A 72,089-nucleotide genomic window follows, 5' to 3' on the forward strand; every position below is an offset into this window, starting at 1 on the left:
GTGCAACCTTTAAGTGTGGGGAGGTCGATACCGATCTCCATGGGTTAGTACTTTCCTGTCTCAAACACCAATATTTTATTTTCTTTATTAATTGTTGCATTTGCATATTTAATTTTATGTTTATTTGATTTTTGCATTTAGTTACTACTTGGTTAAAATAATAAGTTTCTTCTTAAGATCCTATTTTTTGAAAATTTTCACTAATTTAAAACCAAAATTTTTGTGTTAAACTTGTTTGAAGTTGTATTTGGAACATGGTTTTTGAGCCAAAGAACACACAACCTGTGAGACTTTGAGCTTATTTATATGGTTACATTATTTAACCATAAATATTTTATTCCTGTGTGTTTCCTTCTCTATGATTGTAATCTGTATTTTGTTCCAGTCTATATGTCCTTTGTTTAGTATATTTACATGCTTGCGTATGATTGAGGCCATATTTGATTATCAACTCACTTACCCCAAATAAGCCTACCTTTTACATCACCTTTGTTAGCCCCTTGAGCTTTTAATCCCCTTCTGTTCTATAACCACATCACTAGCCTTAAGCGGAAAACAAATTAATTATCCCAATTGAATCTTTGGTTAGCTTAAGATAGAGATTGTGTAGCAAATAAGTGTGGGGAAATTGTGGGAACATGGGTTGATAAGGGAATGTAACATGTTTTTAATTTATTTGAATATTAGGAATTTGGGAACCTATTCATGAAAAACCAAAATAGAAAAATAATAGAAAATCCATGTGCATTGATAAGTTATGTTTATTTCTCTACAAAAAAAAAAGGGAAAAAGAAAATATATATATATATATATATATATATATATATATATATATATATATATAATATAATATAAATAAATAAATAAGGGGACAAAATTACCCCAATGTTAAGTTAATAAAAGATCAATGCACATGTGATAACAAAAATTAAAGAAAATTTGGTACATGAGTATGAGAATTATACAAAAGTGGGAATTATGGGTAGCTAGGCATGAATTTAAAAGTATATAGAGTATATGTATATTAGGTGAGAGCTTAGGTTAATTGAAGATTCATATTATAGCTCACTTGGCCATACATATATCCTTACCTTTACCTCAGCCCCATTACAACCTTGAAAAGACCTCATGATGTTTGCATTAGTATGCTAAATATTTGTTGATTGGTTAGATGAAGAACAAGGTTTAGAAAGCATGATTAGAGAAGAATAGAGTGATTAACCCTAGACACTTGAGAGATTAGAGTGATATACACTACCAGTAAGGGTTCAATGCTTGATTCAATGTTCCCTGCTTTTATGAGCTATCTTCTTACAAGTTTACTTATCTTTTATTGTGTAATTTGAATTAGTGGAATTTGATTCATATTTGTCTTGGAGGACTTATTTATTTTTAACCAAGTAGGTAGAAACATTCTGCATTTAGTTGCATTCATATAGATAGGTTACATTTCATACATCCTACCATCCCTCTTCATCTTTATAGTTTCTCTTGAGCTTAGCATGAGGACATGCTAGTGTTTAAGTGTGGGGAGGTTGATAAACCACTATTTTATGGTTTATCTTGTACTCAATTGAGTGGATTTCATCAACTCTTTACCCACTTATTCATATTATTTGCATGGTTTTACATTTGCCTTCCTAATTATGTGCTTTGATTGAAAACATGCTTCTTTGATCTTATATTTGCTTATTATTAATCCTCTCTTATTACCATTAGATGCCTTGATATATGTGTTAAGTGTTTTCAGATATTATAAGGCAAGGATGGCTTGGAGGATGGGAAAAAAGCATGCAAAAGTAGAAGGAATGCAAGAAGTTGGAGAAATTGCTAAGCTGTCCAGCCTGACCTCTCTGCACTCAAACGACTATAACTTTAGCTACAGAGGTCCAAACGACGCGGTTCTAGTTGCGTTGGAAAGCTAACTTCTGGGGTTTCGATTTGATATATAATATGCTATAGTTCCCCTGACGCTAGGCGACGCGACCGCATGATCCATGCGGCTGCGTCGCAGTGACGGAAATCCAGCATGGCAAAATTCGAATCTAGCGAATTCTGGACTGTTTTTGACCCAGTTTGCGGCCCAGAAAACACAGATTAGAGGCTATAAAGTGGGGGAATACATCCATTCATGAGGAAGACTCTCACAATTCACAATTTTAGGAGTAGATGTAGTTTTTAGAGAGAGAGGTTCTCTCCTCTCTCTTAGGATTAGGATTTAGGATTTCTCTTAGTTTTAGGAGTGCCTCTAAATCCCAGGTTCAATGTTCTTCAGTTATTATTTCTCTTCTACTTTTAGATACTCTAATACTTTTATTTGTTAATTACTTATGTTGCCCATTTGATTCATAAATCTTTCATGTTAGATTGGATTGCTTTTATTAATATAATTTGAGGAATTTTCAGATTTAATTTTGCTTTGCTTTATTTATATTGATGCTATTTAATTTAGATATTTTCTTCCTTTTGGCTTTGATTAAGTAATTGGTAACGCTTGAGCTGTCAAATAAAGGAGTGGTTGAAATTGGGAGTTGCTCCAATAACTCTAGTCTTTCCATCGGAATTGACTAGGACCTGAGGATTAAGCTAATTAATCCACTTGATCTACCTTCATAGTTAGAGGTTAACAAAGTGAGATTAAAATCCAATTTTCATCACAATTGATAAGGATAGAACCTCCAGTTCTTATACCTTGCCAAGAGATTTTATTATTATTATTTTATTTTATTTGTCATATAACATATTCCCACCTTACTTCCTAAACCCCAATTTACAAACTCATAACCAATAATAAGAACATACTTCCCTGTAATTCCTTGAGAAGACGACCCGAGGTTTAAATACCCGGTTATCAATTTTAAAGGGGTTTGTTACTTGTGACAACCAAAACGTTTGTACGAAGGGATTTTTGTCGGTTTAGAGACTATATCTACAACGCGACTGTTTTTATGACATTCTTTACTGGCAAAAATCTTAATGTCAGTGCTCTTTCTGTTGCCATCAAGAAGTCATCGTTGCCATTGCCAGGAAGCCACTGGAACCTCGTCGTCGTTGTCGTCTCCGCCGCCTGGGGTACCTACTGAAGCTGCCGCTGCACGTCGTTGTCGATTCTGCTACTGTATCTGTGACGTGGTTTCCGTTCACGTCGCCGTCACTGTCGTCGCTGTCACCACCACGTTAAAGAGACCCTGTAGCCACTATCATCGAATTTATTGTTGGTATGGTTATTTCATATGGTTATTTCATTTTTACATATTAATTTGTGACTTTATTATTTTATTAAGGTTTAGTTTAAATCAGTGGTCAAATTTGTTTAATAAAGTATGTGATTAGAGTTTGTTCTGTTAATTTAATGGATGTAAAAATCAAATAATGTTAGAGTAGATTAAGTAAGGTGAGATTAAGAGTGCTTGAGTTGTTGCAAGATTTTAGTAGAGTTTAGTGAATGAGTTTTCTTTCAATTGTATTAAACTTATGTTGCTTATTTTTGACATGTCTCTTGTTAGTTGGGTGAAATTAGAATTATGTTATAATTAATTGGACTAAAGAATTTTATTTATTCTTTTAAATTAGTTTCTGAATTTAGTTTCAACTTGTGAATTTAATACGTTGTCCTTTTGATCAGGATGGTGCTATTCTCTTTGAGATCAGTTGGAATTTGTCTTTTTTGTTGTTTCAGCAATAATATTCTAGGTTGGTTTTCTATCTATGAATATAATAAATTGTTTAAATCTTAAGTCGGACTTACTTTTTCTAGGATAGAGTTTTAGGACGTAAGTGGGAGAAGGTCATGTAGTGGCGCTTTCTCGAAACCCATGTTTGCTGGAAAATTATGGAGTTATAAGGAGTTGCGCACTAGAACGATTAGAATTTGATGTTTTGTTAAATGCGTATAAGTTATAATTTATGCCTACAACTATTTTCTATGTGAAAAATGTTATATTTATTTCATGGATGTCTCTGAATCAAGTAGAAGTTCTGCCAAATTACTGTTTAAATTATTTAAAACATGTTTGGTTTGTCAAAAAATGATAATTATATTCGGCGGGAGAGTCTAATTACAGGGTACACTATAACACCCCGATTCTCCACAGAGTTATTCTAAAAAATTCTATGATGAGAACTCTGATAAATATCTGAGAATCACCTCATCATAAAATAATAAGGCGGACTTAGACTTGATAAGTAAAAAATATAGATATATCATTAGGTTTAGTTAACCGTGAACCAACATATATTAATCCACTTTCTTTTCTTCGGTTCAACCGAACTAGGATCAAAAACCATTCACATCATCAGGAACCTTTGTAACCATGATTAAAGCCCTAATTCTTTTTCTTCTTCCTCTGATAAACCAACCAGAGAAAAACTCATAACCAAGGTCACACCTCTTGGTCACCGCTTGGAATGATTGGCTTCTGATCAGGTGTCCTCTGAAGAAGAAACCACGCCACTCTCTTCACCACCTCATCCCACTTCTTTCTCTCCTATTTATATGTCCACCGCTTCTTCTGGGTCTTCTTTTTCTAACGCAAAAAAAATGGAATTGGGAATGAGAGACCAGGAGAGCGACAGATGGAGTAGGAGTGACGCCAAAAGAAGGTTAAGAAGTAGTCTTTCCAATTCTTCTTGTTCTCCATCAATCAGAGCAGCAAGAGGAGCAGAGTGATGGTGTGAGATGGGGATGACCGAAGCTGAAGGGGCAGACCAAAGTTCAAAGTAAAGCTGACCGAGGGAGGAAGAGAAAGCTAGGATCGATTTTGTGAGAAAGAGTGAATTCTATCGAGGTAAGGGTTAGGCTAGCTTAATTGTATGTTTGTGTTTGTGTGAATGGTGAAGTGTGATAATGAAATGTGTGATTGCCTGATGATTATATTGCTGAATTAAGCATACTAATGGTGATGATAATGGTAATGCTACTATGCAGAATTTGATGAACATATATGTACTTGTGTAAGTATGCGCACTTATAAAAAATGTGAATTGATGATTCTGAGGTCTAGGGGCTACGGTAACCACTCTAGCAACTTAGCAGTTAAAAGAAAGGTAGAATTATGGTTTTAGAAGAATTATAGGCTTAGATATAAAATTTGGTAGGTGAGGTTGTTAAATTACTTGATGCAGAATTTCTTCATATTTGACAGTGATTTAAAATAAATTCTGGGAGTAGTCCGGACCACCATTTTGGATGCAATTATTTTTCTGTGAAACGTCGGTGTGTCTTAAATGTTCCATAAAATTTCAAGGAATTTGGCCTAGTGGTTTAAAATATATGAATTTTTTAAAACAGTAGCAGCTGTAGATTTTTTCTGGTTTTCTGGTTCTGCAGTGTCAATTTCAAACCACTGGAACTTTTGTTTTACTTGACATTTTAAGTTGCTACCAATAGAGTTTTAAAGATCTGTAAGTCTACTTTCATTGAGTACAAATTTCATGTTCATATGTACTTTGTAGACTTAATTAAGTTACTTGAAAGCTGGGTTGCTTGCTGGAAATTTTGAACTAATTTATGAAAATAAGGCATCACTTCCAATTGAGAATTAATTAATCAAATAAAGTGATATGAACCTAAAGCTTGTTTGTTCTGAAACTTAGGGATGTTAAATGTATCTTTACCAAAATCTAGAAGCAACGGATTAGAATTTAATTTACTATGGATTTTACAAAAACAGAGCTGGCTGCTGTTTTCTTGAATTTTGCAGCAGCGGATTTTCAAAGTTTGTTATCAAATTCAATTCTAATCCAAATGCAGTAAAAACTAATTCAAATTATAGATTAGGATATCTAAAATGACTTTACTAAGAGAGATAGTCCGTGCATAATCTTTCGCAACATCAAAACCACATTACAAGATAGTAAGGTGCTGTTCCAAGAATCTAGAACAACAGTCTCGGTTTTTCTTCAATATCTAGTGTCAAACTGCCGATAAAAATATGATTCTTAGTTCATTAGAAACTTGAGTTCAATACAAACGCGTGGACATAAAGTTTGCACGAATCTGAGTTCTTTTGTTATATTAATTATTAAATAGAAGACTGGTCACACAAGAAGGTAAAAGGCTAGACAAGTCAAGAAAATAAATAAGAATGTAAGTTGTCCCTAGAAAGGTTTAAAGTTAAAAGGTGATGTAGAGTTATGCTTAGTAACATGGTGATGCGGAGGTAGGTATGTTTTGTTATATGGTGATGTGGAGGTATGCGTATTTATAAGGTGATGTGGAGGCATGATGAAAAGAAAGAAAATGAGAAACCATGAATGGATAATGATTTATGAGAACTATTTGTTCGAATGGGCCTTTGTGCCAAAGTGCTAATGCGGAAGTGCCCGCTTGACTGATAACTTAAGAATGCTTATGCGGGAATGTCCGTCTAACTAATAGCATAATGTATGTTGAATGGGCCTTGTGCCAAATTGCTAATGCAAAAGTGCCTGCCTGACTGATAGCCTAAGATTGCTAATGCGAGAATGTTCGCCTAACTGATAGCACTGTTTCTTACCGTGATGCCCAGGTCGTCGAAGTATACAGGTGGGTTGGAGACTTTAATAAAGACGAAGAACAGACTGGTAGGTTTCTTGTAATTGTTTAATATTTTAGTAGTTACTTGAATTAGTTGTTTAATTTGTTCATTTATTTATTGGTTGATATATTAATTTGTAGTCTAAGTTGTTGGACCATGAGGCGACACTGGCGAAAACCTTCAAGTATACCCATACTTTGAAGGTCAACAAGGAGAGATTTGCTGACGAGCAGTCAGCACTGATTATGTGAATTTAAATTAAGGGTTATGCTACGTGTACACCAAAATCAGCTACTAAAGTCAACCACCGGTATAAAATACATGTTGGAATACAAATACACATTGAAAATGAATTAAACTACACATGTATTTATACACAAATATATTAGTAGCTGATTTTGGTATACAAATAGCATTTCTCTTAAATTAATCTGATGTTTTAAAATTATTTGGTTTTAAGTCATTTATTTAATTAATTGTTATCCTAAGCATGATGTGTGTGACACAGGAGGAGTACACGCAGAGCTTGGAGGCCACGACCCAGCAATCTCAGCCACCAACTGGGGATGATGAAGCCAGCTCTGAGACCTTAGTGGTAGATCTTGATAGGGCTTGGCGCGAGACCGCTTCTGAACCCCACAAGAATCGCCACTTTGGGTTGGAGTCGTGACGATTAGAATTTTGACGGTTTAGAATTTCACAAATAAATTCTCGTTGAAAGTATAGTTTCTAAACCAATAGAGAGTCCTTTCGTATAAAAGTTTTGGTTGTCACTAAAGCAAATCCAATAAAATTTATAACCGAAGTATTTAAACCTCGGGTCGTCTCTTAAGGAATTGCAGGAAAGTATGATTTATTATTGGTTATGGAAAAGTATCTTTTTGGGTTTTTGAAATAAGGAACAAGAAAACAAATTGTCAAGAAAGTAAATTAATAATCATGAAAACCATTGTAAGGTATAAGAACTGGAAATTCCATCCTAGTTATCCTTATCAATTATGATGAGAATTGTTTATTGCTCCCACTTAGTTAACCCTTACTAAATAAAGGAAGGTCAAGTGGACCAATTAATGGGATTCCTCAAGTCCTAGTCAACTCCTGAGGAAAGACTAGCTTTAGTGGGATCCAAATCAACCAGCAAATTCCAATTATCAACCAACAATGGAGTTTGATAACTCAAGTGTCACCAATTACTCAACCAAAGCAAAAAGGAGAGAAATATAAATTAAATTAAAAGCATCAATAACATAAATCGAAGAAAGCAATCATAATTTTGAAATACCTCAAATTGTATTAAATAGAAAATCAAATTAAACATGAGAATTCATAAACCAATTTGGCAACATAAGTAATTAATAAGAGAAATAGATAAACCAAAGTACTAGAATAAATAAAAGTAGAAGAGAAACTAAATTAAAGGAACATTGAACCTGAAATTGAGAAGGAATGAACCATAAACTAAGAGAAATCCCAAATCCTAAAACCTAGAGAGAAGAGAGAGCCTCTCTCTCTAAAAACTACATCCAAAACCTTAAATTGTCAATAATGAATGAATGAATGATGAATCCTTTGATTTTTCCATTCTCCAGCCTCTATTCTGTATTCTCGAGCTTAGATTTAGGCCGAAAAGGAGCCCAGAAATCACTGGGGGTGAATTCTGCAACTTTTTGCACGTGGCATCTGTCACGCGTACATGTAGGTCATGCGTGCGCGTCATTTGGAAGTTTTCCTTATCACGCGTACGCGTCAGTCACGCGTACGCGTCAGTCACGCGTACGCGTCGCTTGTGCTCAGCGCTAGGCACGCGTCCGCGTCATCCATGCGCGCGCATCGCTGCCATTTTCTTCAAAACTTCATTTTGTGCGTTCCTTCCACTTTTCCATGTTTTCTTTTTGTCCTCTAAGCCATTCCTGCCCCCATAAAGCCTGAAAATACTCAACACACATATCACGACATCGAATGGTAATAAAGGGTCATTAAAATTAACATTTTTAAGACCTAGAAAACATGTTTTCACATATATCACAGAATAAGGAAGGAATTGTAAAACCATGCAATTTATATGAATAAGTGAGCAAAGACTTGAAAAAAAATCACTCAAATTAGCACAAGATAAATAATAAAATAGTGGTTTATCAACCTCCCCACACTTAAACATTAGCATGTCCTCATGCTAAATTCAAGAGAAACTGAAAAATAGTGAAGGTAGAATGGTGGAATCTATGCAATGTAATCTATCTAAATGCAAGCTACCTAAATGAATCATGCAATTCTACTTACTATCCACCTAGATATATAAAGCTTACATGTGGTTAAATTGAGTCAAATTTTTCAAGGAATCACATATGCATAGCCAAGGCTAAATCATATCAAAACACATTCACAATTGAGTTGAGTCAATCAAAAGAGTTCACAAACTTGCAAGACAAGCAATGATTAAACATGGATATATGGAAATGAGCTATTGAACCCTCACTGGATTTGTATATGCACTCTAATCACTCAGTGTTTGGGGTTAATCACTCTACTCTTCTCTAGTCATGTTTTCTAAAACTTTATTCTTCATCTAACCAATCAAAAAATATTTAATGTACACATGCAATCATCATGAGGTCTTTTCAAGGTTGTAATGGGGTTAAGGCAAAGGTGAGGATATATGTATGGCTAAGTGAGCTATAAATTGAATCCTTGATTAGTCTAAGATCTCACCTAACATACACATATTCTATATAACTCTAAAATTATGCCTAGCTATCCAAATTTTCCACTTTTGTATCACATACTCATGCACCAAATTATTTTTAATTTTATCATATGTGCATTGATTTTTACCATACTTAATACTGGGGTAATTTTGTCCCCTTATTTGCTTACTTAATTATAGGAAAATATTTTTTTTTGAAAATAAACATAACATATCAATGCACATAGTATTTTAATTATTTTGGTCTCACATGAGCATGCACCCAAATTCTAAGTATTTTCTCAATTTAATCCTTTTCCTATCAACCCATGTTCCCACAGTTTTTCCACACTTAGTTGATACACAATCTCTATCTTAAGCTAACCAAAGATTCAATTTGGGGTAATTAATTTATTTTTCTGCTTAAGGCTAGTGATGTGGTAAAATATAGAACAAATAAGGATTAAAAGGCTCAAGGTGGCTAACAAGGGTGACTTAAAAGGGTAGGCTGTTTGGGATAAGTGAGCAAAAACAAGTAATGGCCTCAATCATATGCAAGCATATAAATACACTAAATAGTGGACATATAGAGTGAAACAAAGTAAAGTCTGCAATCATACTGAAGAAACACACAAGAATAAAATATTATGGCTAAATAATGTAACCATGCAATTAAGCCAAAAAACTCACGGGTTGTGTGTTCTTTGGCTCAAAAACCATATATCAGTCATGTATATCATGCAAGTAAGGGTAAAGAGTTTCAACTCAATTCAATGTGAATCTTTGAATGGCTTTTGTAAAAATAAATATATTCATTGAAAATGTCATCAATTTGCCAACATTTATTATATATATATATATATACACTAAGTGGATTGTTGTGATTATGAAAAACGTAAAAATCTCTAATTTACTCTCTATTTTCAATTAAACCAAATTCTCATATGCTAAAAAGGGTAAACTAAACTTAATAATCCATATTTTTCTATATCACAACTAATAAACTAAGAGTGCAAATCAAGCTAAATATCTAAGATATATACAGTCCAAAGTGCAAAATGTAATAAAGTAGAAATAAACAAAAGTACAGTAAAATAAAATGTGCAAATACTGGAAGGAAAACAAGATAAAATAAAATAAAATAAAAATACAGAAAATAGAATAAAATAGGATGATAAAGGTCTAAAGTAGTTCACCAAAATAAGATCCGCCAGAGATGGCGACTTCCCCACACTTATATAAAAGCATCGTCCTCGATGCTCAGTCAGGCTGGGTGTGAAGGGTCGTCACCTCCGGAAGGGTGTGCTGATGCTGTCTCCATGGGCTCTGGCAGTGTAGGAGCCTGTAGCTCTGCCTATATAGGGGCCTGTGGATCTGCCGGTTGTGTCTGCTGAGGCTCCTCGTGCTGGGGCTCTGCCTGCTGGGGCTCTGCCTGCTCATCCTCTGCCCGTGCATCGTCTTCCTGCTCATCCACCTCCTCCTCAGATGGCTCCGATGGTGTGTCAGGCTCGAAGGGGATGTCAGTGTGTCCTGACCTGATCATCAGCTTCAGATGCTCGTAGCGTCGCTTACTGTGACGCTCAGACCGCTCATATCGCCACTGGTTGTGGTGCTCCATCTGATCCAGGTGCTCAAAGAGTCGGTGCACTAGGTGGTAGATGGGCTGGGAAGCTGGTGAGAGTGCTGTGGGTGTAGGTGGTGCAGCAGGTGCTGAAGGGGCAGCAGAGGATGCGGCTGCATCAGCGGAGGCAGTAAGAGAGGACGGTCTGTGGCCCAGAGCCTCGAATCTCCTGCCGTGTAGGATAATCTTCTTGCAGTCGACAGCTGGTGGCTTCTCATCCTCAGGCTCCCAGGGTACGTCAGCTCGGCGGCCCAACTGGGTAATCAGATAAGGGAAGGTGGTATGCGAAATTGTTACTTTGAGGTTGTAAAATTTGTTGTTCGTTCTCTCCCTGGTAATGGCGCCAATAACTGGTGCACAATACCATGGTCCAAACATAACTTCACAACTTCGCACAACTAACCAGCAAGTGCACTGGGTCGTCCAAGTAATAAAACCTTACGTGAGTAAGGGTCGATCCCACGGAGATTGTTGGTATGAAGCAAGCTATGGTCACCTTGTAAATCTCAGTCAGACGGATATCAAATGGTTATAGAGTTTTCGAATAATAATAATAAATAATTAGAAAATAAAGATAGAAATACTTATGTAAATCATTGGTGAGAATTTCATATAAGCGTATAGAGATGCTTTCGTTCCTCTGAATCTCTGCTTTCCTGCTGTCTTCATCCAATCAGTCTTACTCCTTTCCATGGCAAGCTTTCTGTAAGGGCATCACCGTTGTCAATGGCTACATCCCATCCTCTCTGTGAAAATAGTCCAAATGCTCTGTCACGGCATGGCTAATCATCTGGAGGTTCTCGATCATACTAGAATAGGATTTACTATCCTTTTGCGTCTGTCACTACGCCCAGCACTCGCGAGTTTGAAGTTCGTCATAGCCATCCCTTCCCAGATCCTGCTCGGAATACCACAGACAAGGTTTAGACTTTCCGGATCTCAAGAATGGCCATCCATGAGTTCTAACTTATACCACGAAGATACTAATAACTCGGACTCGGTCCCCTGTATTAGATATCTAAGAGATATTCATTCTAGCTTGTTTGCATGTAGAACGGAAGTGTTTGTCAGGCACGCGTTCATAAGTGAGAATGATGATGAGCGTCACATAATCATCACATTCATCATGTTCTTGGGAACGAATGGATATCTTAGAAGCGGAATAAGTTGAATTGAATAGAAAAACAGTAGTACTTTACATTAAATCATGAGGAATAGCAGAGCTCCACACCTTAATCTATGGAGTGTAGAAACTCTACCGTTGAAAATACATAAGTGAAAGGTTCAGGCATGGCCGAATGACCAGCCCCCAAACGTGATCAATAGATCAAAATATGGTTCAAAAGATCATAAGATGTCTAATACAATAGTGAAAAGTCCTATTTATACTAAACTAGCTACTAGGGTTTACAGAAGTAAGTAATTGATGCATAAATCTACTTCCGGGGCCCACTTGGTGTGTGCTTGGGCTGAGCTTGAAGTTTACACGTGCAGAGGCTTCTTTTGGAGTTGAACGCCAAGTTGTAACGTGTTTTTGGCGTTCAACTCTGGTTCGTGACGTGTTTCTGGCGTTTAACTCCAGACTACAGCGTAGAACTGGCGTTCAACGCCCTTTTGCGTTATCTAAATTCGGCCAAAGTATGGACTATTATATATTGCTGGAAAGCCCTGGATGTCTACTTTCCAACGCAATTGAAAGCATGCCATTTTGAGTTCTGTAGCTCCAGAAAATCTACTTTGAGTGCAGGGAGGTCAGAATCCAACAGCATCAGCTGTTCTTCTTCTACCTCTGAATCTGATTTTTGCTCAAGTCCCTCAATTTCAGCCAAAAAATACCTGAAATCACAAAAAAATACACAAACTCATAGTAAAGTCCAGAAATGTGAATTTAACATAAAAACTAATAAAAACATCCCTAAAAGTACTAGATCCTACTAAAAACATACTAAAAACAATGCCAAAAAGCGTATAAATTATCCGCTCATCAGAAGGGCAGAGTGCCTCGAACATGAACCTTGGCCATGTACTGCCGGATAAATCGGGGAAGGTACAGGTCCTTGCCCTCCATAATGCACCAGATAAGAGTAATCATGGCAGCTGGCACCTCGTCTCGTGAGTTCTCGGCATTACATAGTTGCTCAGAATTTGTTGCCATAGCCGAGCCTCATCATTAAGATAAATGATCTTGATGCCCTTTGGATTTACTGTTGGCTTACCCATAACCCATGGAACAGCAGGATCAATGGCTATGGTGCGCTTTACTGCCTCCCAATCAAAACTCATAAATCTCATGGCTTCCTCAGCCTGCTGATAACCATCTGGCTCAGCTGATTTAGGCTAGAAATGGAGGATATCTTCAATGGCCTCCTCAGTAACTAAAATCTGTTTCCCTTTGAGCTGTACTGCATCCAAGGTCGTCTTGTAATAGTTGTAGTAGAATTCCCGGACCCAGGATGCATTAACCTCAGTCAAGTTCCTCTCCAGAAAGAACCAGCCTCTCTGTTTGATCTGCTCATTGGTGTACTGTTGTAATTCAGCTGGAATTCTGAGGGTCTTTTCCAGATATAGGTGCCTTTTAGTCGCAAAGACCTCATATTTCAGCTCACAATAGCGATTTACGAACTTGACTAGATCAGTTGCAGGCACTAGTTGATATGTTTTTTCCTGCAGAGTGAAGTTCTTCTCACGCCAGGAATCATCATGCAGAATATCTTTCAGAGCGACAGATGATTCTCCTCTTTTTCTTTTACCCGTGCCTGCTTTAGCTTTTCCCTTTCCTTTTGGATCAGACATCCTGAAAAATAGAAATTTCAGGATATAGATTAATAAGTAAAATAGAGGAAAGAAAAGCAGGCAGAAAGCAAACAGATAGGAAGCCAGAAACAAAAGAAGATTGAAACACACTGGTGAGTGCACTCATAGAAATGATCTCTTGGAAAATAAGAAAATATTATGCAAACAGCATGCAAAACTACAACCAAGAATTCCTGCCATAACAGTGAGAAGCTTGTTTGTTAAGCAACAACAATTATCATGCCTTAGAAGGGTTAAAAGAGTTAGTGTAAACTTAAAAGGAAAGTTAGAAAGTCAATTAGGTTAATAGTCAGAAAAGGGAAGGGAGTTAGTGGCATGGAAATGTTGTTCTTAATAAAAAGACGTTCAAAAGATTGTAGCACAAGCAAGCTCACAGACAAATGTATAATGCAAGTTATTGAAGATGAAAAAGAGAAAAGCATGAAAAAGGATAAAAAATCATCAATAATGCATTTTAAGTTGGAAGGGAACCAAAAAGGATAGGGAATGCTAGCCCAGTATGTCATGAGTTGTCTTTGGGTTTAAACCAAATAAAGCACAATGTAAAAGTACCAAAGGCGAGGCATGAATAGCAGTTAAGTAAAACCAGTTTTTAGAAAAATTAGGCAACATTCCGGCTGTAAAAGGAACGCTCCCAGAAAATCAAACAGCAGAATAATGCAAGCAGTAGCACTTTCAAATAGGATTAGCAGGTAATATGAATCCGAGAACAAGTAATACCAAACTAGAAAGTATATGCAATAAGCAATTTAGCCAATCCAAAACAGCAATAAGCAGGTATATGCAATCAGCCTGGCCTCAGCAAATTCAGAAAGCATGCAATAATTTAAGATATGGATGCAATGTATTGAGCTTACTGAATCAACAAGAAAAAAGCAAATTGCAGCAATCAGTTAAGATCCGATGAAGCAAAATAGTATCGAACAACAATGAAATAGTAGTGAATAGCAACATCAATAGCCAAGCAATAGATAATTCAAACGGCAGGAACGGAGCACTTATCAGACCTAAATCCTCTAACCACAACCTAGCTACCTAACCACCTAGAATTTACTACGAAACATGCATATCTAACTAACCTAAATTGAACAGAATTGAAATATGCAACTGCCTAACTTGAACAGAAAAGGAATTGGAGTGCAGCAAAACCTGGGGGAGCAGTGATAGAAATGGAAACAAAGAGAAATGGGGGTGTACGGAGGCACTGGTGTGGCAGCACGGTGGCGCTGTGGTGGTGACGGTGCGTGGTGAGGCACGGGGCTGTCGGAGTTGAGAAGGGGAAGAAGGGGGAGAGGAGAAGAGGAAAGGAAGGAGGGGGAGAGACGAACCGCGACGCTGTGGCGACACGGCGGTGATGGCCGCGGTGGTGGCTGTGGTTCGGCGCGGTGGTGGTAGTGGGAAGGAGAGGGGGCGTTGGAGAGGAAGAGAGGAAGGGTGAGGGGGGAAACGGTGGTGGCAGGGGTATGGGGTTGCCGGCAGCTGCTCCGGTGAGAGGTTGATGGTGGGCTGCAGTGGCTATGGAGGTTTGGAGGGAGAGAGAGTGGAAGACTGTGAGGGAGGGGGAAAAGTGATACGAGGGAGGGCTAGGATTTCCGCGTCATGGTGTTAGTGAATTTAAATCCACGCGTACGCGTGGATCACGCGTGCGCGTGGATGAGGTAAACTTTGCAACGGTGCGTAAGCGTCATTGACGCGAACGCGTGAAGAGAGATGGGTGGAGATGACGCGTACGCATGAAGCACGCGTATATGTTGACCAGAATTGTGCTAAACGCACGAATCCAACGTCGTTTTGGCACAACTCTCTGTTTCATTTGAGGGGGCAAAAATTTGCATGCGACGCGTGCGCGTCGCACACGCCCACGCGTGGTGTGCTAAGACGAAAGTGATGCGTGCGCGTCATGAATGTGCACGCGTGGGCCAATTTATGCCTATCGCACACCAGCCGCACGATTTCAGCCCAACTTTCTGGTCGTTGGATGGAGACACCGATTTGAAATCGACGCCCACGTGTGGCCTATGCGCACGCATGGTGTGAGTTTTTTTTTTAGAGAATGCAGAATGCAAAATGCAGATGCTGATGCTATGTATGAATACTAAGAAAAATAAAAATAAGAATAAAGCAAAACGAAATTGAACAAAGACTGCAAAAGAACGACCATACCATGGTGGGTTGTCTCCCACCTAGCACTTTTAGTTAAAGTCCTTAAGTTGGATATTTGGTGAGCTCCTTGTCATGGTGGCTTATGCTTGAATTCATCCAGAAATCTCCACCAATGTTTGCAATTCCAATAGCCTCTGGGGTCCCAAACTAGGCACGTAAAGCCTTCGAGCAAGTTAAAGCAGGTGATCAGGCTCCAGGAGTGTTGATTATCAGAATGAATTCCAGGATCTCAAACCTTACTTTTGTACCCGTTTTCGCTTTTATCTACATTGTTCTAGCCGTGCGGTACGCAATCTAAATTTCCACTGAGATACCCAAACTTCTTCTAAAATCCATTCAATCGAGTTCTATACCAATCCTTGCACTTCCATTTGGAGCGCAGAACCGTATTGAACCTTGCATGTCAACTCCTATTACTAACCATCTCCCTCTCACTCTTAAAGCCACAAAGAGCTCTAAGCTGACCATCGGTTTCAAGCAAACCATATTCAAGTGGGAAGGTAAAGATAAAGGCTAAAGATTGTACCCACTTGAAGTTTGTATTGGGTGGTAATGGCCTTGGGAGAGGTGTTTCCAGTGGTCTTTCAAGCTCTACTCCCTTGTACTCTTCTGTGAATTCTTTCACCTCCCTACAAACCTCTTCAACTGCAACCGCGTCTTGATCAAAGTTTTCTACTTCTTCCCCATCACTCAAGTCATAAGTTGGAGGTTGAGAAAAGTCTACCTCCACATCATCTTCATATTCACTTGGGGAAGATTCTTCAATCTCAAAGAATTCAATTGCGGATGCAAGCTCATCATTAGGAGAGCTTGATTCATGATCATCATTACCAAGGAAACTTGCTTCTTGATCTGTTCCGTCCAGTTCTTCATAAGGTACATGCCTTGGGGTTGTGCACTATCCTTCTTAGCATCAATTGCAAATTTATTGGCAGAATTATCTATAACTCTTGATTCCCATGGAGGTTCAGCATCTCCTAAGTCTTCAACCAATTCTTCTTCTTCGATAATTCCGGCTTCCTCCACTTGTTCCAGTACAAAGTCATGTTCCTTACTGTCCATCGGAGCTTCTACTGTCTCCTTCATACTACGTTATTTATTAGATTTTCCACATAAAGCCATGGGGGTTCCTTGAGTGTCCGAACGTCGGGAAGCTAAATGATTTATTGCTTGCTCCAGTTGATGAAGGGTTGCATGAAATTTATCCACTGTTTTCTTGAGATGATCCTGTGATTCTTGGTTTGCTCGGATTGCATGATTAGGATCATATGGCTCATAGGGCGGTTGATTGGGTGGGTAAGGGTTAGGATTATGTGAGGGTGTTTGGTAGTAGAGGGCTTGTGAGTATGGTGGTTCAGAGCTATGTTGAGGAGGGGGTTCATAAGCATAGGGTGGGGCTTGTTGGTAACTACAAGGGGGTCCACCATATCTATCATCTTGGTACGCACCTCGGAATGGCTCTTGACCATAGTAATTTGGTGGAGGTTGGTTGTCACAAAAAGGTCCACCATAACTATTGTCTTGGTATGCATCATAGAATGGTTGTTGGTTATAGCGCATTGGAGGGGGTTATTGCCAAGAGGGTTGATCAAATCCTTGTGGCTCCTCCCTTCTTTGATTCTTCCAACTTGATGCATGTTCTTATTATAGCGCCCATTCCTTACAGCAACATTGGAACCAAACTCAAAGCGACATGGGTGAGAATTCATAGTAGCTAATAAAAATTAAAAACAAAAACAAAAACAAAAACAAAAACAAATAAACAAGCAAAAGAAAATATTTACAATAACCAATAATAAGGCACACAATTGCAACTCCCCGGCAGCAGCGCCATTTTGACGATTAGACTTTTGACGGTTTAGAATTTCACAAATAAATTCTCGTTGAAAGTATAGTTTCTAAACCAATAGAGAGTCCTTTCGTACAAAAGTTTTGGTTGTCACTAAAGCAAATCCAATAAAATTTATAACCGAAGTATTTAAACATCGGGTCGTCTCTCAAGGAATTGTAGGGAAGTATGATTTATTATTGGTTATGGAAAAGTATCTTTTTGGGTTTTTGAAATAAGGAACAAGAAAACAAATTGGCAAGAAAGTAAATTAATAATCATGAAAACCATTGTAAGGTATAAGAACTGGAAATCCTATCCTAGTTATCCTTATCAATTGTGATGAGAATTTTTTATTGCTCCCACTTAGTTAACCCTTACTAAATAAAGGAAGGTCAAGTGGACCAATTAATGGGATTCCTCAAGTCCTAGTCAACTCCTGAGGAAAGACTAGCTTTAGAGGGATCCAAATCAACCAGCAAATTCCAATTATCAACCAACAATGGAGTTTGATAACTCAAGTGTCACCAATTACTCAACCAAAACAAAAAGGAGAGAAATCTAAATTAAATTAAAAGCATCAATAACATAAATCGAAGAAAGCAATCATAATTCTGAAATACCTCAAATTATATTAAATAGAAAATCAAATTAAACATGAGAATTCATAAACCAATTTGGCAACATAAGTAATTAACAAGAGAAATAGATAAACCAAAGTACTAGAATAAATAAAAGTAGAAGAGAAACTAAATTAAAGGAACATTGAACCTGGAATTGAGAATGAATGAACCATAAACTAAGAGAAATCCTAAGTCCTAAAACCTAGAGAGAGGAGAGAGCCTCTCTCTCTAAAAACTACATCCAAAACCTTAAATTGTCAATAATGAATGAATGAATGATGAATCCTTTGATTCCTCCATTCTTCAGCCTCTATTCTGTGTTCTTGGGCTTGGATTTGGGCCGAAAAGGAGCCCAGAAATCGCTGGAGGCGAATTCTGCAACTTTCTGCACGTGGCGTTTGTCACGCGTGCGTGTCATTTGGAAGTTTTTCTTATCACGCGTACGCGTCGTTTGTGCTCGGCGCTAGGCACGCGTCCGCGTCATCCATGCTCGCGCGTCACTGCCATTTTCTTCAAAACTTTATTTTGCGCATTCCTTCCACTTTTGCATGTTTTCTTTCTGTCCTCTAAGCCATTCCTGCCGCCCATAAAGCCTGAAAATACTTAACACACAGATCACGGCATCAAATGGTAATAAAGGGTAATTAAAATTAACATTTTTAAGGCCTAGGAAACATGTTTTCACATATATCACAGAATAAGGAAGGAATTGTAAAACCATGCAATTTATATGAATAAGTGAGCAAAGACTTGAAAAAAAACCACTTAAATTAGCGCAAGATAAATCATAAAATATTGGTTTATCAAGTCGTTCTCGCCAATGGACTCCACTCCTCTGCGTTGGCGGCTTTCTCTACCTCTGCCTCTACCATCAGCCTTGCTGATCCCCAAGAAGTTGTCGACTTGTGAGAGAAAATGCAGAAGCTGATGCAAGAGCTTCACCAACAAGTGGAGCAATTTGAGCAAAGGTACAACGACCTTCTTGCACACGTGAGAGGAGCTGTTGCTATCAGTGCAGACCTGACAGAGAAGCTGGACCAGCTCGATCGGTTGCGAGAGCAGATGGAGCAGTACAACCGGCAAATGCGTGCTGGAGGCAATGACATTGCTGGTTCCAGCGGTGACGCTGCTGGTGGGGCTCCGACATTAGTACCTACACCGCCGTCTTAGTAGGGGACCACGATGACTATGACGACGATGACGATGATTATCGGGATCTGTATGAGTTAGGGTTTTATTTTGTTGTTTGTCTACTTCTTTGTATTCTACTTCTGTGACATTTTATTGTAATCAGACCATTTATTTTTAATAACATAATTTGTTAATTTCTTCTAATTTTAGATTTATGCTAACAATTTTGTTAACAACAGTTCTAATTCAACTACTACTTGTGGCTTAATTGTGACAAAAATTAAAAAATATAAAAATGCTATCGTCGGATTTACCGTTCGATTTATCCGACGGTAACTTGGCACCTAAACACGTGAATGGCGCCAAAGTTACCGTTGGATTAATCTGATGGTAATAATAAATTCAGTCTCAACAAAATCATTAAAAATACCGACAGAAAATCTGCCGGTAATTAGCCTCAAACAAAAAAATATATCGGTAAATAGTTTTTGGCGCCAATAATACTGTCAACTCTAGGACGACGGTAAATCCAACGGTAAACTCATTACCGGCGGATTTATTTGATTAATCTGACAATAAATTCGACTGTACTCAATGTTTTTCTTGTAGTGTGTTTCAATATTATTCCAAGTTATCGTCTTTGAATGTATGAGAGGGATAACAGTGGCTGGGGGGTTTAAAAGCTGAATTCTTTGAGGGGGTTGACGTGTTTTTCGCGCATGTCTTCAGTATGGAACCATTTGGGTTTGAAGGGGGTATCTAAGTGTCCGTGTCAAAAGTGTCGACTGACTAAATGGTTAGGACATGCAGACATAATGCTTCACCTCTACCATAATGTGTTCAAGGATGAGTATTGAATTTGGACGGAACACGGAGAAGTGGACGAGAAGGAAATTAATCGGTCTGCCTCTAATTTGAATAGGTCCAGTTGTTAATCAAGGAGGGTTCGGGTGGTGAGAGATTTAAACATGGATGAAATAAGTTGGGAGGCTAACCAAGAGAGATACAACGAGATGGTGTGTGATGCAACAGATGTTACAAAATTGGAGGAGGTTAAAGAAGAGCCTAACCCAGAAGTGAAGACATTTGTTAGAATCTGCTGCGAACCTTTGTATGAGGGGTGCATTCATTTGGAGTTGTCTGCATGTGTTAGGATGATGAGTATTAAGTCAGAGTCAAATCATACCCAAGAGTCTTTTGATAAATGGACTACCCTTTGCAACGAACTGGTAATATAGTTCTGTGATATGTATTTCTTTAAGAAAATTTACGGAGAATGTAATATAGTTAGCTTTATTTCAGATATTCCAATTTCAAATCATTCTGTATCTTTAATTTAAATGTTTGATATTTCACATTAGGTTTAAGGAACTATTTCAATTATTAATTATCAGGGGTACATTATAAATGGATGAAAAAGATTATTTTAAAAAATAAAAAACTACCGTCGAAACCACTGTCGAAATATTTTGACAGTAACAGTCTAACCATTTTTTTTAAAACAATTTAAAAATCATTTCCATCGGAATTACCGTTGGATTCATCCGACGATAAGTTGGCGGGTGACGTATGACTTGGCGCCAACATTACCATCAGAAAAATTTCGCTGGTACCGATCATCAGATTTCATTTTCATACTAACTATATTTCGTCGCAAAATCTGATGGTAATTACCGTCAGATGAAAAAAATCTGAAGGTAACCATTTATCGGCGAGATTTATACCGTCTGATTCATTCCGACGATAAAAATTCAACGGTAATTTAATTATCATCTGATTTTAATTATTTTTTCAATGATAAATCCAATGGTACTCAATATTTTTCTTGTAGTGGTGGGTTGGCAGTTGGTTGATAGGTCAAGGAAGCTCAATAGATATTTGGTCAAAGAGCAAACCATTAATTGGAATAGGTAGTCGATCGGCAGCCAGCTAGTCGAGTCGGTTAACAAATGGTCATTGGTCGTAGTGCATGATCGATGGGCAAGCGATAGCTAATTCGACATATGTAGGATGTCGGTAGATCGATTAGGGGTTAGGAGGTGATTAGTAGATTGTTTAGTGGACATCGATCATTGGATGATCATTGGATGGTTGGTTGAGAAGTTGGTTGTTCAGTCGACGTTGACCACTATTGGACAGGGTAAGTCGTCGAACTGATATTTGATCGATGACGCCAGTTAATTTGGATCTTTCAGTAGACAATCAGTCAGTCTATGACCAACATAAGTCATAGGTGGTTGGTTGGTAGATTGTCTGTTAGTCAATTGATGAGGTTCTGTCGACATGTGGTTTGCCAATGCTATTAATATATTTTTCTACATATTGTTGCCTTGACTTTCTTTTTAAAATCGTTTTTTTTTTTGTATTAATATATAAAGATTGGTCTTTTTAGTTAATAATATAAAATAAGAAGAGAGATATAGTGAATGGAGAAGGACCTCTCTTGTTTTTAAAATACTTCTTTTTATATTAATATATAAATATCAAATTATTTTTTATTTAAAAATATAAAATAAGAAGAAAGAAAATAGTGGGTGAAAGAAGGATAGAAATAGAGAAAAAAAAGAGAGAAAAAAAAAGAATTCTTTAATTTCGAAGAAAATATTTTATTTTAATTGTAATAAAAAAAATCATTTGATATATTTCAATTGTCAAATTAGTAGTTAGTAATATATAATAGGTGGAGAAAGAAGAGAAATAGAGAAGAGGAGAGGAGTAAGGGAGAACTCCTTAATTTTAGAGGAAAAAATTTATTTCAATTGCAATGAAAGAGTGCAATATGACATATCATAGTTGTAAAATAAGTAATATATATGTTTCAAGTTTTATTTAATTTTAATTGTAATTAAAGAATATCATATTGTACATTTTAGTTATCAAATCAATAGGGTTAATAGTCAAATTAGTCCCTAAAAAATAGGACATTCTTCAAATTTGTCCCTAGAAGATTTTTTTTCAGTCGAATTGGTTATTCAAAGATTATGAATTAATCATATTTGTCGTCCTTCAGTGACTCTATTAACAATTTTTGCCAACAATTAATGATATGAAACGATAATTGACAATATACATAATACTTGACATGTCTAATTGGATGTTGATTAGACATATTTATAAAAATATATTAATTTAGTCCATTTTTTTCTAATTACATAAACTATATTCTCAATATGAACTAGCGACTAAAATTGATAGATTTTCAAAAATATATTTGGTTAGCGTCTAATTGAACATGTTAGGTATCATGTATGCTATTAATTAACATTTCATGTTATTAATCGTTAACAAAAATTGTTAATGGAGTCACTGAAAGATAAATATGATTAATTCGTTATTTTTGATGGACCAATTTGATTAAAAAAATTTTAGGGATGAAGTTGAAGAATGTCTCATCTTTTTTGTATTAATTTGACTATTAACCCCGAATTAATATTTAGTCATTGATAGTGATATATAAGAGAGATAGAGTTGGTGAGTGAGGGAGAGAAATAGAAAAAAAATTTGAGAGGATCCATTCCCGAAGGAAGAAGAAAACTCTTTATTTTTGAAAAAAATTATTTTAATTACAATGAGAGAGTAATATGTGACACATTTTAGATGTAATAATAATAATAATAATAATAATAATAATAATAATAATAATAATAATAATAATAATAATAATAATAATAATAATATTTCAATTTTAATATTTTAATTTTAATTTAATTTTAATTACAATTAGAGAATTTTATGTTTTATATTTTAGTTATTAAATTAATAATTAATCATTAATAATAATATATAAGAGAGATAAACTTAAAAAAGGAAGAGAGAAACTCTTTAATTTTAGAAGAAAATATCTCATTTCATATAATGAAAAAATGACATGTGGCATATTTTTGTTGTAAATATAATAATATACAATAGATATATTTCAATTTCAATATTTTAGGTATAATTTTATTTTGCTTTCAATTGCAATTAGAGAATGCCATATTGTAAATTTTAGGGTTAAGTACGATTTTGATCTTTAAGATATAGGCTGAAAATTTTTTTAGTCTCCAACTTTTTTTTACATACAAAATCGTTCCTAAGGTTTAACTTGGTTTTAAAATCGTTCTTATCTTAGAGACCAAAATCGTACGGAGGTGGCGACGGAAGCGGAAGCAAATGTGGATCGTGGACAACTTCTTCTTCTTCTTCCCTTCCTTCTTTTTCTTCTTTCCTTCTCCCTTCGCAAGAGCAGAAACACTCTTTTTTTTATTATTTTATAATTTTTTGTTATAGGTAATTTGGTCCAAAATTTTAATATTTAAGTAAAAAAAACGATTTTAAAATTTGGTTTTGAACCTTAGGGACGATTTTGTATGCAAAAAAAAAGTTGTAGACAAAAAATTTTTCGACCTATACCTTAGGAAACAAAATTGTGTTTAACCCTAAATTTCAGTTATTAAATTAATAATTAGTCATTGACAATAATATGTAAGAGAAATAGAGTTAATAAAGAATAGAGAGAGATAAAAAAAAGAGACAAGGAAAGAGAAAATTTTTTAATTTTAGAAAAAAAATTTTATTTTAATTATAATAAAAAATAACATGTGATACATTTTAGTTACAAATTAATAATATATAATACGATGATTATAATAAATCTTTGAAAAGAATAATTCATGAATAATTAATTTTAGACATTTATTTGACACAACTACATAATAAGATGAGATGATTAGGTAATAATGCTACATTTGTAGAGGAATCTATGTGGCTTGAGATTTGGTGTGTGTGTCGTTTGTAATGGGGGCAGGTTCTTGTGTGGCTTTGTGTTGATGAGTAGCATAATAAAGATGTGGGTCTGGACTGATCAAAAAGTTTGATTCTGTGTAACTAGATGGACTAATTGGAGGGCAATGTGTACTTGCTGATGCTGACGTAGGACTACTAGTTACACTTGAATCACTTTTCTTGAAAGTGTGAGAGCTCAAGTCTCTCTCATTGAAGGTGTTTAGTAACATTCCAATACGTCTTTTAATAGAACTATCAGAACGATTATGATTTGACAAAATATGTCTATGCTGATATAGGAATGTGGCTAAAAAGATTATGAGTGCTAATAAGCAAGAAACACCTACAACCAAGAACAGACCCCAGAAGCTCTCAAGTCCTAGGCTTGTAGAAGAAGATACTTGTGCATTAGTATTGGAATCTCTACAACTGCTTCCATTCAACCATGCATTCTCAATTCTTCTCATGTTGCTTCCTTGTCTCATCACATTCAATATTGCCCTTGATATGTCTCCCACAAGAGGTGACCCTCTTGGAAACACCTGATCATATCATAAATTAGGATCAAATGATAATGTTTTTATATAACAAGAACAAAGCTAATAAAATTGAAAGAGTACATAAAAAATAAAACTATATATATATATATTTGCATATAAAAGATAAAAAATAAGATAAAAATAATAAAGATTAAAACTATAATTGAATTTATGTATTCTATTAGATTGAATTTGTGAGTCATGAGATTTTTTTATTGTTATCATAGACTAAAGTAAAAGAGTAGTTTAATAAAAATCTTATTCCCCTAGATAGAATCGATTACATAAATCAAATGATACTACTGAGTTCTATCGATGTAGCAGAACTTACAAAGCCAAAGCCACCAGTTTTAAATCTTGGCTCAACCATGGCATACTTGGAACAATAAGTCTGAAGGAGGCGCATCACGTAGGGGACTTCGTCGAACGCCGCGTCAATGCCGCCATTGGCGCTTCCTTTGGTGAAGAGGTCATTGCATTCTTCTACGGAATTATAAACCTTGAGCTGCTCATCTTTGAATCCCATGTCCTTCAACATTCCACGAACAAAAGAACCTTCTAGATAACCAACATTCAACCGATTCTTTAGGAGTTGATGAACATCAGTATTCGCTGGACGTAGTTGTTCAACTGTTAAGAGAGAGGTAAGGCTTGCAGTGTAGCTTTGAACCAAAATTTGAACCACAAAAACCCATACTATCACCACAAATCTTCCACAGTTGCTCTCCACTCTCTCCTCTGCATAATCACAAAGTTAATCACCATATATATGCAACGAATGAATTAAGAATATATGTATCAAATAATCAAAGGGAGTAGACACTTACGATGAGAAAAAACCATGGTTGAGAAGGAAAACCACAAGCTAGTGCCAATTTGATAAGGCAGAGGCCCTCTGAAATGGTTGTTGATTCGGTGTTCAAGAACCCAAACAACAAATCCTATGAATACAAATGAACAAAATGTTGTAACCCAAAGGTCCCATGTCAATGGCTTCAAGAAGGCCCATGCATTCTTCTTTCTGTTGTCTCTTATTGGAACCACCATAGTCACACCAGATTCTGTGTACGGCAACGTGAAATCAACAAAATTGGACCTGTTTGCCGTAATCGTTGTATCCCCCACCACAGCATCAAACTTCTGTTCCATTCAGAAATTGTAGATGCATCATAACATATGATAGCCTAAGAACGAGATGTACCAATAATAAATAGAAATTAAGTAGCAAGAGGCCGAGAGCATATGAATAAAATATTACGCCTTACCCCATAATAAACTTGGGTGATCAAATCATCATAAGTTCCTGCCATCTCACCGTTGGACTTTTCAAATGGAATGAATTCAAATGGAAGGGCATAAGGCAAGGCTTCTACCACAGCATTGAAGACATCAATGCAGAATCCAGTGACCTTTCTAGAATTCGTAATAGGGTCATGAATTATTTTCACAAATTCGGTGTAGCCACAATCTTTCACTGGAACCCCTATCTTTAACATGTTACCATTTGTGGGAATCTGCCATCCCTTTGGAACAGAGTAGGTGTCCCCTGGCCATATAATTGTTCCTAGATTCTCCTTAGAAGTTGAATATGCAGTTGTTGCATTTTTGGCATTCATATTTCTAATTAGTCCCTTGTCTGGCATCCAAAATCCAATGTTTCTTTCCCCGTTACCAATAGCATTAACTATCTCAAATGCTGATGCTTGTAACTCCCCACCACCAACTAATTTGAAGTCACCACCAACACCTTTGAATCTAACATTTGACAAAGCTTCTCTCAGCTTCTCACCATTTCGCGAAACGCCAAAGTTTTCAAGATCAGTCACATTGCTTGAGTTCTTGCTCACATTAGTAAAGCCAGAAAGGGTGCTGTCAAGTTTCTCAACGGCCATGGCCAATGCGGTGGTAGCATCATAGGCCCATATTCCAAAAGCATTCAGATTGATATCAACAAGTGTTGGATTGTCTCTTAGGAACTGTCGTTTCCATCTAGCTCTAAAATCAAGAAACTGTTTAGTTCTTGGAATGCAAGGCCTAACACCCAAGACACCTTCCATGGATTCCATAATTGAAGAGTCCAACGAGTTGAAGAAATTAGCCATTCCATCGGTGACAATCCAAACATAGCCTTGATCCATCATGCCAATGGTTTTGGCAATGGCAAAGAGACGAGAGCCAAGAAGGGGTGTCATGTGAACGACAAAGACTCTAGTTTGCATAGTCATGAGCTTGTAGAGCTCTCTTTCAATGGCATCATCTGTGGCTGAGAAATCAATGGCAGACAGATAAGGAACACGGATGTATGATTTTTGAAGTGAATTAGTTAACCATGGAATGAGTCCTTCGCCATAACTGTTGTCCACATAAATTGGAACCACTTCTTTCCACCGAAAAGCTTGGATAATGGCGCTTATGGCTTCTACCTGAGTCGAATCTTTCTGAGCAATTTGGAAGAAATATGGGGTGTGGAGGGATGAGAGAGAAGGGCTCGTTGCTGAGAACGTGACAATGGGCACGTGCGCTTTGTCTCCGAGGTTGATCACAAACATGGCTTCCATTGTTGTAACTGGTCCTATCACAGCTTCCACTTGCTCATTCTTTATGAGATCTACAACTGCAAATAATATACATAAAAACATCAATTCAAGGACCATTAAAGAAATCATAACGACTTTCAATGCATGCAGTAGTTGAAAAGTAGACCAACAATGGTCAAGCTAGTTTATTCAATAAAATGCTTGACGCCACTCGTAATTAATTGGTAATGATTTTGTCATATAGCTATGGTTGACAGCTATTATTACTTAAACCGATAACAACCACTCTTTAATAGGGTTCATTTTTTAGTATGGATAGAAGTTGTACTGTAAGATATATATGATTTTAAATTAATTTAAAGTTTATATTGAATTCCAAAATATTCATGCGAAGGTTTAGCTGCTACTTAAGCCTTTACTTTGTTCTAATTTGTTGGAAGGCAAGCTAGTATATCTAATAATAATTAGAGCAAAGAAAATATCCATAACCTGCATGGCTGCATCTATATATCTATTCATTACCTAATTAATAATAAATTTCATAATTTTGCAGTAGAAAAGAAAAATATATTATAGAGTATATTTATAATGAATCTTACACTATTTATATAATAATGAAAAAACAGTAAGCTAAGACACTTTAAGCTGGGTTTGTTTTTTGAAATTGAAATTAAAATTGAGATTAGAGACTAAAAATAAAATTTTAGTTATGTGACACAAAATTTCAATCCTTTTAATATTTTTAGAAAGTAGAAATACAGAATACTAAAACTTTAAAAATAAAAATTGAAATTTTAATAATATTTTTTTTAAAAAATAATTTTTAAATTTTAAATTTATCACTTAATTTTTATATTTATCTTAAACTAAATATGCTACGATATACCTCATTTTTATACATTTTATACTAAACATAATATAAAGATTTAATTTAATCTTTATTTTTTAGTTTCATTTTCCCTTTTTTAGCGTACAATGGTAATATTGAATCACACCTCTGATGATCTATATATGCGAATAGAAATAAAACCATAATAATGATAAGTAAAAATATGCAGGCATAATGCGGTTATTTTTTTTAGAAATGAAAAAAAATAATGTGTAATCTAGTATTATGGTTAATTAGTGTGTGTTTTTTTATATAAATTTAAAATTTTTATTTTATTTTAAATAACAAATTAGACACTCAAATTTTAAAAATTAAAAAGTCAAATTTCTATAGGACACAAGAATTTGTAGTGAGATAATTTTTTTCTTTTACTTTTAAACTTTAAAATTTTTTCAACACTAAAATGCAAATATTTTTTTAAAGAAAAAAATTGAAAACAAGATTTATGGCATTCACACAAAAAAAAAATACAATAACTCTTTGCATATTATTAAAGAACACCACCAAAGTCTCAATAATAAAAATAAAAAGCGTCATAATGCAGGGAGAAATTAAATTAAACATTGAAAAGCAAAGCTAATTACTAAGAGGGGATAAATATTAAATAGATAGAGGGAACGAACCTTGAGCAGCAGCAGTAACAATGTCCCTTTGGGAGTCCCTAAGGATAAGTTGGAGCCTAGTTTTGTAATGAGGATGAGAATCATAGAAATCATTGACACACATTCTGATACTGTTTGAACCCATCTTTCCTACGATTCCCCCACCTAAATCAAGCACCACTCCCACTTTCACTACTCTTGTTTGGAATAGTGTTGTTGCCTCTCTGTTTCTTTGACCCATCACTGTTGCTACCACACCAAAGAACCACCAGAAGAGACTTAGAACCAAGGTTGTAGGACGCTGATTCTTCACCATTTTTCTTGAAATTAATAATTACTGACCAAAATTCATTATATATATATGTTGATGGGGGAACCCAGCTAGCTAGTAGCTACCTACCTAAATTATTATTAGGACTATAGGGTACTATTTGTTAAGTCGTCGCCAGTCTTTGAAAAATACTTTTAAAATATATTTAATATCTATTTTACAGAAATTATTTTTAGTATGGACAACATTTGTGTATTATGCACTCATATTCCATCGTGGTGTATTATGTCACAATGTAGAGCTGTAATATTGTTTGAGCCATCAAGCAAGTTACAAGTTGTTTTAATGCGAATCAGCTTTTGGAAGGAAGAGAGACGCGCGACGAGTCCGATCAACATGCATGTATTACTTTCGGTAGAAGTAGCTTTTTCAGCAAAGCAGAATGCGTGGCAAGCTACCGTCAACATGGAGGCTGCATATTGTAGCAAGTGGCTCAGAAATTCTTTCGCTTTTTTAAGAAATCTGCACAATTTTTCAGAGATTTCCTTCTATTTTTATCAACACGGTTGTTAAAAATAAGTTTGATGGTTAGAATTCAAGAATGAATAGAAACCACAGTTTAAATAAAGTGTCTATATTTAGTTTTAATTTAAACTATTTGTTTATTAGGATGTATTAAATTTAAATGTCAAAGAAAGATATAAATACATATGTAATAATTATTTTAAAATAACAACACACAAATACATTCAATACATTCCTCTTCATTTTATACTCTTCGTAAGTGTGTGTGCCTTGTTCTTTTATTTTCCAACAAAGTAGTATCAGAGCCACTTATAAAATGTTTTCGTCAAAAGGAACTACTTTATCTTTTCAATACCCACAATTATCTAAGCTCAACTACGACAATTGGGCAGCCCGAATGAAAGCAATTCTCGGTGCTCAAGGAGTGTGGGAGATGGTTGAGAAAGGGTATGTAGAACCAGAGAACGTGGACAAGCTCACAGAAGCTCAGAAGGAAGAATTAGAAAATAAAAGAAAGAAAGATTAATGTGCACTTACTATCATTCATCAAGGCTTGGATGATGATATGTTTGAGAAGATTGCTGATATAACCAATGCAAAGAAAGTTTGGGATACTCTTCAAAATTCCGTCATAGGAGTTGAAAAGGTGAAGAAAGCCCGTCTTCAAACTCTAAAGGCTGAGTTTGAGTCTCTAATGATGAAGGAGACTGAATCCATTTCGGATTATTTCACCAAAGTTTTGACGGTAGTGCACCAAATGAAAAGGCTTGGAGAAAAATTAGAAGATGTTCGTGTTGTTGAGAAAATCTTTCGTTCTCTCAACTCAAAATTTTACCATGTGGTGGTAGCCATTGAGGAGTCCAAAGATTTGAATACGATGTTCGTTGATCAGTTGAATGGTTCCTTACGGGCCCATGCAGAAAGAATAGATAAAGACGTGTGGAGCATGTCTTGCAGGCAAAACTTTCGTGGAATGGTAGAGGAGAAACCAACGAAAGTGGAAGACAAGGACGAGGTCGAGGCCATGGATGAGGACGAGGACGTGGTTACGGAAGAGGAAGAGATGAGAAAAATTATTCTCAAGAGAAAAGAAATCAAAATTTTGTTCGAGGTCGTGGAAGAGGAAGAACAATTGACAAAAGACACATTGAATGCTATTCATGTGGAAAGAATGGACATTATTCTTGGGAGTGTCAGACATCCAAAGAAGAAGAAGATAAACTTGTTGTGCATAGTGAAGATATTGAAGAATCAACATTATTCCTTATGCTCAAGGAAGATCAAAATTTTGAAGATAGTACATGGTATCTTGACAATGGAGCTAGCAACCATATGACAGGTGATAGGAATAAATTTGTAGCACTCGACACCAACGTAAAAGGACACGTGCATTTTAGTGATGAATCAAAAGTAGAGATCGATGGCAAAGGGACGATTCTATTCGAACTGAAGAATGGAAGTCATAAGGTTCTTTCCAATGTTTATTACATCCCAAAGATAAAGAATAATATCTTGAGTATTGGACAACTTATGGAGAATGGTTGCAAGATAGTCATGGAAGATCGCTATCTTTGGCTTAGAGATAAAAATGGAAATCTTATTGCTAAGATTTCTATGACAAGAAATCGTATGTTCTTGTTAAACATGAGAAGCGGTGGAGCTATATGTTTGAAGTCATGTATTGAAGATCCACCATGGATTTGGCATATGAGATATGGACATTTAAATTTTGGTGGGTTTAAAGAATTAGGAACAAAGAAGATGGTAAAAGGAATTCCAATAATTGATCATCCTCATCAGTTATGTGAAGCTTGCTTACTTGAAAAACATTCAAGAAAGAGCTTTCCAAAGCAGTCCAAATCAAGAGCTACCAAGCCACTTCAGCTTATCCATGCAGATGTTTGTGAACCTATCAAGCCTTTGTCACTTGGTAAGAGCGCTTATTTTTTGCTTTTCATTGATGATTATTCAAGAAAAACATGGGTTTATTTCTTGAAGCAAAATAGCGAAGCATTTGAAGCATTCAAGAAGTTTAAAGCCCTCGTTGAAAAAGAAGGTGGCTATGAGATAAAAGCTCTCAGAACTGACAGAGGTGGAGAATTCACTTCAAATGAATTTAAGATGTTTTGTGAAAATCATAGTATTCGATGTCCCCTAACTGTTCCTAGATCGCCTCAACAAAATGGAGTTGCTGAAAGAAAGAATAGGACAATTCTAAATATGGCAAGAACGATGTTAAAAAGTAAGTCATTACCAAAAGAGTTATGGGGAGAAGCAGTTGCATGTGCGGTTTATCTCTCAAACCGCTCACCTACCAAGAGTTTGAGAAATATAACACCTCAAGAAGCATGGAGTGGTTTGAAGTCTAAGGTATCACATTTAAGGGTATTTGGATCTATTGTATATGTCCAAATTCCTGAGCAAGAAAGATCGAAGCTTGATGATAGGAGTCAAAAGCTTGTATTTATTGGTTATGAGGAGAATACTAAAGGCTACAAATTCTTCAATCCCATCAATAATAAAGTAATAATAAGTAGAGATGTTGAGTTTGAAGAAAATGCAAAGTGGGACTGGAGTACACAAAATGAAGTCACTTATAATTTTCTGCGTTACTTTGAGGAAAAAGAAGCCCCGATGCAAGAAGTGCAAGGCAAAATCGATCCTTCAACACCAGCATTAACCCCCCCTCCCCCCACTAGCATCATCATCGTCATCTCCATCCTCTAGTTCAAGCGAAGGCCCTCACAGATATCGAAGTCTCCCTGATCTTTATAAGCAAACAGAAATACTAGAGGATGAAAATTTATTGTGTTTACTCTCCAATGATGAGCCTTTAAGTTTTAAAGAAGCTGTCAAAGATGAGAAATGGATACAAGCTATGGAGGAAGAAATTCAAGCAATTGAGAAGAACAACACTTGAAAACTTGCATCACTTCCAAGTGGTCATCAGACTATTGGAGTCAAATGGGTTTATAGAGTTAAAAAAAATTCTAAAGGTGACGTAGAAAGGTATAAAGCAAGACTCATTACAAAAGGGTATAAACAAAATCAAGGAATAGATTATGATGAAGTGTTTGCTCCAGTTGCTCGCTTGGAGACGATAAGGCTATTGTTGTCACTTGCAGCACAGAACAACTGGAAAATCCACCAAATGGATGTGAAGTCTACTTTTCTGAACGGTAATCTTCTGGAAGAAGTTTATATTGAACAACCTTTGGGTTTTGTTGTTAAGGGTTGTGAAGATAAGGTGTTAAGGCTTAAAAAGGCCTTATATGGACTGAAGCAAGCTCCAAGAGTTTGGAATAATCGTCTTGATATGTATTTTCAAGATAATGGTTTCACTAGGTGCATTCATAAATATGCACTCTATGTGAAAGAGAAAAAAGAAAATTTGTTATTTGTTTGTGTCTATGTGGATGATCTTATATTCACAGGAAACAATCAAATAATGTTTGAAGAATTTAAGAAAGTAATGGCTCAAGAATTTGAGATGAGTGATATGAGACTAATGTCTTATTATCTGGGAATTGAAGTGAAACAAATGGAGGATGGAATTTTCATCTCACAAGAGGTTTATGCAAGAGAGCTATTGAAGAAATTCAACATGCTAAACTGCAATCCTACCAATACACCTATGAAGTGTGGAGTCAAACTTTCCAAAGAGGAAGAAGGAGTAAACATTATTCAGAAGTCTCATTGGGAGTATAAGGTATTTGATCTGTATCAGACCTGATTTTTATTTTCAGTTGGGTTAGTTAGTCGTTATAAGCATTTTTTAAAGTTAAACATGATTTGTGTTGTCGTAAAAAAATTAACTTCTATGATATTATATTATCAAATATTATTATTATAAAACGTTGTCATTTCTGATGCAGAAGGATATATTTTTATGTTTGTATTATTAATTAAAGTAGTCTAATTTAATGTGTTATTATAAAAAAATTTTACTCGCTAAATGCAAGATTCATCTGCACCCGTTGATAAGGCTAATGATACGTGTCTTGTGTGTAGGTGGAATACGTGTCCAAAGAAATACAGTTTTGTTGTTGGAGTGTTGGATGATGCCGCCAATAAAAATCATCTTGGGTCCTGCATTGGCAGGCTCTGTCCTAATTGTTGGTGCTTAGAAAGCAATTTAAAGAGCGCAATGACTACAATTAAGGATAATATAATTGGTAGTAGAAGTATACATGATCCGGTTCGATCTAAAAATTGGTATAGTTAATACAATTTTATAGAGTAAAGTATCGTTTTTGTCCCTAACGTTTGGGGTAAGTCCTATTTATGTCCCTAACGTTTAAATCGTCCTATTTGTATCCTAACGTTTATAAAAGTGATTCAATGTTATCCTGTTATCAATTATACTAACAAATCAGATTATATTTTTCAATTATTCTCACTTGGATGTATTCATTTTCAATTAGGCCTCACTTGGATGTGTTCAATTTTAATATTATACCCACTATTTGTTTTTAGATTCAATTATGTCCCTAGAAAAGTGAATTATGTAAATGTTGTAGGAATTAGTTTCAACTTTTGATGAGCTATTTTTCGGAGTGGATCATCGATTCTATGTCAGACATTTGTATTCTAACTTCAAGAAGAGATTTTTAAAACTCAAACTAAAGCGTTCATGATGTATAATTGACGGCAGGATAACATTTCTCTCACTTTTACAAACGTTAGGGATACAAATAGAACGATTTAAACGTTAGGGACACAAATAGGATTTACCCCAAACATTGGGGACAAAAATGATACTTTACTCAATTTTATATTAAATAGGCGGGTATGTAAATATAGTGGTCCGGTCCAAATAATCATCTTCTAAAAAGAATGAGATGATGTTTGGTTGGGTCATGGGTAAAAGTGAGTGGGTGAAAAAAAAGGATTGGGCTAGGCACAATGGGTAAGGCATTTGTACTTTTTTAGTAAAGTTGGGTGTGTTGGTGGTGTATTACAAGTTGGATAAAAATGCACCACACTATAGGAGGCATTTAGGTAGCGTTTGTTTTGGGTATTAGGACAGAGACTGAAAGATTGAGATTCAGTATTATATTTATTAGTCCAGAGATTGGTACTAAAATTTTAGTTTTTATCTCTAAAATTTCAATACCTCCAAAACGTGGGGACACAGGAGACTAAAATTTTTGGAGACGGAGACTTAAATTTTAATAACGTTTTACACCTAAAATACCTCATTCTAATTAATTAATTTCAACTTTACTCTTTGTGCAAATCAAATTAGGGCTTCATTCTTAGCAGCCCCTCACTCTTTTATCTTCTCATTCCTTTTTTGAAGATCTCCAGTTCCAGCCTCTGCATCGCCAGTGCCAGGACAGCCACCTCGTCGCTACAGTCGTAGCCACCGCTAGATAGGTGAGTCACCGTCAAAGTTCATCTTCCTAACCCGTGTTCTCATCTCTTTATCTTCTCTTACACAGGACAATGTCGAGAAACTCAGTTGTAACGTATGCCCTATTGTTGTCGAGATCAACCACCACGTTGTCGCCATCGTAGCTTCTATGACCTAGGTTAGTTGTTGCCATATTTTTTCCTAATTTCATTTATTTTTTTGTTGTTCTGTTCTACCTTGTTTACTGTAGTTTGATGTCATATTCATATTCTATACTGTGTCTTGATCTACTTATTTTTATTGCATAATCTAAATTTGTGTCTTCATGAAGTTAGGTTTTTGTATCTTGGTTTAATTTATTATGTTCCTGATTTTTTATTGTTCAATTTTTGTGTTCTGATTTGTTGTTTTAAATTGGTGTGATTTGTTGTTCTAAACAAGTGGAGGTGCTACTTGATAATTTAAAATACACAGAACATTGGCTAATCCTTCATTTTATTAATTAATTTTCATAATAATGAAAAACACACCTCACAAAAAGTGTTAAGAATAACATTTTAGAAGAGCATTTTTTTCTGTTCGGTTTGGAGTATTGCAAAGTGAAATAGATTTTTTCAAGGTTCATGTTATTGTGTGAACAATTGGAAACACCTTAGAAATACGTTTGCCAATTTTTTTTAATTGAAATAAAGACCTTAGACTCTCTTAACTTGGATTAAAATGTTGTTAATTTTGTTGTGAACTTTCTAGTCAAGAGTTTATGCAATTGCATGGATTGATGGATTATTCAAGAAATATTGCTTTTGCTTAGCTTTTAAAGCATGTTTTTTGTTTTGCTTCTTTCCTTTTTTGAGACGAACACATGTCTATTTTAAAATGCCTATTTCCGAAGCAAGAATGATTTTTGGAAGGGCTCTAAAATTAAAATTTGTATAGAAAAAAAAGTAGCTAGACCATGTAAAATAAAGAGTGCACTTATACTATGACTAAATACTAAAGGTTAAAAATCATAATGCTCAAAAATATATACATAGAAAATTTTCTTCTTTTCTCTTTTGTTTTCTGTTTTCGTTTGGTATACTTTTAATTTTATTGTGTTGTTGTGCAATTTTGTTGATCTTCAATTTGTCGAACCGATTAAAACTAAAATCAAATTAAGAGGTGAATAACGTTACATGTTTTATCTTTTCAATTTTTTATTCTTCTTTTTGGTTCTAAGAAGATAAAGAAGAGTTTGCATGAGCTGATGATGGTTACTTACTTGAATATATGCGTGTGTTGACTTGTTTATCACTGGAATTTGTGGGTATCCTTTATTATTTACAGTTCATTATATCCCTATGTTTGCTGATCAGAAATTTGTGCAATTAAGTGAACAATGGTAGATATTAGTATTATCATAATGTTTCTAAAGTGTGTTTCCGGTCTAGTAGAATCAATTCTATCAAAATTGATTTAATTATTTTTGGTTAATCATTTTCTTATATATCTTTAAATTATGAAAATATCTTCTTTGGCGGATTTGGTTGTGAACTTTGAGAAATAAATTGAATGACTAAATCTAGTTTCATTTGTATTAGATTAAATTGAATATAATTTAATTGAAATGACTTTACTAAGAAGAAATAGAGCGGTTGAAAATTATTAAACAATATGTCTTTTTATGAAGAGATGAGATCCATGCATGATAATTTGATGTTGTTCTTTGTTCTTACATTATTTGTTTACTTTAGGGATAAAAGTAGCGGGTAAGTGTCGTTAGGCGGAAGAATGAATAGTAGAATTAGACGTGATACTTTAGAGCGTATTGTTGGCGAAGGTGATAGAAATTGTATTTAGGAATTGAGAATGAACACAAATGCCTTTGCTAATTTGTGTGAGTTGCTCCAAGTTCAAGGAGGACTTCAAGAGGATGGTTAAATAAGCTTGCCGGAGCAAGTTGCAACTTTTTTAATTATCTTGCACATCACAAAAAAAATTGTAGTCTATGGGATAGATTTTGTAGGTCCAAAGAAACTGTTAGTAAGTATTTCAATACGGCTTTAAAGGCTATTATACATATCCAAAGCATCTTGTTCGCCAAGGCCTCACCAATTGAAGAGGGTTGCGTGGACCCCAGATGGAGAAGGTTTAAGGTATAGCTTAATGGATTATGTGTATAATTTATTTTTTGGCTGGAAGAATTATCTTTCTAAGTATCATAACTTTCTATGGATTATATAGGGTTGCTTGGGAGAATTAGATGGCACTTATATAGAGGTGACAGTCTCTGAGTCTGAAAAGTCAAGATATCAAACAAGAAAGGGTAAAATATGTACCAATGTCTTAGGAGAGTGTAACCGGGAGATGGGCTTTGTTTATATACTTAGTGGATGGGAGAGATTGGCATCTAATTTATGAATACTTCGAGATGTAATCACTCGTCGTAATAGTATTAAGATACCACACAGTAATTATGCCACCTTTAGATTTTGGCCTATAAATATAGCTTGAGTTCACGGTAGTTAAGATTATGATGTTTGTATTACTTATTTATATGTAATTACTATTTAGTTGATGCTAGTTACACAAATAATCCTGGGTTTCTAGCACCATATGGAAGCACTCGATATCATGTTAGAGAGTGGGCCCAAGGAGCACGTACACCTTGTAATTACCAAAAAATATTTCAATAGGGTTCATTCTTCTGCTAGGAATATTATTGCTTGTTGTTTGTTGTAAAACTTTATTCGACAAAATATGAATATAGATCCGGAGGAGCAAAATAGCCTCTTAGATGAATTTTTGCCTGATGGAGAGGAAGCACCGAATGAGATGATTGATGTGGTTGAAAATACGAATGAGTGGACACAATGGCGTGACAACATTGCAACTAAGATGTATGAAGAGTGGTGAGCTAGTCGTATGGAATAGTAATAGCTTAATTTGTGTTGTAATAGATTAATTTGTGTTGTAATAGCTTAAGTTCTATTTGAAAGACTTTCTACTGTGATGTAAAGCCCATTATATTAAAACTTATCAATAGTATTGTAAGACTTGTTGTGAATCGAAACATGGTTATTATAATTGATATTTATTTGGTATTTACAGGAATTATTGTTTATGGTTATTGTTTATACTAATTGTAGTTGTTTATGGTTATTTATGTTAAACTTCTTCTTAGGTGATAATGGACAAACACATATAGCGTGATGAAGAGATTGATGCATTTGTTGGCTCCATAGAGGAGTTTGTTGTAGATGGTCAGAGGGCCGATTGTGGTCAGTTCAAATCTGAAACTTTAAGAAACTAGTTTTGAAGATGCTGGAGGCCTTCCCTACGTGTACCCTAACCGCCAAACATAGCAAGAATAATCATAAGCGGTTGAAAGAAAAGTATCAGCATGCCTCTGAGATGCTTGCATGTAGTGGATTTGGCTGGAATTCTGAAAAACAATGTGTCAAAGTTGACAGCAAAGATGTCCTTGATGCGTGGATGAAGTTCGTGTGTGATTTTATCCCAATTTGAATGACTTGTCACTTTTTAAGATTGGTATATACTCACCAGAACCCTCTTGTTTTTGTCGCAGGCACATCCGACTAAATTCTATACTCCTGGTAAGCCATTTCCTCTATTTCGCCGGTTGGAGGGTATATTCGGAAAGGATAGAGCCACGGGAGCATATGTATTCAGTGGTTTTGACGCAGAGGAGCAAGTTAATGAAGAGAATGAATACTAGACTTAAGGTTTTAATGACTCTGAAATGTCTCCAAATCCAAACATCGACGTAGGGCAAAAAGTGCAAGGACAAGCTTATAGTGCTGACCAAAGGAAGAATGTCCAAGTGCTTGCTGATGCTATCGTTGGTGTGAATGAGAAGTTTAAGGTCACTGAGAAACTTACAGAACTTGGGTTCGATGATGAAGGTCGTATTTAAGTTTTTTGAGAGTCCGAATTTATGTGCTCACTTCTGGGACTTGTCAGATTCACAGAGATTGCCCTTGTGCATTCCATTATCTGAAGTTGTGATATGTAATCGAAACTTGTTATGTGGTTTAGTATATTATTTTGGAACTTAGTTACAATATTTTTGTATATGTTAGATGGTTAAAACGGTATTGCTTGTCATTTGGTATACATTAAATGGTTTAAGGTATTACTTGTCATTTAGTATACATTAGATAGTTAAGACGGTATTGCTTGTCTTTTGGTATATATTGAATAGGTGAATTAATGCTTAATACAATATTATGATATTAATTGTGTTATTTAGCACAAAACATTTCAATTTAATTTGTTTAAGCTTTACCAAATTAATGTAGGTGCTATTTAGCATTTGGTTTTTGTATATTTGAAAAAATGCTTCCTTTACTTGGTTTATGCTTTTACCTTTGGCTGTGTTGTTACCACCAAGTGGGATTATCTTATCTATTTTTATTCTGAAGGAAAGGAGAAATTACGATATGTAACAAACTCATTTTATTGCAGCAAACTAATTTATATAGTTTGTCCATATGCATTTTAAAATCCAAATCATACTAGAACTTAAAAAACAATACTATTATCAGAACAATACAAGCTACAAAACAAAAAATTTGAAAGAACACTAACAATTTCAGAAATACAATTTCATTCTGTAATTTTTCAACTTGTTCGATCAACTTCAAATTGAAACTAAAATTACAAGAGCAATCATCTGCAACTTTTTTCAAAATGTTGGATACTTGGACATTGATTAGACGGACTTGCCCATCTAAACCATCCATTTCATCTTACAGGACATGCATAATACTTTCTACCCGGTTCGGCAATACTGTTTGAGACTTGTAATGGAGCTCTTAAACCACACTCACAAAAATGTTCGCCCATTACATTAGAACTGCCGTTGTCGTAGGAACCCCTTGTAGATTTTCTATTTGTAGATGCCATTGTTAAATAGGCTACTATACCCCTGAGAGTAATAAAAAATCAGAACAGCAATCAAGAAATAGTAATATAAATAAGTTTAGTATCAACTAGTCCAAATAAAATTATTTAATAGCTAACCACTTTTCAAATAAACCCATCACACACTTGATTATCTAAATCTAGTTTTTCTACTACCATTCAACACAAATGACAGTTGAAGTATTGTCACCCAACCACTTCAACTTATAAGACATGTAAATCTAATCTCTTGTACATATTTTGTCCTAAAACATAATTGATTATTAACTACGTTAATGCATTTATGAAACTTGAGTCATCAACTACAGGTCTTTCAAACATATATAGATTTGGAAGATACTTGCATAGCTAACAAGAACCTTGATGTAATCTTCACTTTATAGACTAGTCTATGTTCAACATTCTGAAATAAATGTAACTTTAAGTGTAGTTCAAATTCACAGTATCTCAAATACAAACAATGCAAATGAAGGCAAATTAAAAAATTTTAAACAAATGATCAAGCAAAAATCAGAAATTTAACGCAAATGAGGGCAAATAAGAAATTAGCAATCTCAAGTTCAAAAATTATAAATAAATGATCAAGCAAAAATAAGAAATTTTAAACAAATGAGGACAAATGAGAAATCAGAAAATGAGAGATTCATAAATTTTCATCCATATAAGGCCAAATCAGTATGACAAAAAATAAATTATCTGAAAAATTCTAACTAATTACTTAAAATTAGATTAATTTTTAAACAAATTCTATATCAAATTATCAACCTTGAACTTCACAAAATTAACAAGCAAATAAGGTAAAATGACTACGTTTTGTACTTACCAGACTTGCACGGCATCCATAAAAGAGATTATACCAGGTCAATTGAGAGAGAAAGAGCATAGACCAGAGAGACAGCTCCGAGACGGTGGCCATTGTGGCGACGTAGACCTAGAGGCACGCAAATGGCAACAACGACACAACCCTCGGGAAGTACTCGGCAGCGCGATTGTGAACCGCTAGAGACTTGCAGACGCACCGTCGTCGTTCAGGAGCTTTGGTGGTGCTTCCGGTGGTGGGGAAGGCTAGAGGATTCTTTTTGTAAGACCCAAACTTTTTGAAGTTAGATTAAGAACTAGTTTTGATATATTTTAATAGGTCAAAGCTCGATTTTTAGAAATTCTTTTATTAAGAGTGATCGAACCAAGTTTTATAAGTTGAGTTTGAAATAAATTAAAGTTTTATCTACTTTTACAATTATTGAGTATTTTTGTTTTTACAATTTAAAGTATTAGAAATTTAAAAATAATGGGTTTTGACTATTTAAATTTGAATCATTGGGATTTTAATTTGATTTTGTGAACTGATGGTAAATTTATTTATTTATCTCTAATTTTAAATTAGAATACTCAATGAAAAATAATTTTCAAGTTGACAAATAAATAGTATTTTAAAGATAAATAAATTGTATTAAATTCAGTTTTTAATTAATACCCTATCCCCTAATTTTATTAAAATTATCAAACCCTAACGTCTAATTACACATTACACCCACCCCTCTTTTCCCTTCACGCTGCCACCCCTTCCCATATCCCCTATTCGCGCGCGCGCGCGCACACACACACAAGGGAAGAAGAGAGAGAGAGCCATCGCCGTCCAGCTCGTCGCCACCGTCCAGCTCACTGCCGCCGTCAACTTCAACCCATGGATGAAGAAAAAGGGTTTGCGGAGGGGAGAAAGGAAGCTCGCGTTGCCGTTTGCGCCATCGCCAAGGAGCCGGTGTGAGAGAGAAGGAGACGCGGAAAGAGGAGCTGCCATTGCCCCCCCCGGGAGCTATCTTCGTGCATCGCCGTCGTTGTTCGTGCAAGTCGCCACTGTGTCTCCATTGCCGTCGTCGAGCCGTTTCTCAATCACAGTCTGAGTTTCATTGCCGCCGTTGGTGCCAAACGAGGCCGCCGTCACTATTGCCACCGTTTTGGCCGCTGAAAACTGCCACTGGAGCCCTTGTCTTCTTGGATCGAGCTTCGATATCACCGCATGTTGCGTTTAAAGCTACCACTGTTGTTGGGAAAGTAAGACGAAGCTGTGGTTATGGCTGTCGGGAGAAAAAGGTGTTTTGTAGGTTTTATAGCTTTTGGGTTTTGACTATTCGAGGTAAAGGCTTTTTCTTAAACTTATTTCACTTTCAAGAATTGTCACAAGTCAATATTAATGTGAAAAATATATTTTTATGATTTCGTAAGTCTTATGGATTGAAATGAGTTGTTTTGGATAAATGATTGATTAAATTGGTTTTTGAATTGTGATATAATGATTATTGAGAGTTTGAACGCGTATTGAAAATTGAGGTTAAATTATTGTGATTTACTAGTTTGGTTGCTCAAATTCTGGATTTTTGTTGATTTCTTTGAGTTGAATGACCAAGAGGTGTTTGGTTTGGTTGTTGGGACCTTTGAAGGGTAACAAAGTCTGAATTTTAGAGGAGATGCTGCCAAAATTTTTATAAAACTCTGAGACTTTATTTGAAGCATTATTTAAAAGAAAATTTGATTTAAGAATCATATTATTTGATTTTAATTTATTACAGAAAGATGATTTTAGGTCTTTAGAAAATTATTGAACTTGAAAATGAAGTTGAGTTGAGACTTTTGTGTTGGTGAAAAAGAGTTTTATGAAAGAGAAATGGATTTGAATTGTTTTTAAAGAGAGATTTTGATATTTGAAACACTTGGATAGTACGCAAGGGTTGTAGTTCGTCCCATTTGCTCCAGGTTAATGATTGAAACACCTGGGCAGTACGCAAGGGTTGTGGTTCATCGCACTTGCTCCGGGTCAAGATTTAAAAGATTATGGTTTTAAATGTGAGCTTTGACTTAGCAAAGATCGTGGTAGTGTACCGCTTATCCAGTGTCGCGATGGACGTGGGGATCATGGTTGTTGACTGCCCTTGGGTTGTGAAAGTGTTTGTAGGGATCGTGGTTGTTAACCGCCCACAGTTTTTTCAATTGAAAATCTTGCGTGGATCGTGTTGGTGCACCGCTCGCAATGGTGGGATTGTGGTGGTGTATCGCCCACCGATTTTCAGGAGGACGATATTCGGGTTAGCTACCGGATGTGTCGGGTTCTAACAAAGTAACCAACACTTAAGCTCACCACTAGTAGAACAGGCATACATCATACTGCATTTGTTTGCTTTTGTATGGGTGTGCTTAAGTGTTTTGGTTACCTATTTGATGAATTCTGTCTAACTGTTAATTGTGGTACTTCGTGTAACTGATTTCTGATTGTGTTTTCCTTGTATTGTTTGTGCATGTGTTTGGTTCTGTCTTGAGACTGAGTATTAGTGAATGAATTGATGCTTTTGATGATAGTGTGGTTGATTATGTTTGAGCCGGAGGCCGAGATCTGTATATATGTATATACTTGTTTATTTTCAAGAAAAAGTATTTTCATTTTTTTAAAGAAAATAGCGATACAGTTTCGAGTCAAAGGCTCCTATTTTATTAAGTATATGAAGTCGTTGTAATACTTTTCACTATCAGAGTGGCACAGCCAGAAGCGTGACATTCTGATAGGAAGGGTGTTACACCTTCCCTTGGTTCAAATTTCAGGGGAGAGGAAAAAAGGGATGGATTGGGTTAGGGTTGCATTTTAAATTTAAGGATATTTTTTGTAATTTCAAACATTTCAGACTCTAGTTTTATTTCAAACCAAACCAAATACTGAGACATAATTCTGTCATGTACACTTATACACCAAACACAATACTGAGAGTTATTTCGGTATTTATCTCTCAGTTTCTGTCTCTCAGTCTCAGTCTCTCTACCAAACGCTACCTTATAGCATCGTAAAGAACTTGAAGAAGTACAAAAATTGTCGAAGATGGTAGTATTTGAGACGGACGCACATAGAGAAGGTTGGGGGCAGATGCCTCCACTAAATTTTATAAGTTTTTTACTCATATATGGGTATACATAATACATCCCCCATTATTTTTATGATTTGACCCCATTGTTAAAAATATTTTGAGTTTATCTCTGTTAAATTTTAAAGTCTTTAATTGTTTAGACAAGTTTAAGTAGTTTATTTTTGTCTTTTAACTTTATTTTTAACAAAAAGATACAGTGATTTTATTATTATTTACTTATTTGTCTAAAAAATTAAATTTTTTTAATTAAAAATAGTAAGAAAAAAATTATGAAAGTTGAATACAATAATCCTCAAATTCAAATAGTCAAATGAGATATAAAAAAATTAATTGTGTGAAAATTTATTTTTAATATTATAAAAAAATGTAAATGCAATATACTATTGTTGGCCTTCTATAAGCAATAATATTAAAATAATTATTTAATATTTTAATAATATAAAAAGGTAAAGAAAAGGATTATAAATAAAATTTTTAATGATATTATAGTAGTTACCATTTTCATATATTAAACTAATTATTGGAGATTTATTTGACATATTTTACATTAATATATGTAATTATATTAAATTTTATATATATTCCTCCCATAGATTAAAACTTTTAGATTTGTCACTGTTTTAGGCACCATTGCATATAATATAATGTAAGGTTATAATGCAAGTCAATTATGTTTTGGGTGGACATGATGGCAATGTTTACGTGAAATATTACAGTACGAATATTGTGATGGGTTAGAATTTAAATTAATGTTAAATAGTGTAAATTATTTTGTAATAATTTCATTTGTATGTATCTTAACATGGGATTGTTAGAATCATATGGAAGTAAGTTAATTTTGAAGAATGATAGTGTTAGGGTTAAGGGTTTAGTGTTAGGGTTGGAATAATTAATTTGTAGTAAAGGACTTAGGCTGTAGGATTTAGGATCAGGATTGGGCTAATTATATTGTTTATGGTTAAGAGCTTAGGATCTAGAATTTATAATTTGAAATTTAGGATTTAGAGTTATAGAGTGGCTATTTATATTAATGGTTTAGGGTTTACGGTAAATGGTTTATGGTGTGTGATTTTAAGATTTAGCGATTAAGGTACGAAAGGGTAGTGTAAGGTTTAAGATAAGGTGGTATTAGGTTTAGGGTAAGGGAGTTCAGGGTTTAATGTAATGGTTTGTGGATAAAAAATTCAGGATATTGGAGTTTAGGGTTTAGAGATTAGAGGTTTAGGATTTTTATTTGTTTAAGGTTTTGGTTCAGGGTATAATGATAAAATTTGATTAGTAGGGTTATTGGTTGAGGGTAAAGATTTGAGGGTTTAGTGTTGGAGCAAAGGTATGGTTTAAGGTTTTAAGGTTTATGGGGCTTGAGGTGAAGATTGATTAGGGTTCCAAAAGGAGGGTTTAGGGTTTATGAAAACAAAAATTATGAACGTTATTACCAATCGGTCACGTTTTTTTTAAAGGCCGAAAATGCCCACAGTTTTAATAGGGATAGGTTTTACAAATTTGGTTAGTGATTTATGGTGGGATAATTATTTTGTAATTGTAAAATTAATTTGTCAAAAAAATAAATAATTGGTTGGGAATAATATGGGTTAATAGGTGAAAAACTTTTAATGAGTTTAGTAATTTGTTGTTCATTTGTATGTATAAAGTTCTGAGTTAGTTTTTGAAGAATTTAGGGAACAATAGATTTAGTGTGAATTTAATTTATTTAATGTTTAGGTAAATGATCGATTTTATCCTTAACATTTGGGATAAGTTTTAAAGTTATCTCTAATGTTTAAATTATATTTTTTAGTCTTTGATGTACCAAACTTTTTTTCTTTAATATTTAATTTAAGCAAAATTAATTTTCAAATTTGAAAGAAATATTTATTTTCAACGGTAGATAAATTTAATTTTAAAATTTAATTTTATCCTTCAATAATATCAACATTTTATGGTAGATAATTATTCAATTATTTCTTTAATCACATCTAAGAAAATAATTGTTAATCAGGTTACTTTCTGTAAGACCCAAAACTTTTGAAAAGCTTATTATGAACTAATTTCAAATTATATATTTATTTATAGTTTTAATTTCAGAAATTATTTCATTGAAGATAATCAAAGACAGCTTTAATTAATTGGAACTGAAATAAATTAAGGTTTTTATCGAAACTTTATAATTATGGATTATTTTCTTATTTATGATTTAAAGTTTTAAAAATTCGAAAATAATGAGGTTTGACTATTTAAATTAGAATTTTATCTAATTTTATAATTATTGAATTATTTTCTATCTTTAAATTATAAAGTTGGTAGTTATAAAATAATAAGAATTTTATATGATATGATTTAAATAATTAATATTTTTATAATTTAATATTTTAAGTTTTCGGAATAAAGAAAATTAATTATATTACCATGTAATTTCAATTAGAGTAATTGACTGAGAATCATTTAGTATTTTAATACAATAAATAATATTTTAAAATATTTTTTAGAGATTTAATTTAGATTTCAAATTAATACTCTATGCCTTAATTTTATTAAAATTACCCTACTCAAATTAAACCCAAAGTTCCCAAATTAAAACCCTAATTTTTTACCTAATCCTAACTCTAGCTACCCAACCCCTCACCCACACACTCAGCACGGTCACATACACTCACCAAAACCCTAGCCACCCCATACCCACAATCAGGAAAAGAAAAGAAAAAGAAACAGAAAGGGAAGAGAGGAGAGGGATCCGCAGAGAAGAAGGGAAAAGGGGAAGGAGAAGCTCGCCGGCCAGCCGCTCCCTGCCACCGCACCAGCTCCTCGCTTCTGTGCTGCATCGGCGTCTATGGGGAGTCGCCGCCGCTACTGACCGAGAAGAGAGGAGATCCGAGAAAGAGAGAGGGAGCACCGGTGGGAGAGGGAGAATGTTGCCATAGCCGCCGCTGTTCGTGCTCCAGCTCGTCGCCACCATCATGTCGCCTGCACAATCTCTGCCGTCCGTCTCGCCGCCACATCGCCGTCGAGAGCAGAGCCGCGAGGAGAGAAGGCTAGCGAGTGAGAGAAGGTCGCGGGCCTGGAACCACCACACCTTTGTCGCCGTTCCTCACCATTTCTGTCGCCGTCGTCGATGCCTTGCCGTCGCCGCCGCTGCTGCTGGGAGCTGCGCCGCCGTGGCCGAGCCTCTGTCGCCGAGAAAAATGCCTCTGCCGCCACTGAGATCCACAGCCGTTAAGGGTTTTAAGTTAGTTTTCGTTTCCTTTGAGTTTCCAGGAGCATTATCATCACCACATGTTTGTTACAGTTGCCATTGCTGGGGTTCTGGCCGCCGCTGTCGCTTGGGATGGCTGCCGTGGCTGCCACCAAACCAGTTCAGCGACCGTCGCTATTTTGTTTTCTTATTACAATAAGTTTTTATGTTTTGAAAACTCCCGTGTTAGTATTCTGTTATGTTTGGTTATAAACTCTGAAGTTCTGGTAACGTAGGGTCGTGCTCTGAGTGTTGCATGTCACTTTTAAGTTGTTGTGATTGCTGCAAAAGTGATCAAGGGCTGAGATTTCGGTTGCCGTTGGATTCGGGCAGAGAGAAAAGAGTTCCGTTGATGCATTTAGTTTGTGATTTCGACGAGTCGAGGTAGGGGCTTTTCTAAAAACTAATTTATTTTAAGTTGAAATTGTTATAAATTGATATGATGTGCGAAATGCATTTCTGGTGATTATGTAAGTCTTATGAGTGGTCTGATTTGCCTTGGATAAATATGGTTGTCTATTTTATTGGAATGTTGTCTGATTTTGTTAAATTAGAGATTTCTGATTGGTTTGATTTGAAATGATTTTAATATTTGAAAGTCTAAATTTTATTTTATTGGAAATTGATTTGGTCTTGAACCCGTTGGAAAGGGTTGATGATTGGTTTGGTTGGGACCCGAAAAGGATGGCAAAGTCCTAGTTTTAGGGGAGATGCTGCCGAAATTTCTATAAAATCTGAGACTTTGTTTAAAATATTATTTTAAAAACAATAAATTATGCTTTGAATTGAATTATTGATAAATGAATTATGTTTGAACTTATTTTATTAAGAAAATTATTATATTTTGAATGTAATTTATTTAAGAAAAGAATTATGTTTTAAAGTCGATTTAAAGATGAAAAATTCTTATGTTTTAGAATTTGATTTAAATAAACAGATTTGGAGGAGTTTGAGTGGATTTAAAAGAAGCTTGAATTTTGATTAACTAATTTTACTTGACGACGTTTTAGGAAAATTTTGAAGTATTCTCTAAAACTTTGATTTAGCAAAACTAAAACAATTCCCGAGCCTTTGGAAACAGATTTAAGAATGAAATTGAAATTGATTTTCAGTTTAAATGATTTGGTTTTGGTTTAAGTAAGTTGGTTTTGAATTTGATTCAGAATATTTGGATTCCTGACTTAGTTTTGGTTTAAATTCTATTTTATTTATTCAAATCAAGAAGCTAAGGTTTTAGAGGTTTTCAATGAATTTAAGGAAATGAGTTAGGTTATTCTACCCTAAAGTCATGAGACTCTGCTGAGGAATTTTATCACCAAATCCTGATTTAGAATGAATGATTTTGAGTTTTGCAGAAGAGATTTTAAATTTGGCATGGTTTTAAAGTTGTTTGGAAGTTTTGGAAAGATGTTGCATAAAATGACTCTGTTTTGAAAAGAAAATTGATTTGAGAAAAGTGGTTCTTTGCGAGATGTGAACTGAATACATTAGTTATTTGAAAGTAAATAAGCCAAGAATGATTTTTGAAATAAGATTTTGAGTCTGATGGATTGTGGATATTACTGAGATTGTTGATAAGTCGCTTGCGCCTGGCAAAGACGATTGGTTAATTGATAAACTACTATTTTATGGTTTATCTTGTGCTAAATTGAGTGGTTTTTATCAAGTCTTTGCACACTTATTCATACAATTTGCATGATTTTACAATTCCTTCCTGATTCTGTTTTATTATTGAAAACTTGCTTCCTACGCCTTTAAATTGTGTATTTTTAATGTCTTTTTATACCATTCGATGCCGTGATCTGTGTGTTAAGTGTTTTTAGGCTTTATAGGGTAGGAATGGCTTATAGAATGAAGAGAAAGCTTGCAAAAATGGAAGGAACACAAGAAACAAAGGAGATGACTAGCGAGCATCGATGCGTACGCGTACCTCACGCGTGCGCGCGATCTGGAGATTTTTACAGCGACGCGTGCGCGTACCTGACACGTACGCGTGGGAAGCGAGATTGCACAGCAACGCGTACGCGTGACTGACGTGTATGCGTGACATGTACCACGTGCAGAAATTGTAGAAAATGCTGGGGGCGATTTTGGGCTAAGTTTGGACCTAGTTTTTGGCCCAGAAAACACAGATTAGAGGCTTCAAAGTGGGGGAATCACATGGATTCATTCACACAACTTTCATTCATATAATTTTAGGTTTTAGATGTAATTTTCTAGAGAGAGAGGAGAGTCTCTCCTCTCTCTAGGTTTTAGGATTTTAGGTTTAGCTTTTCTTAATTTCAGAATTTTACCTTGCTTCAATTTAGGTTTCTTCTACTTTAATTGTTCTAGTACTTTGGTTTACTTATTCTTCTTGTTGATTTATTTATTTCCCCCAATTTGGTTTATGAACTCTATGTTAGATTTGATTTTCTATTTAATGCAATTTGAGGTGTTTCATATTTATGATTGCTTTCTTCAATTTATGTTATTGATACTTTCAATTGGTTGTTTAGATTTTATTATCTCTTATTTCTTTTCTATGCTTTTATGTTGTGCCTTCCAAGTGTTTGATAAAATGCTTGGGAGGGTTTTAAGTTAGATTTTTATATTTTTGGCTTTGGTTGAGTAATTGGGGACTCTTGAGTTATCAAACTCCTTTGTTGATTGATAATTGAAAGTTGCTAGTTGATTTGGATCCCTCTAAAGCTAGTCTTTCCTTAAGAGTTGACTAGGACTTGAGGAATCAAATTAATTCATCCACTTGACTTTCCTTCATAGTTAAAGGTTAACTGAGTGGGAGCAATGGACAATTGATGTCACAATTGATAAGGATAGCTAGGATAGGACTTCTAATTCTCATACCTTACCAAGAGCTTTCTTAGCTATTAGTTTATTTTCTTGCAATTTACTTTTCTTGTTCCTTATTCAAAACCCCAAAAAGATACTTTTCCATAACCAATAATAACTACACCTCCCTGCAATTCCTTGAGACACGACCCGAGGTTTGAATACTTCGGTTATTATTTTTATAGGGGTTTGTTACTTGTGACAACCAAATATATATTTGTATGAAAGGATTCTTTGTTGGTTTAGAAACTATACTTGCAACGGGAATTCATTGAGGAATTCTAAACCGTCAAAAATTCGTTCATCATTAATCCCGCTTATCGAGGTTGCGGCACCCGCATAAGGACGGTTGGTTAATCCCGCTTACGTGTAGATGTGAGGTCGGAGGCAGAGTATCCCGCTCACATTCTTTCAGATCACATGAGTGTGTCCGGCACTATATCCGTGGGGGGGGGGGTTCCGTGGCTATATTCGTGATCGAAAGGCGACATTCCCATGGGAGTGTGTTGGGTTGGTAGTTGAACCGACAATGTGATATCACAGCCAGTAGGACAGACATTCATCATATGCATTTATGTGACATTGTTTGGGTGTGCATATTGTAATTAGTTTGTCTATGTGAATAATTATGTTTAACTGCTAATTGATATACTTGATGTAACTGCTTTGATTGTGTTTGAACCTCTTTACTTGTGTTTGTGACTGAAATTGTTTGGATTGTGGTGATTTGGATGTTGATTGAGTTGTTTGGACTTGAGGCCGTGGCTGGTATGTTTGAGATCTAGTTTTATATAAAGTATCTAACTGGTTCAGCATAGACTTAACGAACCTATGCTTGGAACGGGATGATAATTTATACAGCTTAGGTAACTTCTTTTATGTTTATGGTCTAGTAAAGTATGAAAAATCAAACTCCTACAGTATAGACTTAAATGAACCTATACTTGGGACAAGTTGGTCATTCATACTGTCTAAGAAAACTTTTAAGATTTTACAAGAAAGGAAAATAGTTTTTTATTTTGAGGAATTAACCAAGTTCTCTTTGAAAAGGATTTTTGGATTTTGAATGTGAACCCTTGGTTTTTGGAAAGACATATAAGACGAGCAATGATCACTGAACTTTAAAAATAGTATAAGAATTCTGTAACCTTATAATAAGAACCAGCGAGGATGATGTTTTCACTCCCCTACAGGTCTTTTCTTTTCAGGATATAGGGGGCGAAGTTTCAGAAGAGTTTATTTCATTTTTTGTTTATTCGATATTTTTGTATTATCTTAGTTATTATTATTTTCCCTCGCCTTTATCTTTACCAATTTTGTAAGAGGGAAAGAAATTTGTGATATGTATGTTTATAAGTTATTGTTATGTACATATATAATTTTAAAGTATTATATCTGGTCTGTATGTATATATATGTTTAGAGTCGTTGTAATATTCAAGCTATCAGAATGGCGCAGCTGGAAGCGTGACATTTTGATAGTGAGGGTGTTACACTTTCATTCAAAGTAGATTTATTTTTTTAGTTTTACTCTTAATCATATTATTTTTATGATAAGTAAATTTATTTGTGATTAAGAGTAATATTAAAAAATTATCTAAATAAGTATCTATCATGATACGAAATTGTAATAAATCTAAGGGAGTATGAAGGTATGTGATGTTTTGTAGACGTGACCGATGTGTGGTCAGTGAGCCTTCGTAAGTGTAGTCCCTACTCGTGGGGTCACATTTGAGGTCGAAAGATGTGGCTTGCGCAACATAACAACCGGTTAGATATATCTACGTGTTTAGTCTAAATACTAAAGCTTAGTAGAAATCAAGTGCATTTGTAGATGGTTGCACATATAAACATTGAGGCAGTCTAGTTAACATGTATTTTCTATTGTAATTATAGAATACAAAGTTTAATGATTTGTAAGTGGTAATGTGAGTGCGATTATGAATATAACAATGTACAGTATTTTATGTACATGTAATATTAATTATTTTATAGTTAGAAAACTATTAATGATAATGATTAAGCTATTAATAATGTGAGCGTAGTTATTTTTTGGTTAACTTTTTAATTATTTTTATCATAATGAAAAATGTTGCAATTATGAGAAATACTAACAACTTTTTTTGTTAATATAGTATATTATCACTTTAAATATCATTATTTTTGGTCAAAGTGGTGGCTTTGAAATGTTTCCATGGAGTTTTCTGCAGGTGAGTTTTGTTTTTATTATTTTTAGTCAGTAAACTTTAACTGTTTAGGATTTTTTTTTTGGGCAAAGCATCTAAGTAGAATTTTATCCTTGGTATTTTTTTTTGTCTTTTGTTGTCCTTATATGGAAGTAAGTTTTTTTTTTATAAGGGTTAGAGAGGCCCACCCATGGGTCTCATGCAGTAATGAGAGGTGAAACCTTTCTCTTATATAAAGGGATTTGCATGCAAGGCAATTCAGGTCAAATTTCAGAATTACTTACACCATGGTTAGTGGCCGTTCCATTTCTACGCTGTGAGGAAGGGTAGGCATCCAAACATATACACGTGAGAAAGGGTAGAGCCTAAAAAAATCACAACGGGCTTTTTGTACTTGTTTTTTTGTAGGTCGAGTCGAAGGCCAAAACATCTCCAAAATGTTGATAATCAACTCTACTGGCTCCATCAGCCCAAATTAAGTTCACCAGCCTTTCTTCATTCGTTGCACTCTATCTAGCAACTGACGTCAGGTCTGAACCATCTTTTCCCTCAAGATAAACAATAGCCGCATTTGCATCACCATCCGATATCTTAGCACGACGAGTTTTGTCAACACAGTTGTACACATCCTTCTTCAAGAACCCCAGCAATGAGTACTTGCCAGCCATTCTGGCCATATATCCAACAATTTTAGATGTTGCAATGCCATGTGCATGCAACCCATCAATCTGAGCCTTTTCTGCATAAGTCATTTTACGATGGTTGGCGATTAGATGAACCATCGCTGCAAGTGTTAAGTCGTGATTATGTTCTATCACATCTTTCTTCACCTTCTAACAATACTCAGTTTTATCCAAATATATGGAGAGCTTAGCCTTGCAGTTGGTCTATGTCTCAGTTTTGTCTGTCCTCTTTCTATCCACTCTGTCGTTGTGTCTCCAACCCCTCAACCCTTCCTTATTACAAAAAACCTATATCTGATCAAATTCCCTTTATAGTTTTTGCTTAAATCACCATTCCAGACGCCGAATCCATGAGACTTTTCACACCTTCTATAAAACTCATAAGCTGCGTCAACACTATCCTACCCCATCCGCATTATGTCATCAACATCTAAGCTGGCAACATTTTCATATTCACCCAAATCCTCATCCGCCACATCCTCCCCATTCTTGTCCTCCGGGTTTGATTCCTCTTCAACCTTGCTTTCGGTCCCCCCCCCCAAAACTCAGTACTCCCATCATTTAAAGTAGGGGTGTTGATAAACCCATATTTTATGATGTATTTTGTGCTTAATTTGAGTGATTTATTCAATCCTTCACCCACTTATTCATATTAATTGCATGGTTTTACTTTTCCTTCCTTATTATGTGATGTATGTGAAAAACATGTTTTCTATGCTTTAAAATTAATTATTTTAATTACCTTTATTTCCATTCGATGCCGTGATTAGTGTGTTGAGTAGTTTCAGATCTTCTAAGGCAGGAATGACTCATAGGATGGAAAGGAAACATACAAAAAATGGAAGGAAAGCACAAAACGGAGTTTCTAAAGAAACTGGCATCCACGCGATCGCATGGATGACGCGGACACATGCCAAGCGCGAATCAACAGCGACGCGGCCGCATGACTGACGCAACCGCACGCCTTAAGCAAAACACATATGACGCGGCCGCATGATTGACGCGACCGCATGACAAGAAAAGCTCCGAATGATGTGACCGCGTGACCCACGCGGACGCGTGACAGAGGCCACGCACTAGAAATTGCAGAAAATGCTCCCAGTGATTTCTGAAGCCCTTTTTGGCCCAAATCCAAGTCCAGAAGGCATAGACCAGAGGTTATAAAGTGTGGGAATGCATCCATTCAAGGGGAGCTCGCCAATTTAGTTACTTTTCATGATTTAGGTTAGTCTTGAGAGAGGTTCTCTCCTCTCTCTCTCTTAGGATTTAGGACTTCTCTTAGTTTTAGGAGTGACTTTCAATCCCAGGTTTAATGTTCCTTTATTTTAAGCTTCCCTTCCACTTTTATTCATTCCATTACTTTAGTTGATTATTTACTTTGCCATTTAATTTATGAATTCTTCTATGTTCCAGATTATTTGAATTAATATTATTTGAGGTATTTCAGTTTAATAATGCTTTCTTTTATTTATGCTATTATTGCTTTTACTTTGAAGACATCTTTATTCCAATAGATTTATTTTTTCCCTTTTGGTCTTGGTTAAGAAATCAGTAACTCAGGAGTTATCTTAGCTCAATATAATTGATAACTGTTATCTTTGCTAATTGAACTGAACTTCAATAATCCCAACCTTTTCTTAGGAAATAAATAGGATTCGAAGATCAAGCTAATTAGTCCCTTGACTTTCCTTTGCTTTAGTAAAGGTCAACTAAGTGGAATTAAGATTCAATCTTCTTTATTATTGAGAAGGGTAACTAATCTGGACTTCCAATTTCTCATCCCTTGCCAAAAGTTTGCTTTACAATATTTATTTATTTTTAATTGCCAATTAAATTATTTGTCATATTTGTTCCTCATTCTTAAAACCCCAAATTTGCAATCTCCATAACTAATAATAAGAACATACTTCCCTGCAGTTCCTTGAGAAGACGACCCGAGGTTTAAATACTCGGTTATCAATTTTAAGGGGTTTGTTACTTATGACAACCAAAACGTTTGTATGAAAGGACTTTTGAAGGTTTAGAAACTATACTTGCAACGAAGATTTATCCGCAAATTTCTAGACCACGCAAAAGTCCTCTCGTCAAAATGGCGCCGTTGCCGGGGAACTGCTAACGTGTGCCTTATTATTGGTTATTGTAAATATTTTTCTTTTACTTGTTTATTTATTTCTATTTTTTTTCTTTTTCCTTTTTAATTTTATCTGCTACTATGAACTCTCACCCTTCTCGCTTTGAGTTTGGTTCTAACTTTGTTGAAGAAAATAGAAGTCACAGCAGGAATATGCATCAAGGGCAGACCAATCAAGGATGGATGGAGCCAAGAGGATCTAATCAACTCTTTTGGCAACAACACCCTCCAAGATATCATGGACAACGACCATTCTACAATGCATACCCAGCTGATAGATGTGGTGGACAACCTTGTAACTACCAACAAGCCCCACCCCGTGCCTATAGACCATCCTCTCAACATAATCTCGAACCACCACACTCACAAGCTTCTCTTCACCATTCGCCACCACATGATCCCTATTTACCCCAGTTCCAATCCAATCACTCCCAAGCACCACCACTTTCCTATGTATCATGTCCAAATCCATCACCCCGAGAATCAGAGGTTCACCTCAAGGAAACAGTAAATAAACTTCAAACAACTATTCGACAACTGGAGCAAGCAGTAATTCAATTAGCTTCTAGACGTTCGAATATTCAAGGACCAAACCACAGCCCCATGTGGACAATCTAACGAAGAGTGCAGCATGAAGGAATTACTAGAAACTCTAGTGGACAAGACAGAGAATGAATTCGTACTAGAACAAGTAGAAGGAGCTGTCATTACGCAAGAAGAAGAATTGGTTGAAGATCTAGGAGACGCTAAACCTCCATGGGAATTCAGAGATGAAGAGAACTCCGTCAAGGACGTTACAATTAGTGCTAAGGGAGACAGTGCACAATCCCCAAGGCAAGTCATTTATGAAGAACTAGACGGAATAACCCAGGACACAAATTCCCTTGATGATGATAGTCACAAGTCAAGTTCTCTTAGTGATGAACTTGCATCCGCAAGTGAATTCTCTGAGATCGAAGAATCTTCCCCAAATGAATACAAAGATGATGCAGAGGTAGATTTCTCTCAACCTCTAATCTATGACTCGAGTGATGAAGAAGACACAGAAGACTTTGACCAGGACACAGATGCATTTGAAGAACCTTACAAAGAAGTGGAGGAATTCACAGAAGAGCACAAGGGAGTAGAACTTACAGAACCACCGGAAACACCTTCCCCAAGGCCATTACCACCCAATACAAGCTTCAAGTGGGTACAATCCTTAACCTTTAACTTTGCTTTTTCACTTGAATACGGTTTGCTTGAAATAGATGGCCAGCTTAGAGCTTTCTGCGGCTTTAAGAGTAAGAGGGAAATGGCTCGTGCTCAGAGCTGGTGCACAAGGTTCAATAAGGTTCCACGCTTCAACTTGAAGTGCACGGATTGGTATCATATTCAATCGAATGGATCTCGGAAAACGTTTGGTCACCATGGTAAGAATCTACTTTCTAAACCGCCCGGATGGAAAAATATAGATCAAGACGAAGGCGGATTTAAAAGAAAAGTTTGGGATCCTGGAATCTATTCCGACATTCGTCATTCCGGGAGCCTAAAACTTTGTTTGAAGCTGCTCAGGAGCTTTACATGACTAGTTTGGGACCCCAGAGGCTATTGGCATTCCAAGCATTGGTGGAGATTTTTAGATGAATTTAAGCATAAGCCGCCATAACAGAAAGCTCTTCCAATGTCCAACTTAAGGACTTTAACTAAAAGTGCTAGGTGGGAGACAACCCACCATGGTATGATCGTTCATTTTTCAATTTTTATTTCGTTTTGCTTGTTTTCAAGTTTTATTTTATTTTATAATATTGAATCTGGAACTTTGCATCGCATTCATATTAATCATTGCATTCTGCATACTGCATAAAAAAAAAGGGGTGCGCGACGCGACCGCATCACTCATGCGATCGCGTCATATTGCGAAAAACACTACCCACGCGACCGCATCATCCATACGGCCGCGTGACCTGGAGATCGGCGTAAAGATCCAACGTCCAAAAAATTAGGCTGGAATCGTGCGGTCATTGTGCGTTTCACACAAATGACCCACGCGATCGCGTCACCCACGCGATCGCGTCACTTGCACAATGCCAACCCCATGCGACCGCGTGAGCGACGCGACCGCGTCGCATGGATTGCACGAACACCCCAAAGGAGACAGCGAGTTGCACTGAAACGACGCTGGATTCGTGCGTTTAGCACAAATCCCAGCGACGCGATCGCATGCCCAGGCGATCGCGTCATTTACTCTTTTAGCCATTCCATGCGATCGCGTCACCCACGCGATCACATCACCCCCCCATTTTGCTCGAGCCACGCGACCGCGTGGATTCAAATTTATAACCCCCAAACCATGCGAACCCTATCAGTCGCGCCCCCCCTGAACCCCTCTTCTCCCTCTCTTCCCCTCCAATCCAACCACCACCATCCAGCCACCATCACCGCCACCCCCAGACGCTGCAGACCTCCCAGCCGCCGCCGCCACGGACCCCCCTTCCTCCTCCCCCTTCTTTCTTCTTCTTTCTCCTTCTTCCCTCCCTCTCTGCCACTGCCCCCTTCACAACCACCACCCACTGCCGCCACCCATCCCAGCCGCGCCACCCCTATCCGTCACACACATACCTACCCCCTCCCTTCCCCTCTTACCCCCTACCCCATTACCCATCCCTTCTTACCCCCTGCCCCAAACAACTGTGCCCACCACCGCCAGCCGCCACACTAGACGCCGTCACCACCACCCCCAGCCCCCTTTCTGTCCACTCTCCTCATTCGGCCTACCAGGTTCCGACGAATGCCCCCCTTCTATCCGTAGTCGTTACTTCATTCTTTTCTATTTATGTTCATGTTTAGGCTAGTTAGATATGCATGTTGTAGTGGATTTTAGGTTGTTAGGTAGCCTAGGATGTGGTTAGTGGATTTAGGCCTGTTTACTTGCACTGTTCATGTTTCTGTTTTCTCAAATTTGCAATTCTGCTGTTGCTGTGATGCTTGTTCATATGCTGTGATTTCTTATTTCATGCTGCTCTTTACACTGCATTTTCATGATTATATTCCTTATATGTAATTGCAAGCTTTAATTTTAATTCATATGAACTATTTGACTGCTGTTTATTTTCCGAGACAATCCAATTTTAGCCGGAATACTGCCCAAATTTCTGTAAAATATTTTCATTCATGTTTTGGTTTTGGCATTTTGAAATCTGCTTTCCTCTGCTTTACCCAAACCCATTCATGAATGCCAGGCACCCATTCTTATTCTCTTTGATTTTCTAGTTCATAAATTGCATTTTTGATGTTTGATTCTAACTTTTGCTATTTCTATATCTATCTGAATCTTCATCAGCCGGTTTTCCTGGTTTGGTTATGAGTTACCTTTAGCTTCTAATTATGAATGCTTGTTACTTAGAAACTTATCCTTATGCCACTTACCTTAACCCATTTTTCACTAACTCACTAATTCTTATTTCCTGAACTTTTTTTTTAATTCTAACCAAACTAACCTTTTAAAATCTTTCTTCTGGTTTTTCACTTTCTTTTAACCTTCTAACCATGGCATACTGATAATTTTTCCCACTTAACATGCCTTCTATTACATTTTGGACTGTGAATTTTTCCTTTCGAACTTTTAACTCCTATACAATCCTTAATGCACATTTACTTAACTCATTTACCTCATTCTAATTCTCCTTTGCCACTTTATATTTCTTTTGACTACTTGCCTATTTGTTTTCCTATTTTTTTTTATATATCCTGGTTTTCTGTTTTTCAGGATGTCAGATACCCATAGAAAGGGAAAAGAAAAGGCTACCACTGGCAAACGTAAAAGAGGAGAATCCTCTATGTCTATCATAGATCTCATGCATGATGCCTCCTGGCAGGAGAAAAACTTCACCCCGCAGGAGAAGGCCGACCAGTTGCTCCCTGCTAATGACCCAATGAAGTTTGCAAACCGATACTATGAGCTAAAGTATCCGGTGTTTGCAAACTCCAGGAACTTATACCTGGAGAGGACTCTGAAGATCCCAGAAGAACTCCAGTAATACACCTCTGATCAGATCAAACAAAGAGGCTGGTTCTTTCTGGAGAGACCCCTGACTGAGGTCAATGCATCTTGGGTTAGAGAATTCTACTGCAATTACTTTAAGACCTCCCTAGATGCAGTGAACCTCAGAGGAAAGCAGATTCTGGTTACTGAAGAGGCAATAGAAGAGGTTCTGAAGCTTCTGCCTAAATCTGATCAGCCAGATGGTTATCAGAAAACTGAGGAAGACATGCGCTTTCTAAAGTTTGATTGAGATGCAGTCAAGGCGAGGATTGCCCTTGACCCAACCGTTCCTTGGATTATGGGTCAGAACACCACCATGCCCAAGGGAATCAAGCAGGCATACTTGAATGATGAGGCTCGACTGTGGCATCAGATACTATGCAACTTCATTATGCCGAGTACTCACGAGACCGATATACCTGTCGCTATGATCACCCTCCTATGGTGTGTGATGGAGGGTAAGGACCTATACCTGCCACGCTTTATCCGGTTCTACATGGCCAGGGTCCACGTCCGAGGCACTCTTCCCTTTCCATACTTGATCACACAGGTAGGCCGACGAGCTGACGTGCCTTGGGAGGATGCTGATGAGAGGCCACCTGCTGCAGAATGCAAGAAGATCATCCCACACAGCAGGAACTTTCTGGCCTTGGGCTACAGACCTCCAGTCCTCACTGCTCCTGGTGACACTGCCACACCATCTGCCGGCTCCTCTTTCTCTACAGCTACACCTGCCACCACTACTGCACCTCCACCTGCCCCAGAGCCCATCTATCATCTAGTGCACCACCTGTTTCGACGGCTTGACCAGATGGAGCGTCACTTGAGCACCTGAAGCTGATGATACGATCTGACGACATCCCCTCCTAGCCCGACACACCATCCGAGGCATCTGAGGAGGAGGCGGATGTGCCCGAGGCAGAGACCCACCCACAGCAGGAGGCAGAGCAGGCAGGCACCCAGCAGGCAGCACACCATCAGGAGGCTCCGCCTCAGATTCAGGCTGTAGACCCTGAGATCCCTCTTCAGTCAGCACCCCCTCCACAGTAGTCAGACCCTCAGATCACCACCACAAAGACTCCAGCTACCCAGCCTTCTAGTGATGACACCCCTTCACACCCTGCTTGACTGAGCATCAGGGACGATGCTACATTTTAAGTGTGGGGAGGTCGCCATCTCTGGTATATTATTTTGGTGAACCACTACAGACTCTTTTTCTTTTATTTTGGATATTTTTCTGTATTTTTCTCTTTATTTTTATTTTTATTTTCTGAGTACTTATACATTGTTGTTTATTTATTTTTACTCCATTTCTGCATTTTGCATTTTTAATTCATATTTTAGCCACTTATTTTAGTTGCAATTCTAACTTATTAGTTATAGAAATTGTGGATTGATTAGTATAGTTTACCCTTTTTAGCATAAGATAACTCAGAATAGATTGAAAAGAAAAAGGAAGTAAACTAGAGACTTTAACAGAATCAAAACAACCCACACCTTGTATATATAGCATTACATGTTAGTTAACAACACTTCATCAAGGAGAAACACTAGAACTTTAAATCCATTCAATATAAGTTTTACATTGAGAATAATGGAAATTTTTAACTAAACCTGCATGACATACATAATTGATAAATGATTTTTGAGCTAGAGAACACATAGCCTGTGAGTTTTGAGCTTAATTGTATGGTTACATTCAAACCATAATTTTTATTCCTGTGTGTTCCACCCTTCTTTTATATTCTGGTGTTCTTTACTTTGTTTTAATCTATATGTCCGACTATAGAATGTAGATACATACCAGGAGAGTGATTGAGGCCATTATTTAATTTTAGCTCACTTATCCCAAAATAGCCTACCTTTTACATCACCCTTGTTAGCCCCCTTGAGCCTTTAAATCCCCTCTTGTTTTATAACCATATTACTAGCCTTAAGCGGGAAAAACAAATGAAGAAGTCCCAAGTTGAATCCTTGGTTAGCTTAAGATAGAAATTGTGTAATTGTTTAAATATGGGAAAACCTATTGGGAACATGGATGATAGAAACAAAGGGCAGAATGTTGAAAAAGAATAAAGATGTTTCAAAATAAGAATTTTTGGGAAACATGCTCATGTGAAAGAAATTAAATTACCATGTGCATTAAAAAAATTTATTTTTCAATATTTGAATAAAGGGGACACCAAAGGATCCCCCAAATGCAAATAAAGCAATGCGCATGGGATAAAAATAAATATTGAGGCATGAGCATGTAACATCAAAGTGGGAAAATATGGAAAAATAGGTAAAGCAGCTTTGCTTTAGAAAGTATGTATGTTAGGTGAGATCTTAGTCTAATTAAGGATTCACTTATTAGCTCACTTAGCCTTATACATATACCCTTACCTTTACCTTGGCCCAATTACAACCTTACTTAAGACCTCATGATTTTTGGTATGACTATATTCTATGATTGTTGATTGCTTAGATGAAGAACAAAGTTATAGAAAGTAAGAATAAAAAGAAGAATAGAGTGATTAACCCAATAAACACTGAGTGATTAGAGAGTAAACACAAAATCCAGTGAGGGTTCAATAGCTCATTAACATATATCTCTGCTTAAATTATTAATTGTCTTGCAAGTTTTTAAAATATTTCTCGCTTCCATCTCAATTGTAAATGCACTTTATCACTATCTGAAGTTTGGCTATATATATATATACATGACTCCTTGAGAATGTGAATTAATTTAACTACATGCAAGCTTTATATACAAGTGAATAAAAATTGGAATTGCATGATGCATCATTCATCTAGGTAGTTGCATTTAGATTAGATTGCATTGCATGACATTCCACCACTTTAACCTTACTTTTTACCTTGGATTTAGCATGAGGACATGCTATTGTTTAAGTGTGGAGAGGTTGATAAACCCATATTTTATGATGTATTTTGTGCTTAATTTGAGTGATTTATTCAATCCTTCACCCACTTATTCATATTAATTGCATGGTTTTACTTTTCCTTCCTTATTATGTGATGTATGTGAAAAACATGTTTTCTATGCTTTAAAATTAATTATTTTAATTACCTTTATTTCTATTCGATGTCGTGATTAGTGTGTTGAGTAGTTTCAGATCTTCTAAGGCAGGAATGACTCATAGGATGGAAAGGAAACATACAAAAAATGGAAGGAAAGCACAAAACGGAGTTTCTAAAGAAACTGGCATCCACGCGATCGCATGGGCGACGCGGACGCATGCCAAGCGCGAATCAACAGCGACGCGGCCGCATGACTGACGAGACCGCGCACCTTAAGCAAAATACATATGACGCGGCCGCATGACTGACGCGACCGCGTGACAAGAAAAGCTCCGAATGACGCGACCGCGTGACCCACGCGGACGCGTGACAGAGGCCACGCACAAGAAATTGCAGAAAACGCTCCCAGCAATTTCTGAAGCCCTTTTTGGCCCAAATCCAAGTCCAGAAGGCATAGACCAGAGGTTATAAAGTGTGGGAATGCATCCATTCAAGGGGAGCTCGCCAATTTAGTTACTTCTCATGATTTAGGTTAGTCTTGAGAGAGGTTCTCTCCTCTCTCTCTTAGGATTTAGGGCTTCTCTTAGTTTTCGGAGTGACTCTTAATCCCAGGTTTAATGTTCCTTTATTTTAAGCTTCCCTTCCACTTTTATTCTTTCCATTACTTTAGTTGATTATTTACTTTGCCATTTAATTTATGAATTCTTCTATGTTCCAGATTATTTGAATTAATGTTATTTGAGGTATTTCAGTTTAATATTGCTTTCTTTTATTTATGCTATTATTGCTTTTACTCTGAAGACATCTTTATTCCAATAGATTTACTTTTTCCCTTTTGGTCTTGGTTAAGAAATCAGTAACTCAGGAGTTATCTTAGCTCAATATAATTGATAACTGTTATCTTTGCTAATTGAACTGAACTTCAATAATCCCAACCTTTTCTTAGGAAATAAATAGGATTCGAAGATCAAGCTAATTAGTCCCTTGACTTTCCTTTGCTTTAGTAAAGGTCAACTATGTGGAATTAAGATTCAATCTTCTTTATTATTGAGAAGGGTAACTAATCTGGACTTCCAATTTCTCATCCCTTGCCAAAAGTTTGCTTTACAGTATTTATTTATTTTTAATTGCCAATTAAATTATTTGTCATATTTGTTCCTCATTCTTAAAAATCCCAAATTTGCAATCTCCATAACCAATAATAAGAACATACTTCCCTACAGTTCCTTGAGAAGACGACCCGAGGTTTAAATACTCGGTTATCAATTTTAAGGGGTTTGTTACTTGTGACAACCAAAAAGTTTGTATGAAAGGACTTTTGAAGGTTTAGAAACTATACTTGCAATGAGGATTTATCCGCAAATTTCTAGACCACGCAAAAGTCCTCTCGTCAGGTGTTCATAAAAAAGTCAAAATGTGGTTAACCGGTTAAAAAACCATAGCCGGTTAAAAAAAATCAAAATGTGGTTAACCGATTAAAAATTTCTCTTTCTATCCTCCTCTCTCTCCCCTATCTCTCTCTCTTTCCCTTTCTCCTTCTCTCTCTCTCTCTCTCTCTCTCTCTCTCTCTCTCTCTTCCCTCCCTTTTTTTCTCTCTTTTCTTTTCCTTTTTCTCCACCTTCCTTTTCTTTCTCTCTCTCTTGTCTCTCTTTCCTTCTCTCTCTCCTTTGATCTCCCCCTCTCTCTCTTTCTCTCCTTCTCTCTCTCTCTCTCTCCTTCTCTCTCTCTGTCTCTCTCTCCTTCTCTCCCCCTCTCTCTCTCTTTCTCTCCATCTTTCTCCTTTGCTCTTCCCCTCTCTCTCTTTCTCTCATTCTCTCTCTCCTTCTCTCCCACTCTCTCTCTTTCTCTTCCTCTCTCTCCTTTGCTCTCCCCTCTCTCTCTTTCTCTCCTTTGCTTTCCCCTCTCTCTCTTTCTCTCCTTCTCTCTCTTTCTGTCTTTCTCCCCTTCTCTCCCCCTCTCTCTTTTTCTCATTCTCTCTCTTTCTGTCTCTCTCTCCTTGGCCTCTTTCTCCCCCTCCCTTCTCTCTCTCTTCCTCTCTCTTTCCTTTCTCTCTCTACTCATCTCTCCCATTCCGCTCTCTCCTCTCCTTTATCTTTCTCCCTCGCCTCTCTCTCTCTCTCTCTCTCTTTTCTCTCTTTCTATCTCTCGCTCCTCTCAATTTTATTTCCTTCTTTCTCTCTCTCTCCTCCTCTTTCTCTCTTCCTTCTCTCTCCTTCTCCTCTTTGTTTTCCTAATCTCTCTTTTCTCTTTCTCTCACAGTCTTCTCTCACTCTCTGTCTCTCTCTTCTCTCTTTTTTTCTCTTTTCTCTAAAGCAAGAGAGAGGGAGAGAGAAGAGAGAGAGGAGGAGATAGAAAAAAGGAGAGAGATGAGAAGAGAGAAGAAGGAGGAGAGAGAAGAAGAGAGAGAGAAAGAGGGAAAGAAAGAGGACAAGGAAAGAGAGAGTGAGAGAGAGAGGGAGAGAGAGAGAGAGAGAAAGGGAGAAAGAGAGAAGGAGAGAGAGAGGAGGGAAGAGGGAAGAAGAGAGGGAAAGGAGGGGAGAGAAAAAGAGCGAAGGGGAGAGAAAGAGAGCAAGGAGAGAGAGGGAGAGAAGGATAAAGAGAAAGAAAGGAGAAGGGGAGAAAAAGGAGAGAGAGAGAGAGAGAGAGAGAGAGAGGGAGAGGGAGAGAGAGAGAGAGATAGATAGATAGATAGATAGATAGATAGATAGAAAAGAAGGAGAGAGAGAGAGAGAGAGAGAGGGAGAGGGAGAGAGAGAGAGAGATAGATAGATAGATAGATAGATAGATAGATAGAAAAGAAGGAGAGAGAGAGAGAGAGAGAGAGAGAGAGAGAAAAGGAAGAGAGGAAGAGAGAGAGAGAAATGGGAGAGAGGGAGAGAGAGAGAGAAGGGGGAAGAGAGAGAAATGGGAGAGAGAGAGGAAGACAAAGAGAGGGGACGGAGAGAAAGAGGGGAAGGGGGGAGAGAGAGAGAAGGAAGAAAGGATAGGAGGGGGAGAGAAAAGGAGAGAGATGCAGAGAAGGAGATTAGAAAAGGTTACTCGTATCATTTAGAAAGAAAATTATTTATATTAGGAAAAAGAATGAAGCAATGGAAGGGATTTTATTATTTACAAATGTTACTCGTACCATCTAGAAAAAAATTAATTTTTAGATTAAAAAATTCAATTTGAAAAAAAAAGGTTAAAAATTTGGTTTTTTGTATGTAAAAAAATTAATTTTTGTGTAAAAATCGATTTTTTAGTAAAATTCGATTTTTATTTTAATAACCAGTTAAAAACCGGTTTCAAATTTTACTAACCAGTTAATAACCAGTTTTATTATGTACAACTAATTTGGTTAATTAACCAAGATTATATTTTTAGTTAACCAAAAAATTGGTTTGGTTTTTGGATTAACCAAACTATGAACACTCCTAATTTAAAGACACCTCCATCTGCATATAAACCAGATATCAAAATCAATCGAAGATCTAATTATAGTTACCACATAACCTAATAAAAACCATACATTGTACAACATCTATTTATATCATATAAAAATATTAAAATCTACATAAAATTATACAAAACTTTAATCATGCTAATTAATTAAATTTAATATTATTACTCAATTGAATTAAAAAACGATTATGTACAATTAACATCTACATAAAAACTATAATAATAATAATTTTCAATTACAACTACTCAAAGTATATATTATTTGCTCTACTCAAACATATTAATTGTTAAGTAACACTTGTACTACCATTATTCCATCTTGTATATTCTCTCAAATGAATAGTTCAAAATATCTTCAACCATGTTCAACTTTAGCATAAAAACATCTACTTAATGAAGATATTCTAATATATCATGATTAATAAAATGTATTTATAATTTTTATGCTACATTTTTTCTCTATTTTTTTTGTTAAATTATTTTTATATAAACAACTAAAGAAAAGCTCAAAATTAAGCCATAGAATACAATCTTCTAAAACATATCAGCAAACAAATAAATAGTTTAATTCATAAATAATACAGCAATTTTTAAATTTAGCTCCCCGCGTAGGTTTTAGTCTAGTTTAATACAAATTACTATTCTCATTACACACCTTGTGCCAATAATTTAATTTAACACACGTATAATGGCATTTGTTCTCATAGCATTAACCCATCATTACATCAACTTTTTGACTTATCATATGTATCCACAATGTTAATTTAATACCATTGTCCCCATAGTTACCTATGAAATTAAAACATACTATACGACATGCATTCACCACATCTCATTCACGACATTATCCTATGATAATCCCAATTAAGGTTTCAACATACCTTCCAAATATCGACTACTAGGCTAACTAGCTACCCACAACTTAATAGAGAAGAACAAATCGCTCCTACAATCAAGAACCCTAAACCAATCAACAAATTAAATGGAAAATCGCACAACACAATAGATCCAAAGCTTCTTCTACCATAACAATGTAAAGTAAAATTTATGATTCAAAAATAAATAGTGATAACAACTTCTATTCACCTGGCATACGTTTTCCTGCTACGCTACCGGGACCGATGAATCAATGTTGTCACCAAGTTCTCCATCCTCTGCCATCAACACAATGCGTCTACTACCTTCTCCACAAATACAATTTTATAGGATGAATCTCTAAGGCCTTGTTTGTTTGGATAGAAAATTAAGGAAAAAAAAAACAAAAGAAAGGAAGTGGGAGGAAAATGTATATTTTTCCTTATTTGTTTGGAGTGAAAATTTTAATTGAAAACTGAAATACTTTAACACTGAGAGTAAGTCTCATCCAAAATTTTTTCTCCCAATTATGGATGAAAAACTGAGATGAAAACTAAACTCAAGAGTAATATCCCATATTTTTCCCTTTATACAAAAAAAAAAAAAAAAAACTAGAGAAGAATTTTTCTGCATAACATTGAAGCTTAGTATCAAATATAAGGATTCAAATTCTATTTCTACCTCAAAATCAAAGCGCATTTCTTATTCAACCTTTGTGTTATTATCAACATCCTACTACAATCATTCTCACTCTAACCTTACACAAACAGGTTAGGGTTCTACGGTTTCTAATCTAGAAAAATTGTCATTTTTCTTTTTTTTTCTTCATATATGAAACTACCTCTGTAGTATAGATTATATGGTAGTTCTTGAAATTTTTCTGTCTTTAATTTGTAGTGATAGCATTATTGTCTCTATCTTTTTGGTCTATTCTTTCCTTTTTGCATTGAGTTACCAGTCTTGTAATTTGAGTGTGTTATTTTGTTTTGTTCTATCATAACTTAAAAAAAAATCAAAAGCTATAATAATAAAAAATTTAAAACTTTTTAAATTGTGTTAGTTACAAATAAAATGTTAGGGTTTTATCTATTTTAGATATGGGTATTTAATCTTTTGCATATGTACATTATTTATTTTGTTGTTGTTAATGTTAAGTTTTGGATTTTGTTAAAAATGGTATTGCAGGATCTAAATTTGGAATCTATTAAATATAGAAAAAAAAATTGCTTTTCATTTACTGTTTGCTTTAAATATAGTTTGATTATTTTTGTAGTTTAGGTATGTAATAAACGCTAGTGATAAAGATTAGAAGTTGTTTGATTGTATAATTGTAATTGTAATCATAGCATGGAAAACATTTTTTTTATGATTTTTCATTATCCCAAATATTCAATCTTAATGGTTGAAAATCAAGAGCATAGATTAGTTGTTCCTATAGGTAATCAGGGACTTATATGTACTGTTGAGAGTCAAGGAGATTTATTAAATGTTCTCAAAGAAAACTGGAAGAAGGATAAGCAACTTTGTACAATAACTCTAGAAAGTGATGGCCAAGAAAGTTGAGAAACCCATAAGCGATCACATTATTGGGAGATAACAGACTTGAGCTGCTTTGTTACAATAATTATGTGAAACTAATAGGTGTCGTGATATTTTGCGAATGGGCCCACATGCCTTTCTAGAGTTATGTGAAAAATTAAAGACTATACATGTCACAGTTGAGAAGTAAGTAGCTAGATTCGTATATATTATAGCTCATAATGTTAAAAATAGAACCATTTCATTTTTCTTCCACCAATCTGGGGAGATAAGCAGTTGTAATTTTAATGCTGTTCTAAGAGCTGTGATCTCACTTGAAGAAGAGTTTCTTCAACAACCTTTCAGAATAACTGTTCCCTCAGAAATTCTTCATAGTAATAGATTTTATCCATATTTTAAAGTATGATTAGTTGTACATTGAAGTAGACAATCATAATTAGTATACATAACAAAATTTTCTTTTTAATTAATTTATATATGTAGGATTGTATTGGAGCCATTGATAGAATACATGCTAGAGTCAAGGTTCCAATAGCTAATATTTTGTGGTAGAAAAGAATGGCCAACTCAGAATATACTTGCTGCATGTGGCTTTGATATGAGATTCACATATACTTTAGCAGGATTGGAAGGCACCGCATCTGACTCAAAAGTTCTTAAAAGTGCATTATCAAGAGATGATAGGCTCAAAATTCCAAGAGGTCTATTTGTTAAAAAAAACTTTGACATATTTCAATAAAGTGGTGATATCTAAAGTATACTATTTTTATATAAATTTTTTAGAAAAATTTTATCTTGAGGACGCTGGATTCATGCTTAAACATGCTCTAATAATCCATATTAAGGCGTAAGATACCATCTAAAGGAATTTGCAAGACGTGAACCTGAAAATGCATATGAATTATTTAATCTCCATCATTCTTCATTATGAAATGTGATCGAACGATCCTTTGGATTTTTGAAAAAAAGATTTTCAATCATAGTACGTGGTAAAAAATCATATTATGATGTAAAGGTTATGGTTGACATTGTCCTAGCATGCATTATACTCCACAACTTTTTAATGGGTATAGATCCTGATCAACATTTAATTTCTCAAGTGGATCAAGAATTACAAAATAATAATCCAGAAGCCACTAATGAGGAAAGAGAAGAAGTAAATGAAGATTACAAGCGAGGTGCAGCTCTTAGGGATAGCATGGCGGCTCAAATGCGGGCTGACTATCAAATGGGAAGATGAGACTTATTTGAACCTGTCATTCTTACCAAGAAAAATGACATTTTATTTTCAAATTAAATGTAATGTGTGAATATCATGTGAATGTTATGACTATTATGTGTCAAACTAATATTTTAAAATGTGTAATACTCATGAGTATTGTAAAAAGCATGATAGTATTATGTATGAAGTGTGTAGTTGAAACATTCACTTATGATGATAATCTTTTTCTAGAATTAATTAAGTTACTTGTATTATAGGAATCACTTCTTAAGGTAATAACCTTGGTTAATTGATGAATTCATTATTTACATTTTTTATATTATTATTCCATTGAAGTTATTTTATAAAAAAGATGGTTCTTATAATTTAGTATTTGATTTTCAGGTTAAGACAGTCAATGACAAAGAAGATGGCATCCCAAGGAGACACATCAAGTAAAGACAATTTAAGATGGACTGAAGAAATGGATGCAACTTTCCTTGATGCTTTGATGATTGAGGAATGTAGCAAAAAAAAAAAAAAATAGAGTTGACGGTACTTTTATAACAAGTACATATGACAACTTTTTTGCAACTCTAAAAGCTTCATTTGGGAACCACCTTCACAAAGATAATCTTAAGAACAGACTGAAAACTTTGAAGGATCACTTTGGAGTTTGTTATGATCTCTTTCATAACTTAAGTGGATTTTCATGGAACCCAGACACCAAACTCTTTACAGCTGAAGTTTGGGCGGATTTAATTAAGGTAATTAATGTAATGATAAGTTGCTACTAAGTTTATAGATTCTTTTGCGCATAATTCTTTATAGCAATTGTTTTCGTTAACCTTATTCATTTTCACTAAAATTAAAAAGTTGCATCAAACTTTAATCATTTGTAAAATTAATCTTGAAATATGAAATTATTTTGCCTTGTGATTCTAAATGATTATATTTACACACAATATATGCTTTTCTCATCTGAAAAATTTATATAGATAACTAATATCTTGTGACTAAATTTTTATGGAGCTATTGGTTTTGTGTATATTTATCTATGAAACTACTCACAACTTAAAGAAAAAAAACTGTATAATTAAATTAACATATATGCATCTATTTTATATAAGCAAGACTAGATGAAAAGAAGTAGATGCGAACTCCTATCAAATGTTATGATAAACTATATTTTATATATGGTCAAGATCGAGCAACTGAAAATATTGCTAGAAGTGCCAAGGAAAGAAATAAAAGTATATATGGACAAGATGAAGAAAAATTAATTTGAATGATGATGATTATCAAGAGTTTGACTGTGAGTGGAATGATTGGCGACCTACTACTCATTCAACTAGCTTTGTTGTAAGGAGAGCCCTGATTTAGGTAACTCAAACTAATCTAATGGAACACAAAGGAATCATAGAGGTTCTGAGCGTAAAGCACCAATAAGTGGTTTACTTGAAGCTGATATGGAACGAATGAGAAAAGGTATTCAAGGATTGACAAATATTTTAAAGGATGAGAATAATTACTATAATAAATCACTTGATATTGCTACGAAGCAAGCGTTAATAGCTGAAAGGAAAGACAAGCTGAAACTGAAAAACAAGTTATGTTACAAGTTCTGACAGATGAAGAACAAATTCAAGTTGCCAAGATCTAAGCTCAAGCTGTTGAGAGAGTGATTACATTTCTGTAATAAAGTAGGGCTTGAGTTTACTCTGAAAATGATGTGTATAACGAGTTAAAAAAATTGGGTATTATGAAATAGATATTTTGGAGTTGCTATCGTTTCTTCTGTAGAGATGAAAGAGCAAAACGAAAATTTTTTGGTGTTCCCTTTGAAGATAATAATGGTACATTATATGACTTAATGAAGGAAGTTGGTGCAATTTAAGAGTAACGCTATCAGTAATGGTAAAATATATTTTGTGCATATTTATGATTTTAGGATCTAATATTATATAATCTTAGTAAAGCCTCTATATTTTGTAATCAACATACTCATGAGAGTCTTAAAAGAGGTTTACGGTTGGTAAATGCTTATGCATTTTGAATATATAGTTATATATCTTGAATATTGATATATATATATATATATATATGATATTGGTTTCATTGAAGTTGCTCTATGATTAATAGATCCTTGAGAGCTATAAGAGTTTATGTGGTTGATTATAACGAGGGTGCGATTTGCGAATTCCATAGGTGGTATAAAAATTTTGTGGTGTTGATAGATTTGTGTTGATATATTAATTGGGTGGTAGATTAATATTGTGCTTGCGAGTTAAAACATATTATTTTCCTTGTTGAAGATATTAAACTTATCAAATCCTTCAAAATATATATAGCATCAAAAGAGAAAGCACATGTTTTAGGATTTTTTATTTTTCATGTGTATGAAGAAAATTCAACAAACTTTGTATTATCTATCCATCATGGTTTGCATGGACTGGAGTTGTGTTATTTTCTTTTATAATTCAAACAATGCATTATTTTTTGTCTTAAGTTGCATAAAGTGATATTTTATGTGATCTATGATTTTATTTCTTATGATTCAAACTTATTGTAATATAAAAAAATTGTGATTCATGATCTATCTTTAAATTATTAATTGTGTTAATATATTCTTTTATTTTAGTTATTTTAAATTAAATAGTAAATTCATATAGATAAAATACCATTTTTATAATACAAGGACAAAAAAGTCATTAAATACTAATTTATTTTTCTTTTTCTCTAATTTTCTTTCTAACCAAACAAAGGAAATTATTCTTTTTTCTTTCTTTCTATTTTTCTTTCATCCAAACAACTCGAGAAAAAATAAAAATACATCCAAATTCTTCCCTTTCTTTTCTTTCCTTTCTATTTCCTTCCTTTTTATTCCATCATTTCATCCAAACAAGACCTAAATGCCTCAACCCTAATTGTCAAGCTATCACTGTTCACTCTTCTATTTCTCTTTATGACATCCTAAATGAAAGGGAAATGGAAATTCTTTTTAGCATGTGCATATTGATAATTAACTCTTCTAATTGTTGCTTTGTTTTTTGTTTACTCTTTTGATTGTTTTTGTTTAACAAAAAAATTGATCTAACTCTATTTTAGATCCCTGATGGAGAAAAATTGTCGGTATAGAATTTTCACAAAAATAATCTTGTCGAAGTATAGATCCAAATCAACAATCAACCCTCAATCAAAGTTTAATTTGTTTGTCACAAGTGAAAACCAATAAAAACTGAAAGTATTT

The 72,089-nt window shown here is 35.4% G+C and overlaps 1 protein-coding gene across 1 annotated transcript; it reads right to left on the minus strand.

The window, feature by feature from the left end:
- Positions 1-24,016: 24,016 nt before the first annotated feature.
- On the minus strand, positions 24,017-29,156 carry LOC112786680 (glutamate receptor 2.7). The gene is made up of 5 exons (XM_025830050.3): positions 28,734-29,156; positions 25,950-27,298; positions 25,512-25,824; positions 25,016-25,422; positions 24,017-24,687 (listed from the first exon to the last, which is right to left on the minus strand). Exons 1-5 carry the CDS (start codon positions 29,026-29,028, stop codon positions 24,121-24,123), a joined length of 2,931 nt encoding a protein of 976 aa, XP_025685835.1. The 5' UTR covers positions 29,029-29,156; the 3' UTR covers positions 24,017-24,120.
- Between the last annotated feature and the right edge of the window lie 42,933 nt (positions 29,157-72,089).

Source organism: Arachis hypogaea, chromosome 20 (assembly GCF_003086295.3).
Source record: "Arachis hypogaea cultivar Tifrunner chromosome 20, arahy.Tifrunner.gnm2.J5K5, whole genome shotgun sequence".
NCBI classification, from domain to species: domain Eukaryota; kingdom Viridiplantae; phylum Streptophyta; class Magnoliopsida; order Fabales; family Fabaceae; genus Arachis; species Arachis hypogaea.

Bases quoted from the DNA above. Each gene is read 5' to 3' on its own strand.
- LOC112786680 (XM_025830050.3), bottom strand. From the start codon at position 29,028: ATGGTGAAGAATCAGCGTCCTACAACCTTGGTTCTAAGTCTCTTCTGG. The intron at 25,825-25,949 runs GTAAGGCGTAAT...TGAATGGAACAG, and splicing joins TCACCCAAGTTTATTATGGG to AAGTTTGATGCTGTGGTGGG. The intron at 25,423-25,511 runs GTAAGTGTCTAC...GTGATTATGCAG, and splicing joins AACCATGGTTTTTTCTCATC to AGGAGAGAGTGGAGAGCAAC.